The following is a 72089-nucleotide window of genomic DNA, read 5'->3' on the forward strand; positions in this document are numbered from 1 at the left end:
ATTGCACGAATGTCCGGCTCAAAGTGAAAAAAAAAGAAGCTTTTCTTAATATTACTTATTACATTTTTATTAGACAATCAAAAACATTCACGTGATCCAAGAGATAGTGTAAGAACTCATCTGATAAGTTTCTCTCCAAAATTCTCCACTGATCATTAATTGCCTTTTTCCAAGCATGAATAGGCTACAAAGAGAATATTACAAAAAAAAAGAAGGCTAAAGTTAGGGCAACAAATACTTGTAATCCTGTGGTCCAAGAACTCGTATAATAAAAACATGTAAAGTAACTTGATATCCTCGAAAACCCAGACTATCATAGTAATGATTCAAGAAATCATCAACTATGTCAGATTTTTTAAAGATCTGATAATTTTGCATAACAATATGTTGCCTCTTTACTCAAAACAAAGAGGTCCCCCATAAACTTCAGTTTGTAAATATATACATGTCTATAGTATGTGAATCAGTTTTGTTATGACTTGCTAACGATGCCTAACATAACATATTGTTATGGACCTATATTTATGTTGCATATTTTTATAAAATGATAACTTTAGCAAGTCATAACAAAATTGATTTACGTGGAACATATTTTGCTATATTTTTATGTTTATATTATAATAATTTTGCATAACAATATGTGGCCTCTTTAAAGCCTGAATATGTTTGCATTTTCAGACGTTTGCTCGGGCATTCGAGTTCCTTGTTCAGGCTTGAGTCATTGTTTGGGCATTTGCTTGGTGCTAGGACAAAAACGATTATAGGTTTTTGATTTCACCATAAAATTTGGAAAGCTTTCTTTTTTACATCATGCGCTTGATTATTCAATAAAAGTCTTAACTTCAAGAACCAATTTCTTTTTGATCAAATTTTGCTTTGGAAACCAGAATTTACTTTTATAAACTGAATTCTTTGGTAAATTCCTATTCAGGTGATTTTGCTCTAAACTCTTTGATTTTAGAAATTTCGGATATTAATTAATACCCTTAGCTCTTCTCGGGAGCTCAAAAAACCTTTGACTTCTCCGAGGATCTTTGATGTTCTTTAGCGTTGGAGGCACTCTTGGCTTCACCATGACGTTCCTTGGCGTCCGAGGCACTCTTAACGTCACCCTGCCATTCCTTGGCTCTCAAGGCAGCTTGGCATCATCTTGGTGTTCCTTGACACCCGAGGCTGTTTGAGGGAGCGTGAAGCTTCCTCGGCTCTTCTCAAGGATCCTTGCCCCGGTTCTCTAGACGGATCTAATTTCTCACGAAAATATCTTTTCACAGAATATTTCGGTAATTTTAATACTCACACCTAACATATTTCTTACTGTAGCTATTTACTCATCCTTACTCTGAGCTTGATCAATTATTTTATCACTTTTTGTATCCATACCTTATATGCATGTCTTTCTTGAAATTATCCAGCTATTTTCACCTTTTCCTTGCCTATAAAAGATTAAAGGGTGAAATCTTTGAACCGCACACCTCCGGTTGCAAACTTCTCCAAATTTTCCTCTAGTTAGTTCTCTAGGTTTTTTTTTTCCATCTAGTTTTAGGAAGAATCTCTCAAGATCGTCAAGTATATTCAAGCTTGTTCTTGAGACATTCAAGCATTCGGGGTGGAAGTGTTGTTCGATCTTCAAATAGGTTGTGTTCTTTTTTCATGTTGAAGTTATTAGCCGATACCAAAATTAGCCCGTGTCAGAGCATCTCCAACGGCGTTGGCTATAATCGTTGGCTAAATTAGACCTGTAAGATATTATGTAAAATTTGCTGAACCTGTAAAACATTTTGCTTCAATGGTAATGGCTATATTGGTTGGCTATAATTTAAAAATAGTATGTTATTAATATTTTAAATTGTTAAAATAGAATATATCAGTTCAATATGGTAATAAATTATGTACAATCTTCCTACAGATTTTCTTACAGACCTGTAGAGGTTCGACAAATTTAGCCATCCATAGGAGGTTGGCTAAATTTATAGACAACAGGTGAGCATGGTTGGAGTTGAATTTTTGGAGCTGTTGGCTAAATTTTCTTAATTTAAGTAAGCCAACTCACCTTTTAGACAAGGGTTTTAGATGGTTGGAGATGCTCTCAGCTTGTTCCTAACATTCCCATATCTGGGAAAGGGTGGATTACATCTGACATCAAAGATCTTTAACCAGTTGTCCTTTGAACACTCCATGCATGATCGGAAAAAGTCGATTTTCAAACTCAGATGGAAGGGCGAAAATCGGGGTTTGTATTCTAGGGACCATTTCTCACCTATAATTCTGTAATTATACCAACTAAAAATCTGTAATCGAACAAATCCTTTCCTGCAAATTTCGATTTTGACTGTGACGAAAAGGAACCACCTGGACACCTTGTTGTTTTATAATGTGTATTACCTGTAAAAAAAAGTAAGGATTTTCTAAAGGGTTCGGGTATGTCAGGACCAGTTACATAACCTACAGCTTTTTGGTCAAATGAATATCCAGTATCTAGCGGCCTAGATTGCCTGGGTTATGATCTACGTTCAGCGTTTAAAATACGTTGTACGAGACCTTACGACGCTTTTTAACCATTGTGCGGAGTTACATTATGTAACCTCATACAGCGGTTAAAAAGCGCTGTATGTATTAAAATTTGTTATAATCCTGGTCGCTGGATATTCATCTAACGGCCAAAAAGTTGTAGGCTATTTAACAGGTCCCTGACATATGTTTTGTCAAAGCCTCGACCCTTTTCTAAAAGTGTTTATCATTGATATAATTAAAATTGTTACGTGATATTTCACTTATGTGTATCAAATTAACACAGAGAGTGATTATGCATATATACTAGTGAAGTTTATGTGTTTATTGATAGTACAATTTCTTCTCTCTGGGAGGACTTATTATGGCATAATTGAAATAGAAATTTAGCAGAACTATGATGTTCTAGCATCGCTGATTATCACCAGGTGCTACACCAAATTTACTACAATATGAGTTGTAAAGACTAACACGCGAGTTGACAGCAGCCGGTCTTTTACCGTCGCACTCAATGCTGTTGATGGCACGGATAGTTGCCCCGAAACCTTGGGTAGTAACAGACTGAACGTTGACCTTCCAGTACCACAAGGCCGTCTTGAAGGACAACACTGCATCTGAAGCCACGATGTCTGGATTGTTTAGCCCATCGAAGTCATTACTCTTTCCAGCATCAATGTAGTTATAGTTCCATGTTAGCTGAAGAGGGCCGCGGCCAAAGTAGTACACATTTGGGTTGCAAGGGTACTCTGCCGTTGATTGGCAGTAATTGTGGTCGCGACCATCTGTCTCTTCTTTATGGCAGAAATCTGCGCTCAAATTTAGTAATTATGTCAGAACATTTTCGATAAGCAACGAAACATTAAATTAAAAGTTGAAACTAAGGAGCACGATTGGATAGCCCAAATGGTGGGTTTAACCTCTATTGTCCCCGGATACCCGGGTTCGATTCTGGCTCAACTCGAGAAGTATTAGAACAGATACTCATTTGTAAGACATATAAGTCTAAATTATCAAAAAAAAGGTTAAAACTAAGAATTATAGATTTAGTTGCCAAAAAATTTAAGTGTAAAGGATAGAATTTATACATCCGGTCTCATGGGTAGCATGGGCAAAAAAAGCTGCAATCTCGCGCTTAGAATCATCAGCAGAACCAGCAGTTCCAAACGAGGAGTAGGATTGAAGTGCATTAAGAAACGCTGATCTGGTATAAAAGTTCTTCCCGTCGCAATCTCCTGTGGCTTGACTAATGATTCCATTAAAGAAATCGTCAGAGACAATATCAGCAACGGAAACACCATTACTACCACCCCCACTTGGTGCAGAATTAGTGCAGGGACCAGCTTGGCATCCCTCGCCACAATAATCGGAGGTAGTGCCGCAGTAACCGTACTTGCTGCAGCAGAGGCCTGCAGCACAGTTGCAGTTCTGGGCAGAAACTAGTGAGGCGGCAATGAAGATAGCGGTTAGGAAAATGAAAAAGGTTTTCATTTTGTTGTTTGTAGTAGAGGATGATGGATAATAAGGTTGTGCATGGAGGGTTTTATAGGCCAAGGCCCAAGGCATTAAGTGGGTTTTGGAAATTGGAGGCAAGAGTTTTAATATTGTGCTAGTATAATTTGACTAGGTAAGAGCAACTTCATCAACTATTTACCATTCTTCTCATAAATAATATTATTAAATTAGATCTTAGTTTTTTAAGATACAAAATCATTTTTACACTCCAAAAACCCTCGTCAGATTCGGACTTTATGTTTTTAATATACTTCTGTGAGTACTAATCCGATCAGCACTTGCACATTAATTATTCAGTACCAATTTCCAAGGATAGTACCAGGAGGTAAAGGCCAGTAAAATGTGAGAAAAGCTATAGTATATTGATACTTCCTCCGTCTCAAAATAAATATCTTTTTTGATTTTTAACTAATTAAATTGACTATATATTTTTCTAATTAATATATAGAGAAAAGTTCTATGGAGACCACGTTTTCATTGGAGACCTTGAAGACCACTTATATTCTGCAATTAAAACATTATCAAATTTATTGTTTTGCGAATTACATTCGATAAATATGACTATTTCATCGAAAATGTTGAAAATTATTTATGCTAAACAAGAAGAACATGTATGTATTGCAAGATCAACAAATGTTCTGCACACTAAACATGGTTTTGTAAAATAATATGTTTTTTAGTGTTTTATTTGTCAAATGTATAAAATTTGCAAGATTGTCAATAAAATAATAATCTTTGTAGAACATGATTCGAAAAATAATATATTTTGCAATGTTTTTATGGAGTATTTTAGTTGCAGTACATAAGTGGTCTCCAAGTCTCCAATGAAAACGTGGTCTCCATAGAACTTATCCCTTAATATATATTATATAATTGAAAGAAGAAAAAAAATATTGTTGGAAAGTACATTTATTCTTTTTAAAATGTAGTTTCTTATTTTGTAATATAATACATAAATGTTTTTTAATAAACATTCAAAATTGGTCAATTTGACTTCTTGAAAAGCGAGTGGGACATGTAAATTAAGACGGAGGGATTAATGAGGAAGATAGATAGACTCCTCACTATTGAGGAGAGTTATGAAGCTCCTAAGAATCTCAGAGCATCTCCAACGCCAATAATATAAAATGTGGCTCTTAGTAAGTTAATATAATGGAAAACATGAGAACTCCAATCCTACATTTTATACTTAACTCTTAATTCACATTTTATATTTATTTTATATAAATGAGAGGAAAAAGGTAACTTGAATAGAGAGAAAATTGGAAAGAAATTAATATTATATTGAGTTAAGAGCTACTAGATGCTCTTTAAAAGAAAGCAGAGAGAGTAGGCTCTTAAATTTTTAAAGAGCTCTAATTTTTGACTTGCTCTTTAAATTTGGGGTTAAGAGCTGGTTTAAAACGCGTATTGGAGATGCTCTTAGGAATCTGTTGGAGGTATGTTTTTCTTCAACTTCTTCAATTTACAGATAAAGAGCTTGCATAGAGAGTTTGTTGGAGTTGCTCCGGATATTCCTATTATAAATGTTTTAGCATCGCTGAAACTCAAGTCGCGGTAACATGTACGTCATACACACATAAGAGTGTTTGGCTTAACTTAAAATAAATAGTTCTGGACTTCCTTTAACACTTTAAACTGTTTCTAATGTTACCAAAATTTGCAGGGTTAAAAGCCAAGCCTATTTCATTTCTATGACAATGGAGTAAGTGTTTTTATGTATGAATATTTATAAGATCGAATGGACAAGTATCGAAAAGAAAATAAGAGACAAGAACACAAGCAATTTTGGTGACGCGGAAAACCCCTTGTAAAAGGGTAAAAACCGCGGGTGGAAATGTACCAGCCAAATTTCCACTATAATGTTTAAGTATGAGCTTACAAGCAAGAAAAATACAAGATACAAGCATAAAAACTGTAGTCGTCGTCATCAGAAGATGTTCCCGTCGGCAGCAGTGCGTACCCGTCGGCAGGAAGACTTGAAGGAGATGAAGATGTAGAGCTCAGTTAATAGAAGATGAAGAAGCTATGGTGGGTGTATTGTAGTTGTCCGATATGTAAGAGATAAGTATAATATATATAATGTGGTTTTAGGGCCTGGGCTTTAGGTTTATACATAAGAAAAGTGGAGTTGTGAAGGTGTGTAGATGATAAGTATGCTTGAGTAGATGTAGATGACTTGTGTTTATCTCATCTTCTTGTGGTATTTATAGCTGATTTTGAGCTTAAACCGTGGGCTATTTTATAGGAAGGTGGGTTGCATAAGTATAGGAAAGTGATAAGGTTGTTACCAACCTTATATCCTATTTTTCAGGAGTAGTTAGAAGACAAGTTGAATGGTTCCGCAGTCGTCCGTCGTGTCAGTGCACTTCCCGTCATGTCCTGACGCCTGTAAAATCTAGGTAGAACAAATGTAATGTTTGGTAAAAAAAACAGAAGTGCTTATTTTGAATTTTTAAAATCAGAAGCTGGAAGCACTAATCATTTTGGGACATTTTTAGTGATTTGCATTTTATTGTGAAGTTTTTAAATTTTTGATATGTAATAAATTTTATTTATTAATAAAATTTCTATCATTTTGATAATTTGATTTTTTTTTTAATTTATAAATCTAAATTACCAAACACTGAAATTACCCGAATTTTTGAAATGATTTATACGTCAAGTTCACTTATCATTTGTATCCATTTTTTATTTTAAATAATAAATCATATTTTTTCAACTTTTCTACTTTAAATAATAAATAATTTCTTTTGAGTTACAGCCGCGTAGACTTTGACTCGGTGGACTGGACCTGCCCCTACCGGTCTACCATATTCCGTCGATATTACGGAGTAGAAAAGCACAATTTCTAATCCTATATACTCTAGTCCAATATAATATACCTGTGAGATTATTTTGTTAAATCATAAAAAGTCTCGGTCGCAATCGTGTATTGAAGGGAGATAATAATATTCTTCTAGGAAATCTCAGTATAAAATATCAATCTCAATTTCGCAGAAGGTATATATTTAGTTATATATATATATATATATATATATATATATATATATATATATATATATATATATATATATATATATATATATGAGTAAGGTTTGAGGGAGAACCTCACTATCAAGAGAATCGAGAGAACTCTCATTAGAGCCATTGATTTTTGGATAACATTTATATACTGCCTTTTATTATTTCAATTAGAATATATTAAAAAATCTATTGATCAAGGGCATTTTGGAACACAACAAAAATGTTATTATTACGAAATCTTTTAAATATGGCATCTTGCATCTTTTTATCTGCCAATCAAATAATACCATTTATAGATTATTACAGAATCCGGAATCCAAATCTTATATTTCTAACATATATTCTATTTTTGGCATTTCTCACAACTCAATATATCAATAAAAACGTAAGTTAATACACATTTCTCATATATATATTATATATGATCGATTAACAAAACACTTAATAACATTTTTAGTAGAATCTTAAAGTATTTATTATAAACTTAATCATATAATAAAAAACTTATATTAAATTTTATATTGTTAATAGAACCTTTATTACAATATCAATAAAATTATCAAAAAATCTTTGATACACATAAATTATATTAAAAAATTTTCATTATATAGAAATTTTAATGCATCAATTTGTAGAATCTTCAGTAACATGTCACTTAGAATAGTAGAATCTTCATTATCATTAACATTTTTAAAAATATATTTATAAATTAAAATCTTAAAAAATAATTAATATTAAAATAGTAGAGTTATCAGTGAAACACTTAATAGAATCTCAATACTATCAATGTGACGCTTAGTAGAATATCAATAAAATTTTTAGAATCTTAATTTATTAGAATCTAATCCACAATAAAAATATATCATAAATCTTGATTATCAATATAAAAACTTTAATACATCAATAAGTAGAATCTTCATTAATGTATCTCTAAATGATTTTAATTTAAATAAAATTTTGAAAAGATCACATAACAAAATTATATAATATATATGATCAAATAACGACTCATCTAATAATTTTTTTAGTAGAATCTTAATGTACCTTTTAAAATACATTTAATCACATAATTAAAAAAATGATATTGATTCCTGTATTGTTAATGGAACCTTTATTATAATTTTAATATTGTTATTAAAGAATAAGTATATAGTGCATCAATTAGTAGAATCGTATATAGTAAATTTAATACATCAATTAGTTGAATCGTAAGTAATGTATCATTAAATCTAATTTTATTAAATTAAAATTTAATTTAAAAAACACATAAAAAATCATATTATATATAGATATACATAATATATTATATATAACTAGCTAAATGAAACACCTAATGAAATATATTTTATTATGGATAAAATGCTTATAAGAATCTTTGTAAAAGAATAAATAATGTAAAGATTTTACAAAACATCTCCGAATATTGTTTTACAAAATCTTCTAATATTTTAAATGTTGTACGAAATTTGGAAATAGTAATGAAGATATTTTACTAAGATTCCGTTAAGTGTTTTTTCATATTTTAATTAAAAGAAGAATATGAAAAATATGGAGCATTATATATAATTTTCATATTTCAATTGAGAAAAAATACAGAAGATATAGAAGCATTAAATCAATGATACGAAAGATATGTAAGCATTAAATATGAATCTCAATAAATACGGATAAAAAACTTAAAAGAATCTTAGTAAAATAATAAATAATGAAAATATATTACAAAATATCTCCAAATTTTTTTTACAAAGTCTCCTAATATTTTAAATCTTTTACGGAATCTAGAAATAGTAAGTAATGGAAATATTTTACCAATGGATATTTTACTAAGATTCCAATAAGTATTTTTCCATATTTCATTTAAGAGAAGAATATGAAAAATATAGAGCAATATATATAACTTCCATATTTCAATTGAAAAAAAATAAAGAAGATATAGAAGCATTAAATCAAAGATATGGAAAATATGAAAGCATTAAATAAGAATCTGAATAAATATGGTAATAAATTGTGATTTATTTCTTGTTTTTGATGCTATAGAAATACCTTGAGTCTCACTAGATTTGATTGATATTATAAAGATATTATTTTTGAATAGTATTAAATTAAGATTTGTAATCAACGGTGGATGAAGGAGTTTTCTGGTTCTCTCGATTATTTGGGTTCTCTCAGGATCCTACCCCTATATTATATATATTTTATATACTTCATGAATAGGACAAAATTACTTATAAATTTTCTATTGAAAAAATACAACTCTTTTTTAAATAATAACCTCTGAAATGATATATTTATCTAATCTTAAGAATTTAATAGTTTTATTGTAGACATCTCGATTAATTAATAATTAATTAACTAGTAAATCATGATCAATTAATATTTGAATAAAAAAGTTTGTGCTTAGAGAATATTAGTGATAGTACATATTGAATCTCGATTAACTAATAATTGTAATAAATTAATATTTCCTCCTTCTTTTTTTAGTTGTCATATTTGTAAAAAAAATTGTCTGTCAGATTTTCTTTACTTGTATTTGAATATCGATTGCATCTTCACTTTTGACGATCTTATACTTATCATTAGAATATATTCTTTCACTATAAAGCTGTAAATAATAAATATTTTTGTAGAACAATGATGTTTTAGAGAAGAAATGATGTGTACACAAAAAATGATCTTAAAAAAGAAGAAACAAAGGCGATATAAAAATAAGATGAGATTTATCATTATAAGGGAGAACGTTTAAGTTATTCTCTTTTTTTTTTTTGTCATAAGACTTTCACGTCAGTGAATTGTACCGAAATACAATACCGAAAGAATCGGAAGAGCTTTTTTCATACATAAAAACTTTCATCTAACCAAAGAGCATGTCAAAAACCCCACAAAAATTAGATAAAAATTTATGATGCCTGAAAAAAAACACTCGAAAGAAAACAAAATCTGCGGAACTAAGAAAGGAGAGCTTTCAATCAATAAAGTCTATCGACTAACCGAATGTCATGCAGAGATGGCCCCGGAAGTTTAGCCAATAAAACTTTAAAGACTGAGAAAAAAACCCAGATGAAGGACAAAAATCCGCGGAAAGGAAGAAAGTAAGGTGGAGAGGAAAAAAAGAGGAAGAAAGAAAGAAACAAGCATAAAAGATTATGCTAGGCACCAAAACAAAATCATCTAAAATGACACAGTCATTAAAATAACGACAACCAAAATCGCAATATACGATCATGAAGCCATCAATCATGGCACTCCCTCAAAAGAAACACAAAAATTCAAACTAAAGATACATGTCCAAAACACAATTTACGATATAAAGTCTATAAATCTAGTAATAAACGAGACACAAAATTCAATTACGAAAAAATAACCGATAACAGAAGACATAAGACAAATACATTAAAAAACAATAAGAATAAAGATTTTGAACTCATACCATTATCGTGGGGTCAATTCACACGATCCTTACCTTACCGAATATAAATATATGTAGATACCAGAAATGGCTAAAACTGAATCGCAGTCGCTAACTCGTCATTGACTCATCCCAATTGATTCATCACCAGATCAAAATCTTGCAAAACGAGTAGATCTAATATCCAAGTACAGATCCGTTGAGGAATATTATTGAGAAAATAAGAATAAATCAAGAGAAATTAATTGATTCGGAGTTTTTCATCAGTGAAAATCGATGGAACTCCGACGATGGCTAGAAGAGAAGTGAGGGTTTTCTTTCTTTCTTGGTTACTTGATAATTCTTTGTATCGGCAACGTTTAAGTTATTCTAGTTGTATGAACATGTGATAATAAAAAAATAAATAAGGGTAGTTGTGGTAAAAAAAAATTGCTAAATTAAAATTTTATAAAAAGAAAAAGATACTAGGTCATACGCCGTGATAAGAAATTAACAAGGACCAAAGGTAAATAAAACAGAGCTTCCACTAATTAAGATTACAGATGAGTAATTCACTATAAATCAAACTATGACTTAACACAAGAGCAGAATAGTATTAGGATCAGCTTGGGGATGTCTTCTAAATTCTTTACAGGTGTGTAAAGCTTTTCTCTAACTTTACTTCGAATTTGAGAAATAAGAGCAGCATTGTTGAATATTCAATTATTTCTCTCTTTCCATATAGCAAAGAACACAGCTGTGATGAATAAATAAGCAATGCATTTTTCAAACCGCGGACAATCATTGAGAAAAATTCGGCCATTAATGAAGTCACTCCATCTAGTGCACACTTGAATAGGACAAGCAGAGAGGACAGTATTGGAATAAGGACAATCACTAAAAATATGAGGGTGAAACTCAGCCGCATTCGCGCATAAAACACAAACAGGATCAGTACTCGTGCCAAGCGAAGCATGCGGTCTTTAGTCAAAAGTCTTTGTTGGAGAATAAGCCACGCCATAACCGCAAACTTAGGGACGGAGAAAGCATTCCAGAGGGGGGGGGGATTTATTCGTAGCAATGTCATTATAAATGACAGAGATAGAAACCTTTGGATGCCGCTCTCGGAGCCTTCTAGCAGAAGAGTAGTTACTAGTGCCAATATTCCACTGGCCATTCTCATGATAAAATTCACAAGGTCAAGAGTTGAAGATACAAGCGGAGATTTTAGACCACTATCGAACTGCTCAAATAAAGGTTTCTTGTTGCACCACGGATCATGCCAAAGCGAGAAATTCGAGTGCCTCCAACCCTTATATGTAATTTTTTGGAGAGCAAGAGTGCGGAGAGATAGAATTTTCTTCCAGCCCCAAGCACATTTTCTAGGAAGAGAAGCAGTCCAGAAGTTCTTATGCTTGAGTTCATAGGAGTAGTCCAGAAGTTCTTATGCTTGAGTTCATAGGAGTATATCCACTGGACCCAAATAGAATCAACCTTAGTTATGACGCGCCATCACTTGAATTTTAAAAAAAAAAACAGAAGCTCTTGAAACATCCTTTAAAACAAAACATGGGGAGTATTTGAATTATTGACTGATCCTAAAATTAGCCCATGTCAGCTTGTTCCTATCAATAGGGGTGGCATTTAGGGTGATAAATCGAGTTATGTGTCGGGTTGTCTTACCCGTTTCATTTTTTGAGTCAACCCGAACCCGACCCGAATTTGAAATGGGTTGAAAATTTCAACCCGAACCCGACCGTTCAGTACCCGATCAACCCGAAAATGATCCGTTCTAACTCAAAATTTATTAAAAAATAATTATTTTAATTTTACTAATTATATTTATTTTAATATATTAAAAAAATATAAATAATAATTTAATGAGATTATATGTGAATAAAAATATTTATAATAATATATAAATATATCATAAATATATTTAATTTTGTAATATAAATATATAATTAATATAATATATTCTATATATAAATATTTTGGGTCGGTTTCAGGTACACTGAGTCAACCCGAACCCGACCCAAGTTTTTCGGGTAAAAAATTATTGACCCTAATTCGTATTTTTACGAGTCGAGTTCGTGTCGGATTTCGGGTCATGTTTTATTTTGTCACCCCTAGTTCCTAACATTCCCATATGGGAAAGGGTGGATTACATCCGACATCGCCCTAAGTAGGGCTGAGCAAAAAACCGATTTGAAACCGAAACTGAACCGAAACCGGGAAAAATCGGAGAAAACCGATCCGAATATAACCGATCCGAAACCGAACCGAAAAATTAAAAACCGAACCGATTTAAATGGTTGGGTTCCGGTTATACCTCGTCACCGAACCGATATAAACCGAACCGAACCGATTATTAAAATAATAATTAAATAATAAATCTTATATATATAATAGATAAGAACATATAAATTATGGACTATTGGTAGTCTACTCTTTTTTAGCCCTGCATTTCTTAAAATTGATTAGCATGCAGCATTCCTTCCTTTCAGTAAGTAAGCAGAGAATAAAAGTGAAACTGTTACATTGATTCCAAGTTTGAAATTTACTTTACATATGAAATGCATGAAAGCTTTGTGGTTGAAACTTGAACTATTGCTGTTACTAGCTTACTGCCCCTGGTTACTGCTGTTCCAAATTACAGTATACTTAAATTTTCTGCTTCATTTCAGTGAAGTTCTGAATACGTTAAATAATTATTTTTTCTGGATTACGCGTTTAAAATTGTCTTCGTATTATTTCTCAATTTATAGTTGTCGGTTTTATAACCGAAACCGAGCCGATTATAACCGAACCGGACTTTTTAAACCGAAACCGAATCCGAATCCGAACTGGCGGTTGCAGTTTTCGATTTTAAAAACCGATAATATATGGTTGCGGTTCCGGTTTTAGCCGGAAACCGAGCCGAAAAAGTCACTTGAACACTTTATTCATGATTGGAAAAAGTCGATTTTCAAATTCAGATGGAAGGGCGAAAACCGGGGCTTGTATTTTAGCGACCATTTCTCACATATAATTCTGTAATTTTACCAACTAAAAATTTGTAATCAACAAACCTTCTCCTGCAAATTTCGATTTTGACTGTGACGAAAAGGAATTACCTGGACACCTTCTTGTTTATCATGTGTATTAGTTGTAAAAGTAAGGATTTGATGTGTTTATTGATAGTGCAATTTCTTCTCTCTGGGAGGACTTATTATGGCATAAATGAAATTGAAATATAGTAGAACTATGATGTTCTAGCATCCCTGATTATCACCAGGTGCTACACCAAATTTACTGCAATATGAATTGTAAAGACTGACACGCGAGTTGACAGCATCCGGGCTTCCACCGTTGCACTCAATGCTGTTGATGGCACGGATGGTTGCCCCGAAACCTTGGCTAGTAACAGACTGAACTTTGACCTTCCAGTACCACAAGGCCGTCTTGAAGGACACCACTGCATCTGAAGCCACGATGTCCGGATTGTTTAGCCCATCAAAATCATTACTGTTTCCGGCATCAATGTAGTTATAGTTCCATGTTAGCTGAAGAGGGCCGCGGCCAAAGTAGTTCACATTTGGGTTGCAAGGGTACTCTGCCGTTGATTGGCAGTAATTGTGGTCGCGACCATTTGTCTCTTCTTTATGGCAGAAGTCTGCGTCAAATTTAGTTGTGTTAGAACATTTTTGATAAGCAACGAATCATCATTAAATTAAAAGTTGAAATTAAGAAGCACAATTGGATAGCTCAAGTGGTGAGTTTATCCTTTGTTGTCCTGGGACACCCGGATTCAACTCTAGCTCACCTCGAGAAATAGTAGAATAGATATTCATTTGTAAGGCATATAAGTCTAAATTGTCAAAAAAAAAAGTTGAAACTTTAATTACTCAAAAATATGAAGTGTAAAGGAAAGAATTTATACATCCGGTCTCATGGGTAGCATGGGCAAAAAAAGCTGCAATCTCGCGCTTAGAATCATCAGCAGAACCAGAAGTTCCGAACGAGGAGTAGGATTGAAGTGCCTCAAGAAATGCTGATCTGGTATAAAAGTTTTTTCCGTCGCAATCTCCTGTGGCTTGACTAATGATTCCATTAAAGAAATCGTCGGTGACAATATCAGCAACCGAAACAGCATTACCACCTCCACTTGGTGCAGAATTAGTGCAGGGACCAGCTTGGCATCCCTCGCCGCAATAATCAGAGGTAGTGCCACAGTAACCGTACTTGCTGCAGCAGAGGCCTGCAGCACAGTTGCAGTTCTGGGCAGAAACTAGCGGAGCGGCGATGAAGATTAGGAAAATGAATTTGGTAGCGAAAGATGTTTTCATTTTGTTGTTTGTAGCAGAGGATGATGGAAAATAAGGTTGGCGATGAAGGGTTTTTATAGGCGAGGCATCAAGTATTCAAGTGGGTTTTGAAAATTGGAGGCAAGAGTTTGATAACTGACAATTGTGCTGGTATAATTTGACTTGGCAATAGGTATTATAAATGTTTTGGCATCGCCTAAAACTAAGTTGCAGTAACATGTACGTTATATAGACTTGACTCGGTGGAGTCGGCTGCCACTACCGGTCTTCCATTTTCCGTGGATATTACGGAGTAGAAAAAACACGATTTATAATCCCATATGCTACCTAGTTCAATATAATGTATAATCAGTGGCGGATTTAGATTTAAATTTTGGGGTCATTAAACAAATTTTTGAAATACAATTTTATATTTTTAAATTTTATACGGGCACTTCTACATATTTCTAGATCCGCCCCTGTATAGTTCAGTGGTAAAACCTATCCCCAGATACTAATAAATATCCTCAGGCTTATAAAAAAAATACATGTATGATTATTTTCTAAAAGGGAAAATAGATTTTTTTGTCACCGAACTTATTATGCTTTTAGAAACTTGCCACTAAACTAATTTTTTTTACCTTTTAGTCACTGATGTTAGGTTCGGAATTTTTTTTGCCACTAAAGTTAGGTTCGGATTTAATTATTACCATTATATTAATTCTTTGTAGTATTATTAAAAAATAGTGATAACTTGTAATATTTTGATGATTTGATATATGTCTATCTTTATGTATAGTACTTGTATGTACCCAAGATCGTTTATCTTCGGTGATAAGAGTTAAACACATATTTTACGGTTTCTAAAAGTGTACTCTCATAAATTATTTTATTCTTTCTTTCGAATAAAAATTTAGTGTTTGAATTTTTATACGCAAAAAGAAAATCTCATAAATCATCGAAGATTAAGTTTTTCTCTCTATTTATTTATCTTTATCTTGAAAATCATAATAAGATAAAGTTATTAAAAATTACGAGGATAAATTTAAGAGAGATCTTAGGCTGAACTAGGTGATTGAAACTTTAATAGTGAAAGATGATGCATCATATCACTCAATTAGACTTTATTTTATCATGGAGAGCATAAATTATTTGAAGTCATTGATTTCATACTGATGATTTAATGAATTTCTAAAATTCTAATTACGATTTTTCCTGATTTTAATTTATATCACCTCATTTTATGTTATTATTGCTACATACAAAGATATAAACATACATCATATTATCAAAAAATTATATAATATCACTATGTATTAATGATGCTACAAAAAATTATCACAATGCTAATAATTATATCCGAACCTAAGTTAGTGACTAAAAACAAATCCAAACCTAACATCAGTGACTAAAAGGAAAAAAAATTTAGTTGAGTGGCAAGTTTCTAAAAACATAATAAATTCGGTGACAAAAAAATCTATTTTCCCTTTCTAAAATAAGTCCCCGTCTCGACGTGTATCGAGGGGAGGTAATAATATTCTTCTAAAAAATTTCAGTATAAAATATCAATCTATAAAATGATATTTTTAATTTTATACATAAATAATATATATAAATTTCATGAAGTGAGCAGAAAAACTTATAATCTTTTTATTCAAAAAATATATTTCTCTCTCACACAATGACCTCTGGTAGACTTATCTAATTTCAAGAATTTAAATAGCTATGTTGTAGACATCGTTTGTTATATACAAGTAAACTCTTGATTAATTAATAATTAATTAACTAGTAACTCATGGTTAATTAATATATGAATTAAACAAATTGTGCTCCAACATGTTAGTAATAATACATATTCAAACTCGATTAATTAATAATCTCGCTAAATTAATATAATTTAGTGATTTCAACATTATTTATTTAATGAAATTTTATTAGACAACTTTATTTGAATGTTGAACATGTCAAAATTGCATGCAGAAATGAAATTGTTATTAACTCAAGAATAAATGTTTGCATACATTTTTAAACACTTATTGACTAATGGATTTGTGAAGATTAAACTGATGAACATGTATATATTTTCAATTCACCGCTTGTATTTTTTTTTGTCAGGGTCTATATACACGTAGAATTGTATCGAATACAATAGCTGCATCAAAGGAATTTTTTCATATAAGAAAGTTTATTTTCGGGTTAAATATCAAATTGGTCATTGAAGTGGAGGTCATATATCACTTTGCATACTAATCTTAACGGGGTCTCATTTCAATCATTAGAGTCACATTAAATATCAATAAGTACCTCCAAATTTCAGTTCAAGGAGTAAAAAAATTATTTATAGAGTTTGACACATTATTTTTGAATACTACCACGACCAAGTAAAATGTTATGACTTCTAGTATATATGACAATATATTTAGATTTTATAAAGTTTATTTACTATTTATTTTTTATTATGCTAATATTTTCTTTGTTTTAATTAAAAATAAATTGTAAATAAGATTGATACAATCTAAATATATTGTCATAAATACTAGCAGTCATAAATTTATAATTGGTTGTGGTAGTATTCAAAAGTAATGTGTCAAACTCCATAAATAATATTTTTACTGCTTGAACTGTAATTTGGAGGTACTTGATTGATATTTATTATGACTTTAATGACTGAAACGAGATCCCGTTAGGATTAATGAGCAAACTGATATATGACCTCCACTTTAGTGACCACTTTGATATTTAACCCGTTTATTTTCTAACTGAAGATCATGTAAAATGTCCCCAGAAATTTAGAAAATAAGACTTTAGTGATTGAAGAGATGAACCTCATCTTCTAGAAACATCCTTAGATTCCTTTGCTCCGATCTTGAAAAGAGAAACAGAAAAACAAGACATAAATCAATACAAAAAAAATCATATATATGTTTATTAATATTTAAAAATCAAATAAATATATAAGAAATAATGAATCTAATAAAAAGCAACAATGAAAGGAGTGTATCTATTAAAATAGAGAGGAACTGAAATAATGAAGATATAATAATTAATCTAAAAAAAATTCTAACCAAAGGAAAATCCCTTGGTTAGACACATAAAATTTAATTTTTTAATCGAGGAATAAAATAATAGACATTAAAACATAACTAAAAATATCATATATAATAACCATAAAAAATGATAATACAAGCCATAAAAATGACACCCAATCAGGAACCGAATGCCATTAAAGTCACAATAATGTCATCAATAATAACCGTCATAAATGGAACTAAATATTCATAAGGAATATTCATCATGCAAGAGATTTGAAACATCACAATTACCCATAATATTAGCACATTAGATATAAAAATCAAAATAAACGGTAATTTAGCAAGATCTAATTTCTGAACATGCCAAATAAGAATCCTTCCAATTTAGAAATATTGCATATTAATATACATACATATAAATTATATAAAAACAAAGACATAGATAAAAATAAATACAGAACATGCACCTGAAAACATGTTAACATGCTAAATTTTTTAATTTAGAAGATCAAAACATACACTTAATATACCCACACAATCAAGAACATCAAGAACACGTATCGAAATCTATGATGGATCTGAATTCAAAATAATATTTCGGCCGACCAAAACAAATCCGACGAAGAAAAACATGTTAGAAAATACCTCGACCTGATCTACTAAGTAATCCAAGCAAAAATTACAAACCCAGGACAAATCCATGATTTCGATCACCTAAAAAATCTATACAAAGAATTATAAACTGATTTGTATCAAGTAGATCATATTATATACAAAATAAACAAATCAAGTAATAAAACACACAACAAACATTTATCTTTTATCACAACGAGATAATCGAGAAAAAAACGTACCTTTTCACAGAGACGGGGGCATCTTGGTTGCATATAATATTGAGAGAAAATAACTTACCGAATCCAAAAATTAAGTCCATAAAATCGTCATCAACAAACCGCGATGAGTATACCTTTAGATCTGATGATATCGAGACGGTGCTAGGGCTAATGTTTATTTGATTGGCAGATTCTGATGAAATCTTCAAAACCCTCTTCATTGGAGTTTGAAGTTGGCGGTGTCATCTATTTATTTGTTGGGAGCCTCATGATTGATTCGACGGTTTCACTGAAGAATATCAGAGGAGAGGAGAGAAGAATGGCAAGATCATACGTCACCTTGATTATTGACTTTTAACCCTAATTTCTGATGTTGCAATTCACCGCTTGTATTATTTAATGGCGCTCACATTAATTTGGACACATTTAAAAGCACGGTCCTCATTTAAGTAGTTAACTAATGAAATTGTGAAGATTATGTTGGAAAATGTGAGTACAACTACCACATTTGACAAGTTATATTTTAAACATTATGATTAAGAGATGCGTGAGATAAGATTATGACATAAATTAATTTGATTTTGTTTTAGATTAATTGTTATGATGTATATGTTTATATGAATTAATCTGATTCTGTTTCAGATTATTTATGAAATAGAGTGGCTTGCAAGTTTTACAACGATTTCATAATTAATGATATTTAATCATGAAAAGTGTAGCACGCAAGTCTCTTTATACCTATATATATATTCATATTGGTCGTTAGTGTTAATAATCTCACAAATACCTTGCCATCTCCCTTCTGCTCTATCTTTTTTTTTTCTGGTGAAATTTGTTTTGCCCAGTTTCTAACTTGTTGGTGGTGTCGTTCTTCTGCAACGACATCGTAATCTATTTATCCTAGAAAGCATTCGTTTTACACATACGGTGAAGGTGGTGAATACACTTTATGGAGATGATTTTGCACTGGACTCGGATTTGTTCATCTCTTTTATTTTATGTCTCCTCTAATTTATTCGGGTTATTACGTATACATACACAAGCACGACTTTTATTTAATTGCTTCTTTTTTTTCACAAAATGTCTAAAAATCCTAAAGCATATATTTCTGTTTATATATATGTGACTAACTCGATCCTGTTTGTGTGTTTTGGTTGAAGTAACAGACTTATGTAGATTAACATAAATAATGTAAGCAACATTGTGGCTAACTCTAATGTATCGATCATACCAGATGGGGGACCGACAAACCCCAACACTCTGGTTGTATCAGATGGGAGTTAGCCAATAGTTATGCGTGTGCCTACAGGACATGTATCTATGGGGAATGTAACTGTTGCAAAGTTCACGTACTTTGTTGTTTGGATCGATTGCATCTGGATCATGTCGGTTGGACAACCAACAACGACATAGGCAACTCTTGTACAAACTCCTTCGATTGTACACATGCCTGTAATGCTTGTTACACCTATTGTGCCTTTAGTGCCTGTTCCACATTTGAAGAAACCTGAGAAGTTTGATGGCACGAACTTCAAATAGTGATAACAAAAGATGTTGTTCTATGGACCATATTTAATTTGTCTCGATACTTGAAAGAGGAGACACTTGTTGTCAAAAATATGAGTTATGTGCATACAATGTATGATTTTGATGCTTGAAAATATTATGACTACATATGTTGAAATTATGTGCTCCATGGATTGGTTGGCATGTTATATAATGTGCATTGCTCGAAACCAGCATTAAGAACTTATAGGAATCTCTTGAACATAAGTATAAATTAGAATAAGATGGAGCCAAGAAGTGGATTGTTGGATGCTTTCTTGATTACAAGATGGTGGATTTCAAGATTGTTGTTAGTTAGGTGCAGGATTTGCAAGAGATCATCCATGATATTCATGTCGAGCGAATCGTCATAAGTGAGTCCTTCCAAGTTGTTGTTGTGATTCAAAAGCTCCACTTTGTTGGAGTGCATTCAAAAACTACTTAGTGGGCATTTGGATCGTGAATGGGAATGCGAATGAAGGATATGAGAATGAGGGGTATGAGAATAAGCATCTCAAGAGGAGTGTAATGTAGGGCTGACTATTCAGTTATTCGGTAACCGAACTGAAACTTATTTCAGTTACCGAATAACCTCCAAAATGATAACCGGATTAGAACCGAAATATATCGGTTTGGTATTCGTGTTATTTCGGATAACCGTACCATTTGCTCAGCCCTAGTGTAACGAATGATTTACCCTTCAAGTGGGATTGAGATTTCCATTTCATGTCATAAGATTGCTAATCCAAACACCAACATATGGGTCTTTTTTTCTAATCGTGACCGTTGGTCGCTACATCCAACGGTTGAGAGATTGATTATTACATAATGGTCACAATAATCGATAGTTGGGGACAAGGACCCTATATGTATATATAGGGGGATGCCCAAATACAAACCAAAGTTAGCCTAAAAACTAGTTTTAAAATGACAAAAAATCTCCTTATTCTTTTTAAACTTACAATATGCACCCCCTAATTGGCACATCAATGTTCCAAAACTTACACTTTCTACCCAAATGCCACGTCAGCAATGGAATCCACCTAGTAGCCACGGCACCCTGCCACGTCAGCATTGGGGGCCACCCAAACCGCCACGTCAGCAATGGAGACCACCCAGACTGGCACGTCAGCAAAAAACTGCCGTGACAACTGCCACTTCAGCAAACCTGTCATGTTAGCATGAGGCGTGCTGTCATGCTAGTAGTGGGCCCCTCAGAAATTATAAATAATAAAAAAAATAATAAAAAAAATGAAGTCATGCAGTGGAGTGCCGTTAGCAGTTATGGAGTGAGTATATTCAATTGGGAGTGTGCCTAGAGATTTTTAGTTTGTAGGATAATTTGATTTGTATTGCCATAAGACACCCCCCCCCCCCCACCACACACACACACGTCATAAGTAAACTTATATGAATATCATAGATACATGACAAATAATGCACATCTATTTATTTCAAGATTTCATTATTATTCAATAGTCAAATCATTTCATTTTTGGTTCAATAAATCATTTAGTTCTTAATCACATAATCAAAATGATTTAATACTTGAACAATAATTCATATATCTATGATCTCACACACACACACACACATAAAGCCACTATTGTAATTTTTTAGGCATTTGTTTATTAATAATATATAATACATCATCTTATCAGATAAATTGCCGTTTTGTGTTTTTCTCTATATTTCTTGATATATGAGTAGTTTTACCTTCACGATTAGAGTCATTGTTTCGTGATTGTAAGTCTTTTGCTAACTAAGCAAGAAGGATTTCACATCAGATGCATTATTGATGTATTGCCAAGAAGATTTACCATTGAGTGAATTAGTATAATAAATAAGTATCATATGTAGCGAATCATGGGCTCATGTATGCTTTGCTCACTTTTAAATTACATGATCGATTTATATCTTTATGCGTATATATTATATATCTTGTTTTATTCATATCACTCCTCACATGTTTGCGCACATACACACAAACAAGTACGAGGTCTTTTGAGAAAACAATCTTTTCGTTCTCTTGAATAAGAGGAAGGGAGTGTATCCGCTCTCCCCAGACTCCGCGTTGAGCCGGATATACTGAGTATGTATGTATATATATGTGTGTGTAGTACATTCCGACTCAAATAAATAAAAAAGTATTATTTACTTGAATTTAGTATAATAAACTTTATTATATTATTTAAAAATTTTAAATAACCGAAACACCCGAGACGATTCAAAACTGATGGGTATTGATTTGAATTTAGTTTGACATCGATATATTTAGATTCGAATTTGGGTTTAACTAAATTTGATTCAAAATTGTTGTCATCCTTAACAAAACCATGTGTTGAACTAAAAAAAATGGAAAAATCACATTTTTTATATTTATCCCGTCTTAGAAAATATATGAATTTATGTTTATTGAAAAAAATATAATCATGTGATATTTAAAAATAGGCTAAACAAATAAGTGGGATATCAATTAATGGGAATGTTTATTGATATAAAAAAGTTAAAATTATAAAAATAAAATAAAATGAAAGGGGGGCTTTTATGATAAATGCATATCGGAAATGCATCCAATCTCCGGTACATTATAGAAAGAGCCAGAAGGTGCAGCTGTTAAACCAACAAGCTCATACCTTCAAGTAAATAATCTCTCTCTCTCTCTCTCGGAAATTTTGGTGTAGTGGATGCTATTTTGTTCAAAACCCAGTTGTCGGTTTCTCTGTAAAGTTAATGGTGCTGTTAGATCTGTATATCTAATGTTTATGAAATCTTGAAATTGGGTTGTGCTGTTTTTTTGTATACTATTGAAATAAGGGCTGCTTATAATATAAAAGGGCTTGATTTACATTTCAAAAAGGGTGATTTTCAGTTTGAAGCAAGAGCTGTATCTTATGTGTTTATTGTTGAAATGGGGAAGCCATTAGTATTTGAGATTTTGGAGAAACCTGCTACAAGTTGTATTATAGGATTATGTAGTGCAATTTGGTATTATATTCAGAAGAAAAATATTGGGTATGCTCATGTGGGTCTAAGTTATGAAACTGCCATTGAGGGGCATTATTGGAGGATTATAACTTCTGCGTTTTCGCATATTAGTGTTATTCATCTTGTGTTTAATATGAGTGCTCTTTGGAGTCTTGGTGTTGTAGAGAGTTTGGAGCATATGGGTTTAGGGTTTGAATTTTATCTGCAGTATACACTTGTATTGGTGCTTTTATCGGGCTTGTTGGTTTTAGGATCATACCATATTCTGATTAATAAGTTTAAGTTGGAGTATTTCCGGAGGGTGACTGCTGTTGGTTATTCTTGTGTGGTTTTCGGTTGGATGACTATTTTGTCGGTAAAGCAGCCGTCATCAAAATTGAATCTTTTTGGCTTCCTTTCTCTTCCAATCAGTTTTGCGCCATTTGAGTCTCTCATATTTACTTCAATAATTGTTCCTCAAGCGAGTTTTCTTGGACACTTGTCAGGAATATTAGTCGGGTACTCTATTGCTTGGGGTTTGATTCACGGGATGAATAATTATTGGGCAATTTCTATCTTGGGGTGGACTGCACTAGTGTTTGTCCTGAGCCTGAAAAAGTCGGGCACATTTGAACTCGACTTTCTTGAGATTGAATCGGTTACAGATCCTTCAGTGCGATTTCTTGCTGCAGGAAATGGGAGGACATTACGAATGAGTGCATCAAACGCTGCTGATTCTGAGATCGTCTAGCTTCTGGTGAGGCATCAAGTTGGATTAAAAAGATTTAAGTTCATTATTTTTTCTGTATTTAGTTATCCCTACTATGATGAGCTTATATTTGGTCAATATATATATGTATGTATGGATGGATGGATGGATGGATGAATCATGAGAGGTATCATTATGCATTGCCTCATTACCTTCTTTCACTTTATATTATGTGAATTCCTGGTCACTTCTGTTCTCCAATTTTTTCTTCATTATAGTGGAGCACCCTTTCTGTTGTATTCGGGCTTGGAAGAATTGTTAATTTTTATCTGACTGTCATTGCTTCCTAGAAAAACGTGGAAGCAATGTTTTTTGAAATTGTCAATATATTCATGAATAACTCTTTTGTTATGGTAGAGCCCCAATTGGATACCTGTATTATAGGTGTAATAAAAGGGCTGGGGTGTAATAAAGGGCTATCTTATTGTTATTTCTAAATTCATTACAATATACTGATATCTGTTATATTTTATGAATACGAAATCTTGAGAATAAATTGACATATGCTATATTTGGCGAGTACCAGGTTTCTCGAATACCTAGATATCTGTCTTTCTGATATAATACAAAAAATTTGACTCAAAAGCTTTCATATTTACTGTATGTTGTTTCTGATATATTTGAAGGGGTCTACCATATAATTGGAAGAGGAATGGCATAAAGTGATATATAAATTCATTTAATAGCGGTCCATTTCCATTATAAGATCTCATGAGAACTGTTTGTTAAAGTGTTAACTGTGCTGCATGGGGTGGTGTAAGATGACTGCACTTTAGTTTCTGTTGCTCCTTTCCGCAATATGAACCTTTTAAATATGCCAGATCCTATTATTTTGTTCCTATGGCTAGGACACAATTTAAAGGCTTTTCCCTTGCAGCTGTCATATGTCCTATGCTTGTTGATAGTAGTCAGGAATTCTGACGGTATTATAATTCATTGGGGAGGATGTTCATTTTAATCACTTTAAATCACGAACGAATCGTAAAAAAAGCTTTCCAAGAGATTTCTTAAATAAAATAAGTCTATTTAGGTCTACTTGTCGTTTTTTACCATCTACTTGCCATCTTTTTCGGATGAATTATGTTTTTGCTCTTATGAACTATTATTATCTTCTTGAATCACAGTGTCTTTTCTTTGTAGTTAGACCAAGTCAATAATAACCTCTAAATCTTGAGATAAGACAAAAATGTATGCACTAGACTTATTTAATTATAATTGTTTGGGATATTGGATATTTTAAAAAAAAGTTTGGATTTCAAATGTATTTTTGTTGCTCATCTTTTTGACATTGGGGTTTCCGAATAAAATTTACACTCTCAAGCATGGCAAATATCTTTCTATGAATGATTGATATTTTCCTAGATTTCTCACATTATTTCGCACTAAATCTGTTATGGGACTGTAAAAAATATTAATATGTGATTTAGTTTGATTGGGTCAAATTTTGCTATTATGTCATGTACTATACATGTCAATCGGGATGTGAATTGCTATATTTTTCTTAAAGTATAAATGTTCAGTGGGAGCAGAAGTAGAAGATTTGACAGTCAGTGGAATCTAATTTTCTTAACTAGTTACGGAATATTATGTTTTCCATGTTATTGTTTACATCAAGTTATTGAAAATTGGATGCGCCAGTGTGTATCTTAGTTCAGAAATTTTTAATGACCTACTCGCCTTCCTTCCTTTCCTCTCTTTGCCATCTACTTTTGAATACATATCCTACTATACTTTTGGAAACATATCCTACTCTATGGTTACAGAACTCATCAGTTTGTAAAAGATGGCAGATGATATGTTTATGCATGCACTGGACAGAATGAGCCGAATGATTCAGTGAGTGGAGACATAAATGATTAATAGCTACATATGTGACTGATTAGTGCTCATTGACATGGTATTTGTATCTATACTTCAAGTTATTTTTGTAGATGTGCCCTTCTCTCTCTTTTTCTTTTTGTTCGGATATAAATATATCGTACTAGTAGAGTGTAATTGTTTTTTTTTTTTAATCTCTCTGAAATTATAATAAATTTTGAAGAACCTGATGTATAGTTATCCAGTTTATATTCTAAAAATATACTTTCTTTATTCTGCTGCTGCTTTATAATCATACAAAATATTTAGATATGTAATAAGTAATAACATTTTACAAATTAATATGAACTTTCTCTGAGTTGAGATACAAGTAAAGAATGTGAAACAGAGATTTATTAAAAAAACAGGAGAGTATATTGTGCTTCTCATCTCATTTTCCCTAGGAGTAGTATTCAAAACATTAAAAAAAATTCTTTGGACTTGGTTATGGGCAGGCAGTCTCCTCCTCTTCATAAGCTGTCTTGGGTTGATTGTTGTAAACCAAGGACGAAGGGAGGCTTAGGGCTTTGTGATCTTATATCCTGGAACAAAGCTTCCATTTTTTTTCAGTTACGGAGAATAATTCAACCCAATTTGGGTTCAATGAGTTGAATATAAATTCTTGAGGGGTCAATCTTTGTAGAGAATGAACATTCCTAATAACTGCCCCTGGAACAGTTTTAATTTCTGCTGCAGAATCTTCTAGTTTAGCAAAACTTGGATTTTTAATGATTGGCAATCAGTGGTATTTTCCCATCTCAAACTTTCACAGTTTGGTGAAACTCCGTAACCAACATCCCCAATTCCTATTGGTCTTGATGATGTTATTTGCAGAGATAATACCTTGAGTATTAGTGCTTCAGCTATTTAGAAGTCTCTTGAGAATCAAAATCCTTCTGTTAGATCTGGTATGGTTTCCACTCCAGGTGCCAACATTTGGGGTTCTTGAATGACATCTATTCACAAAAGATCGTACGATTTGTTTTGGTTTGAGTGTTGATCTGACTTGTAATCTTTGTAGTGCAGCAAATCCTTAGAACATTTATTCTTTGAATGTTTGTATTCTAAAATGATTATCATAACAGGGAGCATCCCTTGGTATTGGATATAGAATGAAGAATTTTGGTGCTCTTTGTATTCATTTTGGGGGGCAGTTTATCTCATCTGGCAAGAAAGGAACAGAAGGCTTTTCATGGTGGGTTGCTAAATAATAGGTGAGGTGGCGACTGAAATCAATGGGGGCTGTTGGTGAAAGATTTTCAACAAGCAAACAAGTGCAGACATCAAAGAACATAGGAGGGATCCTTACTCTGTTTTAACCTGGTATCGAATCTCCAGTGTAAATCAGTTACGGTTTTTCATGTTATATTTATGTTTTAGGTAGAATGTATATCTCCTGCTCTGGCTCTCTTAAATGCAGTCTTGCATTCCACGCATGTCGGTTGATTAGTTAGGTTCGGATGGATCTAAGTTCATATTCATATTTATTCTATCGGCCAAGACTTGCAATCTGGGTGTTGTGTGTGAAGGGAAAGGAAGCACCTAGTCAATTTAATATGAAAAAAGTCAGTTTAATATGAAAATGATTTACATGAAGTGAGGAATGGTGGGGATATATCACTTTGTGTCCAGGGGAGGTCCTTGAGTATATATAGGGTTTTCGTTATCGGTTAGAAATCTAATTCTGTTTACCGGTAAACCATCATGTTGAGAGGTCTTATTTTATATGAGTTGTCCTTGTTATGGAGCTTGTAAGATCTTCCGGAGAGTATTTTCTAGAAGGTTTGAGTGAAGGTACATCCTTATATTTGGGGGTGAGTAGCATCCTTATATTGGGGTGCTCGAGTATGATTTGAAAATTCCTCGAGAGACATGTTTCCAAGTGATTAAGTCTCATCATATTATGCTAATTCTAAAACAGTAGTCGAAGAGAAAACGTGATTAAGTCTTATCATATTAAGCCAATTCTAAAAAAGTGGTCGGATGGAAAATGGAATTCTAGTAAATTTTAGGGATAATTAATTGTAACGTCCCTAAACTATAAGGTGTTTATTATCAAGGTCTCTATCCTGTTTTTAACATTAATACGATCCTTAAACTTTAATACTTTTCTGATTCGGATCCTTCCGTTAAAAGTCAACTAACATCCGTTAGTCAATGCTTATGTGGCAAATACAAAAAATAAAAATTAAAACAATAATAGCTGACTCATCAGAAACTCATCACAGCAATACTCTCCACCATCACCATCCTCTCTTCTTGATCTTGGACCTAGAGAAATGGGGGAGTGTACATATATTAACAGGTGGTGGAGTATATAAACACACATACTTACATTCTCGCATAGAGATACACACAAAATTTGTGTGTATGTCAATGCAAAATAAGTGTATTAATAGGTCTGATTGATGGGTTTTCTGTTTAATTTCTCCCTTCAAGTCTTCTGCTGCATATCCAAAGGAGGGACATAGAAGAGAGAGTGAGCGAGAGATCAAAAGAGAGGATGGTGATAGAAGAGAGTATTGTTGTGGTGAATTAGATATTTTGTCTTAATTTTAATTTTTTGTATTTGTCACGTAAGCATTGACTAACGGATGTTAGTTGACTTTTAACAGAAAGATCCGAATCAGAAAAATTTGAAAGTTTAAGGATCGCATTATTACAAATAATAGGATAGGGACCCAGATAATAAATAGTCTATAATTCAGGGACGTTAGAATTAATTATCCCTAAATTTTATAGGCGATGAGAACTACATATGATTTGATATCCTATAAATATAGGAAAAATAAATTGATATGTCCCTAAACTATTCCATTTTTATTCAAAAGAATCCTGAACAAAAGATTTCTCGAATCGGGTCCTTTAACTTTTCCAATTAAATATATCAAACCCTTCCATTAAGTAGATTCTAGTGGATATTAGAAACTTGTTGACATGACAAACACATAACAAGCTCGGTTAAGTTTCGTTTTAAAACTGGACCAAACTAGTTGGGTTTGTTATTCTTTTAGTTTCGATTTGATTCGATTTTATATCGTTCTTTTGGTACAGTTTCGGTTCTTTTTACTCACTCATTTGTAGTATCACATGTCATTTGGTCATTGATTAATGCGTCCGATTAATAATAATCGAAACCTTAAATACAAATTCAATTATAAGTATTTGGATTAGTAATATATTATATGAGGTGAGAATCTCATTTGATATTTGCATACTCATACCCCTCGTTTCCCTTTATCATCATTGGTCCTGTATAATGTAATTATTCAAAACAGATATAAAGAAAATGATACAGAAATATGAAGTAATTGAAATAACCAAGGAGGTGTAAAAACTTGAGCCGGCCTGAAGGGTTTTATCAAAGTTACTTCTATCTAAACCGTTTCAGAAACAAATAAAAAACAAAAAGAACAAAGAACTAAAGTAGAGATTCAAGTGCAAGTGTAGCAATATGATTATGAGCCACGGTTCCAATCCAGAGCTTCCCTTTTTCTTCCCTCACTTCACTCACTAGCTTCATCACTGCACCCTTCCTATCTTCAAGAACATCCAAGATTTCACCTTTCTCATTGAACCTTGACACCACAGAATACATTTTCATTCCAACCCATTTAGCCAAGTATCTCATATGAACCGGTAGCCTGAAGTACACACTCCTCATCCATGGATTGTTGATCAAAACTTCTTGTGCCCGTGTTCGACAACAATCTATGGCCACCCAAAATTCACCCTTTTCGTTTATCCTCACGTTGTCCGGAAATCCTGGCAGGTTTGCCATTATTTCACTAGTGCCATTTTTTGGACCCTCAAGCCAATATTTCATAAGCCTGCATTTGCATATTACCAATGTCAACTTTAGTCCAACCTCCATGCAAAAATTTTATTAGAAACAAAGCATGCTTGCAGCTTGTTTGTAAGATTATATGGGTCCTGGTCCCGGGCACAGGACTCTTAACCAATATACTATTTTCAGGCTATTCATCCAACAGCCATGATTATAACAAAAGTTTAAGACGTCCAGCGCTTTTTAACCGTTGGACGGGAAAAATGATCCCGTCTAGCGCTTAAAAGACGTTGGACGTAGGTTATAATCCTGACAGCTGGATATTCATCCAATAGCCAGAAAACAGTTTGTTGGTTAAGAGGCCCCTGGCACATGTATGCCAGGGATCAGGACCCTAATTATATTACCTGCAATTGGTAGTTTCAGTATAGAGTAGAAATGAATGGTCTCTGGAAAATTGTACTCCATTGGGGAAAGCCAAGCCATCTAACACTACATGAGTTGTCTTTGTAGGAGGATCATATCTAAGAAGCCTACCAGTGGCTTCACCTTCCAACATTATAAAGAAATGATTCCTACAATCAATTTTAGTTTTCATCAATAAACATCTACTTGTACATAATGTTATTGCAATGATTCTGTTTCTAAGTTCCAGCAAATAATATTGCAATACCAAGACTTACACTCTGTCGTATCTCTTGCTGGAATCTGTGAAGAAAACAGAACCGTTATGATGGATGTCAAGGTCATTGGCAAACAGGATAGGTTTCCCTGCAACATTGGTAGCCAAAGGAGTGGCGTATCCGCCTTTAGGCCCGACAACCAACACTCCAAAATAGGCGTCTGCTATGTATAAATCACCACTGCTTTTATCAAACCGCAGGCCAAGAGGTCGGCCACATTGTTTCTCGAATTTCCACTGCTTGTATGTTGTTGAGTTAACACCTTTTGCACAAATCTCGTTAGACCTACAAAAACAGCCAATTTCATAAGACATGAATTTACTAGCAAAACACAATGGTTTCTTGGAAATAATTTATACTCCCTCGGTCCAGCCAATTCTTTACGTTTAAGAAATATGTATAAAGTAGTGGAAAAAAGAAAGAAAAGGTGGTGAAGTGGTGGAACCCATTGATTTTAAATGTTTAAAAGTGGGAACATGGTGGTATCATTGACTATTTTTGGTAGGTTTTGAAATGTAAAAAATTAGATAAGACATCCCAAAAAGGAAACTGTAAAAAAATGGTTGGAACGAAGTGAGTAAAATTTAGTGATCACTTGCCAGTTTCTCGACACAAATGCAAACGTTTCCCAGCCCCCTCCATCCTGTCCCATCCATCTAACAATCCGACCATCCGCTAGCCCTGCATAAGGGCCGCGCCCATGAATGTCAAACTCCAAAGACTCCGGACCAAAAACCTCATCCACAAACACCTTATCTCCCCGCGCCAGTCGACTATGATTGTCTTTAGGCCAATTCCCCATAACTTCCTCATACGAGGCAATATCATTTTTGACTGGCCTAAAGTCATGTCCTCCAACAGGACTCAACTCAAACGGATCCATTACAATAAAGCCCAGTACCAGAAACACAAAAACAAGAATTGGGTGTTGTAATAAAACTTCATCCTTGGGCAAGTACTTACCTTTTACCATGTTTCTAATTGTTTGTGTGCATTTGTGTTGAAAATGGGCATGTTATAGAATGTGTGCATTCGACATGCATTGGTTGTGATAGAATTGAGGTGGTGAGTAGGTTGTCTATTGTTGGTCATGAATTGTGTGCTTTCTGGAATCAAATCACAAACATATCTGATAGTAAGTTTGCAGCGTTTTGTAGTCTGTAATCATCCATCCGGAATATTATCTACTTCACACCAGTTCATGTTGTTAATTTTAACTTTGTCAATGCACACTGCTTCCTCACGTGGTTTCTTTATACTCCCTCGGGTAGCACATAACCGACCCAAACCGCGAAAACCGACCCAAACCGATATTTTTTGAACCGATTAAATTGAACCGTTTAAAACGGATAGTTAAATGGGTTCGTTTTCGAAAAACACGAATAAATTGGGTTGGGCTAGGGTTTAACATATCATAATCCTTAACCAACCCCACCCAATCCGTTTATATACAAAATAAATAAATTAGTTCCTGTCCCATCATCTTTATATTTGAATACAGTGATGTTACAATATAGTGCATGCAAATTCATCTTCCTTTTCTCATTTGATTATATTTCAATATTTTAATTTGTTTTGCTAAGTAATATTTGTCTAATTCGTGCTATCTTTTTTTCTGTGTACCTGTTAACTATGTTCGGCAAGTGTCAATGAAATCAAGCTAGCGGAATAATTTTTAGGGAATATCATAGTTCATAATTTATAAATGTTTTATTACTTTGGTTTCCTGACTCATTAGGAATGGAGTTTGTTCTTTTGGTATTGACACTTTATTTATTATTTATTTTTATTTTTTACTTTTAAATCCGATCCAACCCAAATTTTAACTAGCAAGGTTGGGTCACGTATATTTTCTTTTTAGTTAATGGGTTAATTTTTCGTAAACCGAACTAATTGAGTTGGGTATTTTATTCCCTAACCCGACCGACCGAACTCGTTCACCCCTACCCACGGGTCTTTTATGTTTTGGCACACATCTTGAAATATATTGAGAGGATAGTTTGATAATGTTTTTTCAATTTTTTTCATTTAATAAAAGTTTGACGTTTAAAATTTTATTAAAAAAATTCAAAAAAATTTATGAAACTATATTTTATAAAATATAGTGAACCTATACACCTGCCGGTACGAGCGAGTAATTGACTTAGTTTTTGGCTCATTCCTTTTTTATATCACAATTATAATTATTTATATTTATTTTTTATTTGTTTATAAACTTTTTAAATTTAAATTTTTTATTAAATAAACTTATGTTTCAGTTTAGCTTAATTTAAAATACTTTCTTATTTTAAATTTATCAATCTAATTTTAGGCATAATATATTATAAAACATATTACTTATAGGATAATTATTTTGATTAATTATATTTGTAAAAAGTAAAATTGTTTATGTTTCCAAAATTTCGTTAACTCACGTTGATTCACTTTATATAAAAAATTGATGAATTAGTTATCTAAATTTATTTCAATTTTAATGTAGGTATCTATCCTCTATGCCTTTTTTTTTAACTAATACGATTTATAGGCCTAAAATTTGTCAAATGTAAATCTTTAACCACTTACGCAAAGCGTGTCGGAAACGCAAAACGTAATGAAATTTATGCGAATATTACTTAAGTGACATGGTTTTTAGTTGAATTAAATGTCTTTATTATGTGGCAAAAAAAATGTTTTTATTATTATTTTGTATTTTAATTTGTTTCCAAGTTTTATCTATTATAGAAAAATCTTCTTAAGAAAATATCTTATAAGACCAAACATTGCACGAACTAATAAGTCAAACTATCCAAACACTAAAAAAAAACTTATAACTTACAATTACCAAACACTTTAACAACTACAATGTTTACTTCTATTTCTAAAATCAACTCCACTTCTATAGTTTAAATAAGAAACCCCAAAATACATATAATCTATTCTAAAATATAATTTTCAACTTTTTAAAATAATGAAAGAATTGTTTATAATCTTTAGTCAAAAATTAGTTAATTCGACAATTGAATGTTAAAATATTAATGATGGGCAACTAAAAAGGGAGGGACAACGAGAGTAATATAAAACACAAATGGAAGTAGTATTAAAATTATTATTAATTAAAAAACATAAATTAAATCGTGGCAAAAAAAAAAAAAAAAAAAAAAAAAAAAAAACATAAATTAAATTATTTATTATATATCTAGAAAACGCATTAGAGAATACACCTGGATACTGCTCTATGTTAGATAAATTAAACCAACAGAATGTGCACTGGTTACAAGATGACTTTAGAGATGTAAATGCGACACATGCACCAACAAAAAGATTTTGAGCCCAAATATCAAACTGCCTAAAACACAACTTAAAAATCCATAGTCTCTAACCTAAATCACAGGAAAAAAGTTTCGGTCCAAAAACCGAATGCAACCAATATGTTGTGACATAACTAATGCTGGAACGCCTACCTAATCCTTTGACATATGCATGTTAATGTCTGGAGAGCTCTCGCCCAGATTGGTTGATGATGTTGAACCTTTCATTTTCGTGTCTCCACCTTGAGAAGCATGTTGTTCCCTGTGCTGCTGCAGCAGAGATGGCTGCTGCTGCTGCTGCAGCAGAGATGGTTGCTGCTGCTGCAGCTGCAATTGCTGTTGCTGGAACTGATGGACTTGTTGCTGCTGAAATTGATTCTGTTGCTTCTGCGAATGGAGCTTGAGCTGTTGAAATTGGTGGGCAGTTAACATTGATTGCATATTCTGGTTATTTGGGTAAAATTGTTGATTCACTCCATATGATGAAGGATAGTTCATCATAGGACTCCCGTTCACAATGTTTTGGCCAGTTAACAGTTTAAGATGCTGAATTTCTTCCTTCAGAGCATCATTTAATGCTATAGAGCACAAAAGGAAGCAAAGTGTCATAATATAGGACACATGAGTAGAATGAGAAGCTTTAACATCATTATCCAGGACTCATTATAAGTAGAAAGGTGACTACATCTAAAAGTTAAACTCAGAAGCAGTAAACGGTTACATTTATAGACAATTGACGCGTCCTATACAATTCCTAAACAATAGAGGAGATCGTAAATTGAGATCAGTCAAGCTACATGAAGAAGATTGACAACTTCAAAGTTCGTTGACAATTCACATACATGAAAGGTAAATCCTAAAACTACTCCTCATGTCTATCAAGTTATCTCGGGTGTTGTATTGACAATTTTCAATTTCAAATATTCTGATAGGAAACAATTGTCAAAATAAGAGTGCCTTGTATACTTAAAATCCAAACTGATTCCAGCTTATAAAAAGTTATATATATAAGCCATTGTTCCGTAGAGAACCATCTTGTATAGAGTCCCATGGAGAACCATTTGGTTCTACTTTATAATCTCATTAATAATTTTAAATTAGTCATACTTATGCATAAATTTTGATTCTAATGTCCAATATTAATCATACATAACATGCACATATAATTTAAAAATACAATCTACGTAAAAAAAAATATGATTTTGAATTTGGTTCTACTGTAGAACCACTTTGGATAGATATGGTTCTACTGTAGAACTAGTTTGTGTATTATGATTAATTTCAACACTTTTTTGCTAAGTTACCCGGACACGGGTATGGGTATCAGACACGGGTACAGATCCAAGAGTCAGATTCGTAGTTTTAGGATAATTAGGATTCGTGGACGTGGATCCGGAATTAGACTCGGGTACGGGGACTTGGCGCTTAAGTTCCACACAAGTCAAACTTTATATAGCCTCATTTATGGTACATTCATAAAAATAGTGTCTACTGCACATAAATCACATACGCTGAAAATTGAAGCATAAAATCAATAGAACAACGTAGAAACAAGTCATTCATTGATCTTGATCTCTATAAACAAGTTGAAACAAGACATAAGTTTTCATTTTGACCTGGGATGTTACAAGGTGAGGTGTCCGGTTGTAATAAGAAGGATCCGACACAGATCCCATACCCACCCATGTCATGTCCGGTGGACACGGGTATAGGCACAAAAATGGAGAGTCCGGGTAACATAGCTTTTTTGAGAAAAAATGATGAAACTTTATTTTTTGATTTACTAATTACATATTTGATGAATAATGAGATTGATACATTAATTTGTATGTATAGGTGTTCTCTTCTAGATTCTATATAAGGTGGTTGGCCATTGAGTGTAACGCTCTCTCTCTCTCCAACACACACACACACACATACACACATGCTAGTGTTCAAATACAAACCATTAAATAAAAACCTTAAATATAAATCAAGAGATATGACATCACCCACCCCTAACTGCCATCACCCACCCAGAACCCACCCATGACCCCACTCAATCCACCTCGGGTCCACTGAAGCCTCAATAAGGCTCGGGACAAGATCAAGAGCAAATACTTGACCCCACCTCCGTCCCACTAGGCCCCACATAGACCTTGCCAAGGCCCAACTCAGCTCAGGGTCCATCCTCAAGCCGCACAAACCTCCCACATTCTCTTAAAAGCATTGGTTTGTATTTTGGTTTCTATTTACTAGTTTGTACTAGAGTAAAACTATATATATATATAAACCTATCAAAATGAACTTTGAGAAGCAACTTTTTCTGAAGGTAACCCAAACACACTTAAATTCTATCATGCATCATCCAAAAAATACTCTCCTAGGCAACTTACATATATATATAAACCAACAATATAAGAAATCAGACTCTTACCATCTTGCAAGTGAACCTGTTGTTCAGTTGTCTGCAACCTCAGCTTCAGTTCACTGTTTTCAGCTGTCAGACCATTTGTATCTCTCTGGGCAAACAACATTAAAGATATAAAACGTCAGTTATGTGCAGGTCTTCATCCAAATACCATATAGGTATCTAGAAGACTTATATCATGCACAAATAAGTAATAACGCTCATATGTATGAATTAACTGAATGTAATTCTATTTATTAACATATTAGTCAACTGAGAATGAGATGAAGACAGTGCCTGCAACAGGGTCAATTGAGCAGCCAAAGTTGTGGCCTCCGTTTGCATAGCCTGTACCTTCCTCTCCAGCTCAGCTATGTACCTCATTTTCCTCTCTTTAGATCTTGCGGCCGACTGCCTGTTTGCCCATATCCTATTTAAAAGTGAAGTATGAAACTAGGTCTCGTAAGATTACACAAATTGCAGAAGCCAATTAGCAGCAAGAAAATAAAGAGTTGCAGATGCCGGAAACGAGGACATCAAAAGGTGATGAAAAGGTAGAACATGCATAATGAGGTATATTGGTCAATTTCCAGATCAGGTGAAGGCCCAGAATATCCCATTCTTAGACCAGCTCCAACCAAACTCTAAAAGTGTGCTTATTACCAAATTTGGTGTTGATTCATCTCCAACCAAACACCAAAAGTTACATGAAATTTGTGTCACGCCAAAAGTTACACCAAATTTGGTGTCAGACCAAAAAATACACCAAATTTAGATTTTTTCTTTATTCCAACACTTTCTTAATACTTCTTACCTAAAACAATTTCATTTCCTTTTATGTCCCACAAACTTTATTATTTTGTACTTTAACAATAAAAAAACCTATATAGTACAAAAAAGAGTCCTTTACGTGTAAACTTTGGAGTAGATAAGTTGGAGAGATTCCAAGTTTGGTGTAATTTCTACACCAAATTTGGTGTAAAATTTACACCAAATTTAGTGTACGGGTTGTAAATGCTCTTAAAATAAAACGACTAATCTAACAGCTTTTAAAAACAGGGCCTGTTCACTGATGGGACCCTGAAAGGGGTTGCGCGTGTACACAACGCAAATAGATATATAGGAGATACTCATTGTCTAAATGCGCAACACCAAAATAAAAATCAGATAGGCATCTTGCATATCCTGTCAGCACTTCAGTCACCTTTCCTTAAATCAGGGACTCTTAAGCCCCCAAATGAGGTGCTTCGGTCATTTTCTCGGTCTACTTTAAGGGCTTCAAATATAATGAGCTAAAACCAATGTTTGACTCTACATTTAACAATTAGACATCTATCAGTGCTCAGACAAGTCTCAAATATTTGAGGGGTACTACAAGTAAAGATAATAGTATAGCTATTCTGCAAGAACATCAAGCCCCATTTTATCATGTTCTCTTCTTGACAACCGCCTTCACAAGTTTCTAAACTACTGGATCTTTTCCGCGGCACTACAGCCTTATGTTCATCATTATCATCCTAAATTGCTTTTAGCCCTTTTTCATTGTCACCTTCCTTGTGAAGCTCTCTTCAGGTTTCCTAGTGTGGTCAAGATCTGCACCAGCCCATACTGCAGGGCAGCAGTGCTGGTACCATGGACTGGGTTTTGAAATCGTTCTGGCCTTGTGGGCAGAGTTGAAATCAAGAAGAAGAAGTCACTCTGCAGCATCTTTGCTGATAAACAGATTTGCATATTTAAGAGAACCACTCCCAGGGGCGCCAAATATTGCCAATCACGATACATTTTCTTTTTTAATTTTTCTCCCATTTCAAAAATATGCTACAGCTTTAAAGTTGCCAACATGGTCCCACACATTTGCTTTTGGATATGAATTTAGAATCTATAACAGGTACTCCGAATCTAATAAATGCACTTGGAAATATATATGCCTTACACTTTAATTGCTAGAGCTAAAGAATGGTAAATTTTGGGGGAGAAATAGTGCACATAACAACCTTTTGTACGACATGAAACACCCAGTCAAACACAGCAATCTTGTTAAAGGAAATCAAAATTTTGAATCTTCAAATATTCAGCTCAGCATACTTCTAATAAGAGGTAGAGAGGTGGTCAAATCAAAGCCAATGTGACACAAGCATCTGCGAACATATTGACTTGTTTGTCCAAGACAACATGTTGGGAACTTCTACTGTATCAAAATGTTCTGTTTTCTCCATGTATTCTGCTTACGGGGTCAAAATAAACTGCCACCCAGTTTCAAATCTTCATCAATTAACCCACAAAGTTTAATTGCTCTTCATAAGAAGTTTATTGCAATATTCCTCCAATAGTTCTATAGACCCCTCTACTAGAATGTTTTAAGCTCTTTCCATCTCATTCCCATTTATGTGTACCCAATCTTGACTATAAAATATAGAACTTCATCTCTTCGATTTTTTGTTTTTATATTCATCTTTAATATGCATACTTTCATCTTATTTCTAAACAAAGTGCAATAAACCATGATTTATATTTTTTATATTCAATTTGTAAATGAATTTTAAAAGGAACGTTGTAGATTTAACTTATTAAGAAGTTCTTTGTCAGAACAATTACCATACAACAATTTTCGTTCAGCAACAAGTCTATACGGAGGCACTACATAATTTGGAACGAGTACTCAAAAGCACTATAATTTCAATTTATCTCCAACAGCTATTTAGTCCATCTATAGTATTTTGCTCTCTGTATTATCTATTATCGATACACTTACTCGAAAAAACATTTTCTTTCTCAAACATTTTGTTCAGTTAATATTTTTCATTCTTATAATTTCAATTTCATAATACTAGCTATCTTTTAAAAAAAATTATTTACATAAACTCTCATTCTTATCTCATTAATTGTTCGATGAGAAAGTGATGCATGCTTACTCTCTTCCATTTAATCTTACATAAATATACTATATTTTCCTGTGAAGTTCAGTGCTTTAATTCTGAGTACTAAACTAAATAACACATAACTGTCCTATGATTTTTCACAGCTTGTAATTTGCTGTTCTCAGCTCACGGAAGCTCCAACATTTAAGGTTTCTAAGTTGCTAGCTTGATACAAATGTGGATGAAAAAAAAAAATGGTGGCCACTAACCAGGAAAATGAGTACGTACATATAATAAAGCTTATTAAAAACTACACAATTTAAATGACATGACATAAAATAAGTGTTTCATATCAAATCAGCTTTTATAACTGAGTCTAGATTAATATAAATTGAGAACATTGAAATTAATTAGGAATTTACCTTTTAGCACGTTTTGGGTCAACAAGAGCAAGCTCAGCAAGCTTAGCAGCAGACATTGATTTCTTGGCTTCAACAGAAGAAGTGTCCTCTGTGCCTGACATGAGCAACTCTGGTTTGATGGTAGTGGACCCATCCATCGACTGGCTATGTTGATGTCTGACCCTAGGTCTCTCGGTAGAGGCAGAGACAATGTTCTCAGTTGCAGGAGCAGCTGAACCAGAAACTGGGGCATTATTTGATGGTTGTACAGATGCATTTGAATGTTCACCCACTTGGAAGGAAGATGTCGCAGATGAGGTATTAAACTTGTCCATATCAAGATACATTGAGAACAAATCTTCTTCTGTGTCATCTGAATATGAAGGTCCATCCATACCACCCACAACACCAAGATCACTATCAAAGCTAAGATCATCCGGCAACGTAAGAATTTCTGAGTGGGCTCGTCTGTGGCCAACAGTTTTAGGTGGGTTATCAGGCATTTGGCTTATATCATAGCTAAACTGATTAACGTCTGAAGACATCCCGTGACCAAATCGACCAGATTCCGAAAGACTATCAGGGGGCAGAGGAGGCAATGCAGTTGAACCTAACGCCTCCGTTTTCACATGGATAGCATTGCCAGAGGGCGGTAAAGGCGAAAACCTGCCTGAAGGCGGAGGTAAACCCCCACCCCCACCTAGGTTCAATGATTTATCCTTGTCCATTTCTGAAATTTTACCACCGCAACGATATCAAATAACTGAGTTCCAACACTATTCCTACACCTTCCAAGTAAATAAACAACCCTGAAACACATCAGTATCAAATCAGGGCTTTTGAACAATGAATTGACAACAAAAATTACACAATAGAATCACAGTATTACGACGTAATCATGTATTAATATGTCTTAACATTATCGGCAATATGTAATACGCAAAACAATTCTCCTGACACATAGCATACACCTGTTCCTAAAATCCAAACACATCTCTACAAAACAAACACTCGAAGCCACCGATTTCAACATTTCAAAGTAGAAAACAAAGTATGCCACCTTGATTACAATCAATTGGAGCTAAAACAAAACCCAATACAAACATTGCACAATACAAACAACAGATACACCAAAAACTAGAAAGAAAAATCCGAAGAAGAAAGATCTGTAGCTCAAAAATAGAGGAAAAGGGGATTAAGACATGATACCTTTCGATTAGATCGCGAATTGAGAAAGCGAGAGCAATTTAAAAGCGCATTTTATAGACGAATATGATATGACATGTGAGGGCAAAATAGAGAAGCTTCGAACACAAGGCTCAGCTATTGCTGGGGGAGATGTCCTAAGAGCATCTCCAAGAGCCTCTTTGTTGGCTCCTAAATATAATATAAAAAATGTGGCTCTTAGTAATTTAGGATAAAGTTAAGAGTGTAAACTCCAACAATACTCTCTACATCTCTTCTCTATTTCATATTTTATTCATATATTGGGCTCCACTATAACAAAAGAGAGGGAAAGATGGAGGTTGATTGGAGGGAAAGATTTTTTTATTGTGAAAATATAAGTTAGGAGCCATGTGATGGCTCTTAACTTTGAGGAGAGAGGAGAGAGAAACAAGAGGCTCTTAAGATTTAAGAGACATTTAAGAGTCTCTTGGAGCAACATTTTGCTTCTCCCTCCTCAAATCTCAAGTTAGAAGCCTAAATGAAGAGCCTCTTGGAGATGCTCTAAATCACATATTCTGATTAGACTCTCTGCGTTGAGTTTTCAAGGTTAAACACAACAAAACTATCCTGCCCGTGATTTCGATAAATTTTTATTAAAAATTCAGAATTAATTTCTAACTAATTTTTATAAAATATTTTAACAATATATCTTTATATAGAGTACTCAATGTGTTTACCTATAGTTTATCTTGAAGGACGAGAGTTTAACACGCATTTTAAGTGAAATTTATTTTCATAAATTATTTTATTTTTTTTAAAATAAAAAATTAAAGTTTAAATTTTTATACACACAAATAAAATCTCAAAATTAAGTTATAGAACTATGTGAAACTTGAAATACATGCCAAGTAGTTTGACAAGAATTATAAGAAATGGAATGGACGGATAGAGTTAAATAACATAAATGAGCTTGTAAAATCAGGAAGAAATATAATTAGATTTCTAAAAATTTGTTAAATTTTCAATCTAAAATCAATAACTTCAAACAAACAATTTATCATCTACAATCAATTCTCTAGAAAGATCAAGTCAAGTGATATTATATATTTGTCGAGTTCAACCACCAATTCAGATATCATGTTAATAAATTCAATGATTATCTATTGTATTAAGATAAAGATGAATATTATTAACAAAAATAGAAAGTTAAATTTTAGTTGAGAGCAATATTGGAGTGAACAAGTCAATTGAAATTTTAATACTTGAAAAATTATGCATTATAGAAGACAATTATCAAAGATCAAGTTTTCTACGCAAATGATTTCTTTATCTTAAAATTGTAATAGGTCAGTAGTTTTGTTAAATAAAAAATGTTGTATATTCTTTGTAGCAGTGAGTAAAATCGAATCAAACTGTGTAAACTTGGTTTGGTCCGGTCCCGATTTTTTGAAAATTCGTTCTATTCGGTCCACACCGAATAGATTGAAACAAAACTCAGTTAAGTCCGATCCTTAAATAAATATTTCAGTCCGGACCGAATTGTCCAAACAATATATAATATATAATGATATGTACTTTATAAATTAAATTAAACCTATCTTTAATAAAGTGCTGGTGATTAATAAATATTAATTTTTTATAAGAATTTATAAAATTTAACTTTATTTATAATATAATTTTTATTTTAGTTTTAAATTTTTGTTTTTTTGTCTGGACCGAACCGAATTATTACGCTTCGGTCTATAACAGAATTTCAATCCGAAAAAAAAAGATTTTCAAGTTCTCGGTCTATTCGGTTCGGTCTGATTTTGGACCGAGCCGAATGTTCACCCCTAATTCTTTTCTTTTTTTGCTAAATTTTCACCCCTAATTTTTTGTATGTACAAAACAAAATAGGAGGTTTTGCAAATATCATATACAAATACATTTTAAAATAATTACGACTTCTATTCTTTTTATGTTCTAATCAAATAAAAAGAAGTTTTATAAGTAGAATTGATTTTTGTAAAAGAATTCATTTCTTTTTCTTTTTTTCTGATTACTGTTTTCAATTCTAGTTCAAATATAATTAATAAATCATCATTATAATTTTTTATTTTCATTGAATGATAATCTTGACATAAATCATTTATAAATCGAAATATAAGATATTAGTAAGATAATTTATATAGAAAGTCACGTTATATTATATTATAATTTTTTATGCATATTAATATAAATAATTTCTAAAATAATTGGGTAACCCGTGATGAATTTGTGTTTTAGGCACGTTTCAAACCTAAAATATCACTTTAAAGCTCAAAATATCACTTTAAGTAGCATTTTGAACTTTAAAAATAATTTAAAAAAATAAGATAATCCAAGATAATGTAGCGTTTTACACTCAAAACACAACTTGAAATAATATTTTGAACCCAAAACATTGCAGCACTTTAAGAGTATTTTTTAACTTTTAAAAAATGAAAAATAGTTTTTTCACCCAAAACACGACACAATGTTCCGTTTTGTATTAAAACAACTTAAAATTGCGTTTTCACGTGATATTTGGGGTAATTTTTATAGAATGTGATTTATTTTAGGTATTACTTCCTCTGTCCCTCTCATTTCTTTACAGTTACTATTTTGAAATGTCCCTCTCATTTCTTTACGTTACTATAAATAGTAAGTTTTTCCAATATTACACCCACTATCTTCCCCTACTATCTCATATTTAACAATAAAAACTACTATTACACCCACTACTTTCCTCCACTATCTCAAATCTATTATTAAATATTAGTAGGTCTCACCACTTTTCATCTAACTTTACTCATTTTTCATACATCGTCTTGGTCTCCGTGTCCCCCTCCAATGTAAACAATTAAAAGGGACGGAGGGAGTATTCGTTAAAATTGTGAAGGTGAGAGCCAATGTTTTGCTCTCCAACTCGTCAATAGTACTTTATAAGTCACAGTTGTAAAAACCTACTCCCTCCGTCCCAATGAATTGTATACAGTTTCCTTTCTGGGACGTCCCATCAATTGTATACATTCCAAAAGTAGTAAGTTTTTATAATATAAAACATCATTTCACCAACTACTTTCTTCCACTATCTCCTAACTATAATAATATAAACACTATTACACCCACTACTTTCCTCCACTATCTCAAATCTATTATTAAATATAAATGGGTCCCACCACTATACCCAATTTTCATCTAACTTTATTAATTTCTTACCCAATTTCTTGGTCTCCGTGTCCCAACCATTTGTATACAAATGATTGGGACGGAGGGAGTATATTTCTCCTTTTTGTTTACAAGGAGCCTTGACCATCAATTTTCTGGAAGCTTGTAAATGATCATTAATATTTTCCAGGAAGCTCTTCAAAAATCATCAATTTTCCGGCGGTTGGATTATTTTGCTTCCCAACGAGCACAAATTTTTTACTTGATATCATACCTCTTTTTCAATAACTTTTTTTACTAGAAGTCTAGACGTCATGCCTCCTTCCAGCAAATATTGTACTGGTAGGGGAGTCGTAAGACATACCTAGCTCCTTCCTGCATATATTGTGCCGTAGGGGAGCAAAAATTTTAATAATTTTAATCCTAAACACTGGATCGTGGAAATCTGATAATTGCATAGATCCTAGCCATTGGATCATCGAAAACTGATGATTGTATAAGAGCTCCCTGACCATTATACAAGAGCTTCCTGGCCAATGGCCATGGACCAGCTCTGCTTTTTAATTATATATACAGAAAGCTATTTGATACACCACCCATGAAAATGCAAACTTACTGAAACAGGTCAGGTAATCAAAGTATATACTAAACCAGGTACTTAAGGCAATTGAAATACAAAACCGAATATGTACTCATAATACATAGTCAGGGTACTGTGCGGCGAACTGGATCAGAATATGTAGTCAGGGTATTGGAGGAAAAAACGGGGTACCTCAACCTCGAACTCGGCACCTTTTGGATCTGTCAATCTGGAAAAGCACAAGATAAGAGATGAAAAATTCATTATTACAAAATACATTGGCTTTTTGCAAGACACTTAAAATGTCTCTCTATATTGTTTGTCAAAGTTGTGGGAATATGGAAGATTGATAAAATTCATAACAAGCAAACTGAAATTCATAATTGAAATGAATTTTAATATACTATATCCAATCGCAACATTACATAATATGTGCCGCATAATCACCTAAAACAGATTAATTTGCTCGCTGTTACTCATTTCACTAAGATAGATGGTGAGTGCTTGCATATGGTGCCTCAAGTTATTTATTGCATAACATTTACTGTGAGATGAGGCTGTAATATGAGTCAAGCTGGTCACTATCCGACCAATCTCGTTCTCATTTATCTAGGGTTGATCTCACTAACAGACAAGCCGAGCGTGAACAAGAAATATTCTTGATTAGTATTTAGGCTTAATTTGTCTTGAACACAATAACATCTACTCACTCGAGTAAATTACTTGAGCTCGACTCATCTCATTTACAAAAAGGATTGAGCTCAAGTTTTAACAAGAAACAATTGTTGTGCTCGACTCGTTTAAAAAGCTCAATAAACTCGAACACTTTCAACAGCATGAGAGGTGGTGACGCATGGTTGATGATGCCTCGACTAAATTTACAGCTGCACTATATAAGTTATTGTATATATAGCAACCACCTTAACATTATGTGGCAGATGCAAGGGGGCTTAAACCACCTCCCGTGGCCTAAAAAAAATAGTTGATAAAATGTAAGTGCATATATGTATATAACCAGTGTGTGTGATGAATATATGTGTGCGAGAAGCAGTAGAAACAATGTAAGAGAAAAACTCTTGTATTGCTAGCTGGAAGCTTAATTTACATTGAGAGATAACTGACTTTAAACAGAGAAAATGAAACTTGGGCACTACTTAATCTACAGTACATGAGGTCACTATTAGACTATTACTGTACAATCCGAGGTCATTGTTGTGAGGTCATCAGCATGAAGTCATTGTGTATGCTTTAACACCCCCCCTCAAACTTAAGATGGTTGAAGAACTAACTTTAGTTTGAAAACAAAAGTTCGAAAGCTGCCAGGAGGATGTATTTTGGTGAATATATCTCAGCATTATCAAGACCGGAGACAGCACATAGGTGAACCGTGCCTTTGGCAACTTGCTGTCGAGTGAAATGACATCGATCTCGATGTGTTTAGTGCGTTCATGAAAAACATCATTATGAGCTATGTCCATTGCACTTTTACTATCACAAAATATAGTAATTGCTGGAGAGTGAGTTACACTCATATCTTCAAGCAACCAGCACAATCAGATTAATTCTTGTGTGGTATCTGCAAGGGCTCGATATTCAGATTCAGCACTAGATTTAGATGCAAGTGGTTGTTTCTTACTTCGCCACGAAATGAGAGAGTCGCCAAAAAAGAAACAAAATCCCGTGGTAGAACATCTAGTGGTAGGATCACCAGCCCAGTCAGCGTCTGAGTATCCATACAACTCGAGTGAAGAGTTATGTGAATAGTGTAAACCTTGAAATATGGTACCTTTGACATAACGGAGTATGTGGAGGACAGCTGTATAGTGTGGAGTGCGAGGAGCAGTCATGAACTGACTGACGATATGAACGGCGTGAGCAATATCAGGACGAGTGACAGTGAGATAAATTAGACTCCCACCCAACTGCCGATACAATGTAGGATTTGAAAGTAGTTCCCCATCCTCGACATTGAGTTTAACCTCGTACTCTAACGGAGTGGAAGCAATCTTAGTGTCATTTATTCCAGATTTAAATAAAAGATCAGATGCATACTTGACTTGAGAAAGAGTGTAGCCAGTTGGGACTGAAGAAACTTCAAGACCCAAGAAGTAGCTTAATGAACCAAGATCTTTCATGTCAAATTGTTGACAGAGAAATTGCTTGAGTTCAGAAATACCTGTGATATCATCTCCAGTGATGATCATATCATCCACATATAAGAGAAGTAAAACAATTCCTCGTTCAGACCGTCGAAGAAAAAGTGCATGATCATATGGACTAGAAGAGAATCCCAGTTGTTGAACAACTTTGCTAAATTTTTCAAACCATGCTCGTGGAGCTTGTTTAAGACCATAAAGAGCCTTGTTAAGCTTGAACACTTGATTTTGAGAATGTGAGAAACCTGGAGGAGGTTTGAGGTAAACTTCCTCATGAAGGTCTCCATTGAGAAAAGCATTTTTGACATCCATTTGCCACATATCCCAGTGTTTTGCTGCTCCAACTGCAAGTAAGCTACGAACAGAGGTGAGACGAGCAACTGGTGCAAAAGTTTCCTCATAATCAATTCCATACTCTTGAGTAAAACCTCTAGCAACAAGACGAGCTTTATATCTTTCAATAGAGCCATCAGATTTTGTTTTAATTTTGTAAATCCATCGACAACTCACTGCTGTTTTTCCTAGAGGCAGATCAACCAAATCCCATGTGTGAGTTCTGTCTAAAGCTTGGAGTTCTTCTTCCATTGCTTTCTGCCAAAGTGGATTAACACTAGCCTCTCTATATGTTTGAGGCTCGTGTAAAGACTGTATAGCAGAGTAAACATGATAATCAGTAAGACGAACAGAAGGTTGCCTTACCCGAGTAGAGCGATGAACAGGTTCCTGTGGAGTTGATGGAATGATGGGTGGTTCTGCATCAGAATCCTCAGATTGAACTTCTGTCAGAGGAACATTAGTAGTTGAGGATGGTTGTGTGGGCTCAACTGATGGATTTGAAGATGTGCTTGTGGATGTTAAAGGTTCCACATACTCATTATTGGGATGTAGATCAACAAAAGGATCTGTAAAATGAGATATGCTGGTAGATGTGTCAATTTTAAAATCTGACATAGATGAGAACATTTTGTGTTCCCAAAATGTCACATTACGAGAGACTCGTAGACGCTGGGAGATAGGATCCTAGCAACGATATCCTTTTTGACCACTACCAATCTACCATAACCAATGAAGCAACAAAGACGGGCACGTGGCTCTAATTTTGTTCTTTCATGTGGAGGAAGAAGAACAAAACATGCAGAACCGAAAACCTTAAGGGAATCATATGAAGGTGGTTTTTCATATAATTTTTCATAAGGAGAAAAGTTATCTATGACAGGAGAAGGAATCATATTTATTGTATGAACAGCAGTTAATGCGGCTTCCACCCAAAAGAATTCTGTACAAGAAGAAGAAAGGAGAAGAGCACGAATGGTATCTAGAATGTGTCTATGTTTTCGCTCAGCACGAACATTTTGTTGTGATGTGTATGGACAAGAACTTTGTGCAACAGTGCCATGAGATGCCAAAAAATTGGTAAGTTCAGATTCTTTGTATTCTTTGGCATTATCGGCACGAAAGATTTTAACTTCCTTTTTAAATTGAGTATAAATCATGGTGGCAAAGTTTTTATAAGTTTCCCTTAATTCAGATCGATTTTTCAGAATATATATCCAAGTGTATCGAGAATAATCCTCAACAAATATTACATAGTATCTTGAACCCCCCATGGTTGGAGTTGGAGATGGACCCCAAATATCAGAATGTATAAGATAAAAAATGGCTGATGATTTTTCATAATGAATAGGAAAGGGAAGAACATGTTTTGCCAGTTTGCATGATACACAATCAACAGTGTCTATATTAACTCTACCTAGATGACCACTAGAAACTAGACCTTTTAAACGAGAGGGTGAAGGATGACCTAACCGGGAATGCCATACGCTAGATGTAGGTGAGACTGAACCAACAAGATGAGAGGATGATGATTTTGGTGTTGGCAGGTGAAGGGAAGTGAGCTCAAACAACCTTCCACATCTACGGCCTGTCCCAAGAGTTTGTCCTGTCTGAGGATCCTGCACATGACAACCAGAAGAGGTAAAAGTTATATTAAGTCCGAGATCACACAATTGACCAATGGAAACAAGATTTAGTGAGAGATTAGGAACAAAGTATGTGTCAGGAAGAGAAAGATCCTTCGTGGATATAGTTCCAATGTGTGTCACTTTCATGGTTGAACTATCAACCGTTTGAATATTCGGAAGACATGAATTCTCTGTTTTTGTGGTAAATATGGATGGATCATTTGACATGTGATTGCAACATGCAGAATCAAAATACCAAGAGATACCTGGAGTGACAGAGAATGCTGTAGAAGGAGAGTTGTCTTTTTGTAAAAACTGCCTGAGCAAGGATTCGAGCTCGAGAGCAGACATAGCTGGTTCAGTTTCAGATGTGGATCTAGAGGTTACAGCAGCGGAAGGCTGAGAAAATTTGTTTGGACGGATTGATGACTTTTTCTTGCAGAATTGAATTGAGTAATGCCCCTTTTGATGGCAATGTTGACATGTATGATTGCGAAGAGCTAATCAATCCTTGGTTACATGTCCATTTTGACGACGGAATCTGCAAAAAGGTTTGTCAAGAGTGGGTACAGTAGGTACCGCAAGGACAGTATCAGCCATATGACTGATTTTACCGATCTCAAGTCGAGTTTCCTCAGATATAAGTTCAGTGAGGGCACTCTCTAGAGAAGGCAGCGGAACACGGTGAAGAAGAGCAGCTCTAACTGGTTCAAAATCCTAAGTAAGAGCCATTAGAAACTGGATGAGCCTTTGTTGATCACGATATGCTTGATAGAGTGTAGCATCCTCCGTATGTAACCACTTTGGTTCAGATAATGTAAGTTGATCCCAAAGTGCTTGTATTTGAGATAGAAAGTCAGCTACAGGTTGGCCCGACGTTTGCTTCCGCTTACTTAGAGAGCTCATGATTTGATATTGATGAGCAAGATTAGATGTAGTATATCGAGACGCTAACAAATCCCAAATTTCTTTAGCAGTCTCGTAGTTCCCGAATTGAAGATTTATCTTAGAGACTGAAGAGTTTCTAAAGAAAGTAATAGCCTGATGATTTTTGACATCCCACTCTTCAATTCGATCTTTGAATTTTGACTCAGTTTCATTAGTTTCCCTAACCGGAATAGAAAAATCCCCATTTACATACCGCCAAATTCTTTTTCCCTTAGGAAAGCTACGCATAGCTTGAGACCAAGACAAATAGTTGGAGCCATTCAAAATGGTTTGAATCGGCGAACTACTTTCTTTATCCATGATAAAGTTTGATTTCAAAACTTGTTGGGGCAGATTTGTAATATCAAAAAATTCAGGGAGTAAATTTGAGAATTTAAAAAGCCAAGGTTCTGATTTGAAGATAATTAAAGACTAAGGTACCAAAAAGTAATAAAACCAAAAATATAAAAGAACAACGGAGTGTTTGATTGAATATTAAAGGTTTGGTCCAAAGTTTGGTGGGCTTTGGCCCGAAAAGGAGGTGTGTGGTCTGATATGCAGCGGTCCAACAATCAAAATATTATGCACCCAGATGGAAAACAACCCAGAACAAAAAAAAAACTGAGGTAGCTATATGTATGAAAATAACAGCAATACAAAGAAAATGAGGTGACCCGATGAGAGATAAAAGAGGACCGATGCGGAGTAAATCGGTTCCAAGTTGAGGAGAAGGATGAGCAAATCACAGTGTTAACTCGTAACTGAGTTGGGCGAGTTACCGAGTTAGATCGACGCAGCCATGTGATGTGAGTTGATTCGGATGAAGAAGGCTGAGGGTGAGGGTTTGAGATTGTGAACTTTCTGAGTTGCGTGCAACGTGTTTGATCAAAAGTCACAAAGAAATGGCTTCGCCAGAAAGAAAAACGACTACGCTGGAAAATATGACAGACACCACAGACAGAGGGCAGATCGGAGCCTACAGCTCTGATACCATGATAAAATGTAAGTGCATATATGTATATAACCAGTGTGTGTGATGAATATATGTGTGCGAGAAGCAGTAGAAACAATGTAAGAGAAAAACTCTTGTATTGCTAGCTGGAAGCTTAATTTACATTGAGAGATAACTGACTTTAAACAGAGAAAATGAAACTTGGGCACTACTTAATCTACAGTACATGAGGTCACTATTACTGTACAATCCGAGGTCATTGTTGTGAGGTCATCAGCATGAAGTCATTGTGTATGCTTTAACAAGAGTAAAATTTAAAATATACATATACATATACAGACACACACACACACACAGGTGTGTGTGTGTGTGTGTGTGTGTGTGTGTGTGTGTGTGTGTGTGTATAAGCACCCCTCTAAAAATTTGGTAGTGTTTATTAATAGGTTTAATATGTATGGCCTTATATTTGACACCGAGAACTATCAACGTTGGTTTTTCTTTTAAATGTTAATTAAGCCATGTAACATATAAGCATATAAGCAATACAATCCTCTCTCTGTCCTAGAAAGCTTCTAAGCATGATGAAAAACAAAATATAATTTGAACTGATGTATATTTATTAGAAGCATATAAGTGGCTTTATATGAGTCATAGGGTCCTGGTCTCCGGCAGGCCCCAGCAATTGATTGCCGGAGACCTTTTAAATGGCATACTGTTTTTTGGTTGTTGGATGAATATCCGGTGGCCAGAACTATAACATTTTTTTAAACATGTTCAGCGCTTTTTAACCGCTGGACGAGTACTCGTCCCGTGCTTTTTAACCGTTGGAAGGAGTCATTTTACCCGTCCAGCGGTTTAAAAGTGCTGAACGTGTTAAAAAATTGTTATAATTCTGCCCGCCGGATATTCATCCAACGGCGGAAAAACAGTATGCCATTTAAAAGGTCCCAACAATTATTGCTGGGGACCAGGACCCTAAGCCATATTCCTAACTGAAACATCTTATATCATATAAACACTACTACAACAAATCAAAAATATTCAAACATGATAATAAATTAATCCCATAGAGATTTAAATTGGTTGATGTTGATCAACCAATTTTTTAAATAAATTCAAATTTAAAAATCAAAGCACAATTTTAACTATCCTCTTTGTTTTGATATTAATAACCACCGTCAAGGCAAAACATCATCTTAAATCTTAATGTTCCCGGGTAGTCTCAAATCTCAATTTCTTCCTCCGCCACATCCCAAAGACCTAGTGCTTCAGAATATGTCAACATACATACTGCCCAATGATGATAGCTGGTTCCATTGAATACTTTAAGAGCAAATTTTGTAAGATTATTGGATTCAATTTCTATGATTTAATTGTAAACAAGATTTTTAATCTGAGTTATGTTTTGGATCATGATTTATGGTTATCATTTTAGGTTATGGTTTTTGGTTATGATTGTTCATTATGGGGTATGTTTTATGGTGTTTCACAATCCCTCAAGAAGAGAGCTCTTGATACTATTTGTAGGTTTATCTCTCGGTGTATATAAGTATATAAGCATGATTAAGAGTAAAACATAACATGCACTGATGTATATTTATTATAAGCATCTGGGTAGGCTTTATATAAGCCATATTTCTAACTGAAACATGTTATCCCCTAAAAACACTATCACCACTGCAATAAAAATATTCAAAAATATTCTTGAACTGCTCCCTTAAAGATTTAGTCAACATCAACCAATTATCAAAATAAATTCAAATTCAAAAATCAAAGCTAGTTTTAACAGAGTGCATGAGCCCAGATCTGACTTATAAATAAAGACTAGTTAGAATGGAAATGAGGGAAGATGGAAATGTAAACAATTCAAAATCCCATTGGGTCGAAATGGTTACGCAGATAATCAGAATGAGTTCACAGTTCCATTAAGGAAACCCCTCAACCAAACATGGAAAAACATTAACATTCCCAATAACCACAATATACCACATAACTATAAACCAAACAGCCCTGGAAGTCACTAAAGTTAACCCATGTTGTTGGGGAAGTTTAAACACATGACAAAGATAATAATCAATAACAAGCATGCAATCAAATTAAGGAAATAAAAATATTTGTAAGTAGAGAATTTAACACAATGCTCGTAAGTAGACTCTATGGAATAAATAACTCAGTGTCAGGTTTACACACCTTCCAGGGACAAATGTAAAAGAACCTTCAATGGAGCCTTGAGATAGACATTGAGAAGAACAGCTTTGATAAACAAATTCCTTGTCACCAGGATGTAGGAGTGGATGCTGAAAAATTGATATAAACTACTTACAATAATAATGAGATTACATAACTACAAAGAAAAAGAAAAAGGAAGTCAGATTGTTCATTACAAGGATGACAATTACATTGTCCAAGTTAGTTGACATTATCAAGAGGGCATAATAAATATTTGTTAACATAACCACAATTCTACTAGATGATTATCTACATACTAGGGAAACATTCAGCATCAGAAAAATCATATAGGTGGCTTCTTAATGTCGGATGATTCTTTAGACACTATTCTACAGCTCTGGAAATTAAAAGTAATACTGATCTGACCCTGAACAGGAAGTCATATATGACCACTAAGTAACTGCTTTTCTTGCACTTCACATTATTGAAAGTTACAGTACTTGAGTGTCCCTTTAAATTGGATAGTTGGATGACTATAGTTTCCTCCTTGGAATGTGAAAAAATCAGTTTGCTAGTAAAAGGTTGTGATTGAAAGCATACCTTCCCTATTACAGCTTCTCCATTTACATCTGACACAATTTCATCATTTTCTCGGATTATCCAATGCCTCCAATACAGTTGGCAAGACCCAAAGCGCATCCCATCGACAATACAACCTTCAGGCTTTAGTGACATCCGGATTGAGTATGTGAAAAAATATTTATCAGACTCCAGTTGTAGATCGCTGTACTCGGGGACAAACAGAGCAGAAGCGCGAACCTGAAATTTTATGTACACAAGTATCAAATACAAAAGTTTAGTGAATTTGGATGGCAATTGATATGGTAAACAAATGCTTTAGTCAACCCTCAGCTTGGTTTTCCTCACTAATTTTTACCTTGTCCAAAACTTTAATCATGTTATATTATATATTAACAACAGTTGCAAAATCAAACTTAGACTCTTTAAATTTTTGTCTACCTTTAGACCTAAAAATGCCTATGCTTTATGTGACTTCAAATCTATTAGCAAGCTGATTACAACTTCCTGGGAAGTAGAATTTATACCAGCGGACGATTAACCGACCAGCAACCTTTTAAGTGGCCTAGTAACAGTAAAGGGTTAATATCTTTAAACAAATTCAACGTCCTAGTACTAGAAAGATATTAAGTAAAAGTCGTGCTTCTTCGATTGTATTGGCGGAAAAAAAAGATGGGACACAAGGATAAATAAATTCCATACTCCTGTGGTGGATGAATTGTTTGATAAATTAGCTGGGTCAGTTGTGTTTATTAAGGGGTTAAATGGCGTTTTGGTCACTCAACTGACCGTAAATTTGCAATTGGGTCATCCAACTCAAAAAGCTGTCAGTCACATCATTATACACTTAAAAATTTTCATTCAGGTCACTGGCCGTTACACTCCGTTAAATATTTGATGGAAAGCTGACTAAGCGTCATGACTTGGCACATAAATAAGTCCACCGTGGCATGTACAGTCAGCTGAAGTGGCAATTTGGTCAATCAACTGACTACAAACTTGCAATCGGGTCATCAAACTCAAAAAACTTTCATTTAGGTCACTTATCATAATATCCGTTAAAAATTGAAAAAAAAAGAATTAAAAGTTTGCAGCACCTTGTTTTCTCTTTTGAAAATTTCAAAACTTATTAACAAATGAAACAAATACACACATAAAATCAATAGTTTCACCCACAAAAACTTAATTTTTGTTTATCTCTTATCGGTGTATATATCTTGAGGTCATTTTGGAAAAACTCATTAAATTTTTGATGGATTTTTCCACAGTGACCAAAAGATATTATAAAATGACAATAGATTTATAAGTATGAAGTTTTTCCAAAATGGCCTTATGATATATAAAACGATAAGAGATAAATAAAGATTGGGTTTTTGTGGGTGAAACTATTAATTTTATGTGTGTGTATTTGTTTCATTTATTAATAAGTTTCGAAATTTTTGAGAGAGAAAAAAAGGTGTTGCATGATAGCTTTTAATTCTTTCTTTTTTCAATTTTAACGTATATTAGGATAAGTGACCTAAATGAAAGTTTTTTGAGTTTGATGATCCGATTGCAAGTTTGTAGTCAGTTGAGTGACCAAAATGCCAATTCAGCTGACTATATATGCCACTGTGGATTTATTTATGCCAAGTCACGACGCTTAGTCAGCTTTCCGTCAAATTTTTAACGGAGTGTAACGGCCAGTGACCTGAATGAAAATTTTTAAGAGTATAATGAGGTGACTGACAGCTTTTTGAGTTGGATGACCCGATTGCAAGTTTCCGGCCAGTTGAGTGACCAAAACGCCATTTAACCCGTTTATTAAGTGGGATAGGCAGGTCACCATCTAATGAGGATTCACAGTAAAAGTCCGTTTAGAACGGCTTTCGAAACTCATATAGAACGTATGAGGTTTTAGTTATGACATTTTGCTTGGCCAATGCTCCTAGTCCTACGTCATTTCAAGGGTGGACGAATAAGTGAAAAAACTCCGATTAAGGAAAACGAACAGTCCACGTATTCTTTGCCTTTAATGTCTCACATTCCACAACCATTGTGGAATGTGAACTTCTCTGAGCTCCTGTTGCCTGGGATATCATGAACAGGAGAGTTATCACTTATGAAAGAACAGGAAATGTTGGCCTTTGCTATTAGCTGCTTAGTTTCAGACAAACTATCCTCAATTCTTCTTCTTTTGCATCGAGGAGTTGCTGTCTAACTGCATCAAGCAGAGGGCAGTTTCTAAAGGGAGGAGGCATGTTAAGGGAGATGAAAGATCATTGAGCTAACAAGTGGATGTATTTAAAGACTAGCACTATTTATACAGACTACGCCATAGCTATTCTAGCTAAGAGGTTTAATCTAGATCCTATTAATCAGCTATAACATGACCCACGATCCTAATTATCAGTTTCTACATAAAATAAAATCTGCGCAAATCAATTTCAAGATATTTGCAATCATGCAAATATTCTTCCATTTACATCCATTAACTACACAATATTATGTATCCTTTGCTGCAAGTTGCAGTATAACTTTATTATTACTACTAATTGGGTCTTTCACAAGCCTTTATAGAAAATCAAATAACATAACAGTATTACTTAGCTTCTCTATATCCGATTGGAATTAATCAGCTTTTTAAACAAGTTTATTCTTTCCTGCGAGACCAATCTAAATAAAACCTTTCATTTTGCAGCACATCAGCTTGCACGTGAAGGATTAATGTCTGGCTCCAAAAGTCTTCATTTTGTAAGTTGAGTTAATATTATAAAAATAGTCAGTAATTAATAACGTGATTTGGCTGGAAATTATTTAGTAAACAGTAGGTTGCATATGCCTCATGATGAAGGTTGATATGATTGCATATTACTAAAAAAAAAAAAGCAGCAATGATATGGTAAATTAAAATAGTTAGGGCATACATAATTTGTACGTTTGGCTAAATTTATCAGGAAAGATTTAAGTAATAAGTAATAACACTTGGCCACATAACCTATGCAAATTCATTTATTGATTCTTAAAAAATACTCCCTCTGTCCCGTTTAATTCTATAGGGTTTTTTTTCACTGCTCGATACGCATTTCGATGCTCTTATAAAATATAGCTCTGTAACTTATTTTAAGATTTTCTTTTTCTGAATAAAAATTTAGATGTTAAATTTTTGTCTAGAAAAAAAAAATCTTAATAATAAGTTACAGAACTATACTCTACAGGAGCATTAAAGTGTGTGCCGCGTCCTCATCCCCCAATGTATACTAGTGAGGGGGGCGGAGGGAGTAGGCAATTAACGAAATAAGTCGCACATGAACACGCATATTTACAGAACAGAAGTAATTGACCGATATGTTAGTTCTAAGAACCCACATATTCTATTAGTATGATTAATCGTTATTGAGGAAGTACAAATAAGATACTCCCTCCGTCCCATAATAAACGTCCTCTTTTTTTCCAAGTTTTTTTTACGCATTTCCAAGCTTATAAAAAACATAATTGTAGACATTATTTTCTCATATTTTTTTATTTTGTATTAAAAGTTGAACTTCCTATTTTTATACAAAACAAAAAACACGAAAAAATAATATCTACAAGTATGTTTTTTATAAGCTTGGAAATGCGTGAAAAAAACTTGAAAAAAAAGAGGACGTTTATTATGGGACGGAGGGAGTATACAAATAGTAGCTAAGGTTCACATAGAACTTATACAAATTATAAAAGGCAAAAGAGAAAATAAAACACCCAGCTTTATTATGTCTAATATCTAAGCTTAAAGTAGGATTATATTGTGCTCCGTTTAATGCAGAATTCTGTCTTTAGTGATTATTATTATTCTCACTCGAGTTTCTTATATAATACTACTATCAAATTTCCAAATGCCAAAAGCTGCTCTGATTTAGGTTTCATAAAAAAATTTGCCACAAGCAATTTGATATTCATTATAATTATAAACCATAAAAAGTAATTCATCACAATCTGCTGCAAGTATAGGTGATGGAGCTTCATGATATTGAAGCTTCAAAATGGTTAATTATCATCCAGAAGAAATCACTTGACTCGCTGGAAAAAATTTGAACATTAAGCTTCTTTCTGAAATGATAAAGATGCAACAGTTTGATAGAACATATCTGTGTACAAGGACTAACTCACTAATTAATTCACTAACTAATTCACCTAACAAATCACACACAGGTAAATATATCTACTTTTCACTTGGCATAGCAAATTGTGAACGTGGAAATCAACTACTAGCAACTCCAAACAATCACATTGATACATTATAATTTATATGTAATTCGGTAGTCACAACAAAAATAGTTAAGAAGTCTAAAATGATAATCGTAGATGGATAGTTACCTGAACACCATTTGTTACCGCAGTGGAACACAAGGGGGGTTCTTCTGGGAATAGATTGATGCTTCTTATATTGTTTTCAACTCTGACTTTAATCATGCCACTTTCCAGGCGACGAATATGTTCTTCTAGCCACAATAACATAGCATCCTGTTGTTGACAATCCCCGGCATCATGGATGGAATGAATCAATTCAGGTGGTACACAAGGAAGCATTTCTCTATCTTGAAAAAGATTCCTTGTACCAACATATAATTGACCATTGGCACAGTTGAGAAAAAAATACTTTTCACTTTCCGTTGTGGAAGCTGCCACAACAACATACTTAGGTCCAGCGCTTGGAAAAAGATGGTCACAGATATCACCGGTTACACTTATGACCAGATCCAGAGGCAAAAGGCAGACATTTACGAGATGGCCATAAAAGGAGTAGCCTCCAATGAGGCCCAATGGACTTCCAGGGAAGCTTGGAGCAAATTCACCCTGAGCTAGATTTTGACCATTGCAGAAGCGATAGAGAAGCCTTGTCGGAAGAGGTAACTTGAGTTTCAAAGACTTCTCGAGAGAATCTAGTTCATCTTCAGTGGCACCCTTGCACAGAGTTGGCACAACCTCAGGAAAATTGGCATCCAACCAAGTAATAATTCTTCCCCAGCATGTTTTAACTCGAACAACTAGGGGCCAAGAATACATAAGAAAAGATTTACGCCATGCTTGATAAGCTGTCTGGACAAGGAGGATGATAATGATATTAATAAAAGAATACGAATATCGAGCTGTCAGAATTATAACAAAATTTTAACACGCTCAAACGCTTTTTAACCGCTAGACGGGATTATTTGTGTCAGGGACCGGGACCCATAAAAGAAATACACATATCATGGCATAATTGATTGATTGAAACTCATACCTTGAAAGAGGGAGCGAGATTTCCAAGAGGGTCGAGAGGGGAAGAGAGATTAAGGTCTCGGGCACAGAATTCAGCCCAAAGAGAGTCGTCAGAAGCCCATTCTTCGAAGTTGCGACTCACACAACTCACTATCGCTGTTTCTCTTGCTCCCAGCTTCGATAGTATCTCGTGCATCGCTAAACCTCCCACGCTCTCCATCTCAATTGCCTCTGTTTTCTTTCGCTTTCACACCACTGCTTTCTGTACTTTAACACTTTTTTGTTTCTTTTCCCGATAAGGATCAAACTAGTTTGCTTTTCAATTTATACTAATTTTTTTTCGAGGTAATTGCATATCGCACCCCCTAACTATCGTTCAAAAACGATATTGTACCCATACTTTGAGAAACTCAACTCGCACCCCTTATCTTTACAGTTCAAACCCGAGATGCACCCCTCTGCCGTTAACGCCGTTAACTCCGTTAAGTCACTATACAAGTAATTGCAAATCGGACCCCCTAACTTACGTTCAAAAACGATATTGTGCCCATAATTTTGGAAACTCAAATCGCACAACCTATTTTTACATTTCAAGAACGATACGCACCCCCCTTTGCTAACTTCCGTTAAAATACTTCATCCGTCTCAATTTACATGTCCTTTTTGCTTTTCGAGAAGTCAAATTGGCTAATTTTTGACCAACTATTAGAAAATATTTATTTATTATTTTAGGAAATAGAAAGTTACATATTAATATAGACTAAATTCACTTCTTGGTGATATTTTTTTTTAATTTTTATTTAATTAAGATATCCCCAAGTCAAAATGATTTTACATATCAAATTATTTTAAATTTTTAGTGGTATGTGTATTAAGTACTTAAAATATAAACTATTTTAAATATAAAAATAAATATTATGTGATATTTTTTATAAAATATACACTTTTATCAAACAAAAATTTGATATGTAAAATCATTTTGACTTGGGGATAGCTTAATTAAACAAAATTTTTTTAAAAAAAAATCATCAAAAAAGTAAATCTAATTTATTTTAATATGTAACTTTCTATTTCCTAAAATAATAAATAAATATTTTCTAATAGTCGGTCAAAAATTAGTCAATTTGACCCCGCGAAAAGCAAAAAGGACATGTAAATTGAGACGGAAGGAGTATTTTAACGGAAGTTAACGGAATTTAACGGAAGGGGTGCGTATCGTTCGTGAAATGTAAAGATAAGGGGTGCGAGTTGAGTTTCTCAAAGTATGGGTACAATATCGTTTTTGAACGATACTTAGGGGGTGCGATATGCAATTACCTCTTTTTTTTCTATGGATAAGTTTTACTCCCTCCGTCCCACCAGGTTCTTTACGTTACTTTTTGGCACGCATTTTAAGGCTCTTATAAAGTATACTTACATTATATATTTTTTTTAAAAAAAATTCCTGAAAAAAAGTTTGAAGTTTAAACTTTTATACGAAAAAAGAAAAAATCAAAAATACGTTATAACACCATATTTTACGAGAGCCTCAAAATGCGTGCAAACAGTGTACGTAAGCTTCCTGGTGGAACGGAGGGAGTAACTTTTTTAGTAATACTATTATATCTATATAATTTATTCCCAAAAATAATATATGAATCCAAGTTATAATATATTGATAAATATTTTCTGCTTGATCCCTGCAATTTTAATTATCAAAGAAAAGTTTTTATTGTTAATTTCTGAAATAATGGTCTAAAATGTCGTTTTAAAATGTAACTTCATGTCGTATTTACAATATCGGACAAAAATGCAACTTCAAGTCGTGTTTTTAGCTGAAAACACATCTCAAAAAATTAAAACGCAATATAAAGTTGCATTTTGAAATGATAATTTGAGTCATATTATAAAAAATTGATATCGATGCTTATTTGTCTTAAAATAATGACTTTTAAGAGCTTTTCTCGGTTGAGGGAAAGACTTGCTACGAGGAAGCGAGGTCTTATCCTGAACCAGTATAAGACCAACCTTGTGACAATTGAAAAAGTAAATCAAAAAGTGAAGAAGCCAATGATACATGTACAAACATGTCGGTGTAGATATATATACACTTATCATGGAAGGTACACAGTTTGGGATAGACACGAGTTCTTAGTTCTTACCTTTCAAAAGGAAATAGATGGTGACAAATCAATAGTAATGATTTAGTAGAGTACTGAAGTACATATGACATAGCTACATGATATACTTGACATACTTGAGATAATGATGGCCTAATAAGTTTCCATAGTCCTGCTATGACTTAGAAGCCTTACAAACGCATGATCTTTCTGAGATAATCGATCAATATTAACAGTTGTGACAGGCAAGTTTGACAAGTGCATCACTGATACTAATCTAGTTTTGATTTCGAAGAAGCAAGAACCTTCTAATATGACTGAGCTTCGTCCAATATCTCTTTGTAATGTGTCATATAAAATTGCTTCAAAAGTGTTGGCTAACAGGTTCAAAAAAATTCTTGATGGAGTGATTTCTGAAACTCAGAGTGCTTTCATTCCCGGGCGATTAATGTCTGATAATACTATGATAGCCTATGAGGTTATGCACTATATGAAAAGAAAAGTTGGAGGTAGAGCAGGGCGGATGGCTCTAAAGTTGGACATGAGCAAAGCTTATGATAGGGTAGAGTGGAGCTTCTTGCGCGCAATGCTTGAAAAATTAGGTTTTGACAGAAGGTTGGTCAATTTGTTACTAGAATGTGTAACTTCAGCCAGATATAGAATTAATCATTCAGGAAAGGAGTTTGGTTTAATCGTGCCAGAAAGAGGAATTAGGCAAGGAGACCCTCTTTCTTCTTATATTTTCCTTATCTGTATGGAGGGGCTCACAACTTTAATTCAGGAGAATGTAAGGAGGAAAAATATCAAAGGCATTAAGGTTGCTAGAGGAGCTCCGATTTTATCTCATTTGTTTTTTGCTGATGACAACTACATCTATTGTCAGGCAAATAGCGAGGCAGCAAATAAGGTGATCAGCATGCTACAAGTGTACGAAAAAGCTTCGGGTCAGAAATTAAATGCTACAAAGTCTTCAGTTTTCTTTAGCTGTAATGTTGATCAGGAAGTGAGGGCTGTTGTAACATATTGCAGTTCCAAGAAGCAGGAGCAAACACAACTTATTTGGGTCTTCCTAGTATTATAGGGAGAAATAAGAAAGCTGTTCTTGGTTATCTAAAAGAGCGAATGCAGACAAGGATTGAAGGATATGACAAGAAACTTCTTTCGAAGGGGGGAAAGGAAATTCTTCTGAAAACAGTGGTGCAGGCATTACCTAGTTATGCTATGAGTATGTTCTTGATACCTAAGAATTTATGTAGTGAAATGGAGAATCTTATGTGTAAATCTGGTGGCGAAACTCATCTAAGAAGGCAAAAGGTATTTCATGGATGTGTTGGGATCGAATGAGCATAAAAAAATCAAAAGGTGGCTTAGGCTTTCGTCGACTGCATGATTTTAATATAGCTTTACAGGGTAGGCAGGGGTGGAGGTTGATTACGCGGCCAGACTGTTTAATGAGTAAAATTTACAAAGCTCAGTACTATGCAGGTGGTTCTTTTCTCACTGCTTCTCTTGGATGTAACCCGAGTTTTGTTTGGCGCAGTGTTCTTGAAACTCAGGAGATGTTAAAGAAGGATACAGATCGTCGTGTGGGGTCTGGGAATTCTGTAGATGTGTTACAGGATCCTTGGTTACCATGTGTGGATGATCCTTATATCCATACAATCCAGGAAGCTCTTGTTGGCAAGAAGGTAAGTTCGTTGATGGAGACTGACCAAAGCAGGTGGAATATGGAGTTAATCAGTGACATTTTCATTGAACGTGACGCAAATTTAATTCTATCAATACCTCTTCAACGCTCTATGGAGGATTCTTGGTATTGGAGAAGAGAAAAGATGGGTCAGTATTCGGTTAGAAGTGCCTATGCAGCTCTAAGTGAAAAAAGGGATGTGAATCATTCCAGTGATAACTCTGGCTTTTGGAGGAGAATTTGGAATCTAAAAATCCCTTTGAAAGTCAAGCATTTCTTATGGAGAGCTATTACGGGATGTTTGCCTACAAAGGAGCAGCTCATTTCTAGAAGAGTTGAGGTTATTGAACAGTGCCCACTCTGCAATTTAGAACCAGAATCGGTGGCCCATGTTTTGACATCCTGTCCTTTTGCAAAGCTATGCTGGAGTAATTTTGGTTGTAAGATTGCGACGCATACGACTCAGAGTTTTCAGGAATGGATGTCTATAGCACTACAGCAGTATAGTGGGGAGGCATTATTAAATCTTTGTATGATCTGTTGGTCTCTCTTGAAAAACAGAAATGCTATAGTTTGGAATCAAAAAGGCGCAGAGTTTGTAGAGGTGGTAGCATCAACTATCCAAGTTCTTGATCACTGGAAGAATGCACAAGACAGGTCTTATGACTCCTCCTTTGGGTTTATGAATCCAACAGATGGGGATATGCATTGGAAACAACCACAGGAAGGCATGATCAAGGTTAATACAGATGCTGCGTTATTTGAAGATTCTAACTGCTACTCTTATGCTATGGTAGCTCGCGACCATGAGAGGAAGTTGATTGAGGCTCTTTCGAGTTGAAAGCAGGGTAGGACAGTTCCGGAACTCGCAGAGGCTATCGGGATAAGGGAAGCTCTTAGTTGGATTAAAGACAAAGCTTGGATAAACGTTACTCTGGAAACTGATTGTCTGACTGCAACTCAGGCAATTCGCTGCTCTTCAGTTAATCTTTCATACCTTGGAAGAGTGATAGACGAGTGCAAGCATCTTCTCTCTGAATTAGATAACCGTAAGATGATTCTAAAATTCGTTAAACGATCCGCAAACAACGTGGCTCACTTCATAGCGATACATAGTAGTTCAATAGCTGATCGTATTTGGAATGGGGAAAATGTCCCTTCTGAATTTATCCATGTACTCTTGAACGATTTGAAAGTTTGAATGCAAGTTTAACTTTTCCGGCAAAAAAAAATCCCGTTAGATTAAGGATAAATCATGATCATATATACAATTTAACACATCCACTCTTTGTACTGGTTTATACAATGAAAAATAATCTGTAAATAGGATAATAAAGTGGTCAATACAGATCCTTTATCAAAAATATACTAGGATGGTACTCCATAACATGATGCCATGTGCTTATATATACTGCAGCTTTGCATCCTCCTGAAAATAATTAATTGCAGGGAACAGTTGTGTGTATCCCATCGATAGCATCCATGGATCTCTCTTTTTCTAACTTCAAATCAGTCACTGGCAGGCTAGAACAAAGTGTCTTTAAAGGAAGGAAACTGTCGTGCTTGCTTGCCGGCCATTGACTGATACTTCTAGTTAGTCTGTCATTCTTTCTTAACCTGAACTGTGTACACTCGTAGTTTTGACTCTTGCTCAACCCTAGAGTCTTTGTTCTGTTGCTAATATCTCGAAGCATGTCTCTGTCTTCGATGACTTCTTTAGGTGATGGACGATCAGTATTAGGTGATGGCTGATCAGTAGGTGTGGTCGTTGACTGCTGTGCCTTCTCTTGTGGCTTCACTTGCTTTGGGGAAATCATGGGTGAAACCTTAAGTTGCTTCGTCATATAATTGAGCCACAACAGAAGTTGTATAATACAATCATCTGTCTTTTTCTTGTCTGCATAATGAAGTGTTTCTATCCGAGTAATTTCTATTGGGCCATTTTGTTTTTGATTTACTTCAGTCCTGTAAAAATCAAAATCAGTTTTTTATCCAATCCTTACCCTTTCCTTTACCCCTCATTTCTGTATTAACATATCTAAAAAAATAAAAAGAAAAAGATAACGTGTAGAAACTGAAAACTCACTAACCGCATGCTTGCCCACTCTCCAACCCAACCAAATCCGTGATGAGCCCTACATTACAAAGTTTCAAGAAACAAAGCATGAGAATATATAAGAAAAATAATGATAATGCAAAATTGTTAGGCATCTTACTTTGATGTGTTTGTGGCAATAGGAGCAAGCCAACGCAAAGTTTTCTCCATCTCTGTTTTAATCTCTGGAACTGTGAGCTGTAAGAAGTTACGACTAATATAAGGGATCCAAAGGAAAAACGAAAAAAAAACTATCATTAGAGTATCAGGAATAGCAAAATAAAATTTCTTCATTTAAAATTGATAGTATATTGTCAGACAAGTTTCATGCTTCTTCGGGATAACAGACAAAAGAGAAGGTATAAGAGAAGATGCGATAGTAAATTAAAGAGTACCTCTTCTTTGACATGAAAGGTTTGTAGTTTCGAACGCAGAGATGATTTGATACAAGGAGGCAAGTTTTGGTATAGGAACTCCCTTGTACTAGAAGGCACTGGGGTGGAGCGGGCAACCTGATAATTTTATAAAAACACTCTGAGAATGAATTATTTGCAGTGAACTCCCCGTCTAAGGAGCCTTGCTTAACATCTACGAATGAGTCTTTTTGCATAAATATAATAAATCTCATGCTTATATTGCATTTGTGACCCTTACTACACATAGTATACTAATAAGTAAAAAACACCAGCAGTTGAATTTGAAATATATTCAGGGAATAGAAGCAGAGAATGACTTCAACAATGCACAAGGAAGGAAAAATACTGGGGGAAATGCAGTGACAAGCAGTTACTTGGATATAGAATTTTTGCAAGGTACTTTTTGCGCTTGGATCACAATAGAACCATAGGTTGATCTGAGCTCAAGTGCTCCCATAAAGTAAAAACACTACATCAATATAATTACACACTTTCCTGATTGCTTCACAGTCGCATCGAGTATCCATATGAAAACAATGAATAAATCAACAATTTCAAATCAAATACAATCAGAATTCGAACAGTTGCAGTATACCACCATACATCATAGTTATTATATGTCCAGTTTCAAAGTTTAGAGGATAGATCATTTAAATAATCATTCACAATTAACTTTTAACCTAATTCAGCCAATGCTAAATTACTTGCAAAATAAATTTATGCAAGTTTAGTAGTAATTCATCCTTCTTGTCAGATTCAATAAAACATTTAAGTTAATAACTAGTGATAGAAATTAAGAAATACGCCTATGTTCAAAAGCGGAACTACAGGTACCAAAACTTTGGATATATGTACCAAGTAGAAAAAAGATAATACACTTACTATCGAGTCAATTTGCTGGATAATGTTAGCATAATGCAAAGACAGACCAGAAGGTCCCAGTCTTCTTTGGATGCTCATAGGTCCGTTTGATTCTGTATTAGCAGCTGCATTACAAATTTACAACAATGGATAGCCTTCGTAAAATTGAAAAGATATATATAGTTTGTGAAACAAGTTGTAGAGATTATTTAACAGAAACATCTACAGCTTGAACAAAATAGAGGAACAATGAATTATAATTTTAGACTTGATTCTTGAAAAAAGTAACCACTTGTGTTGCCAAAAAATTAAATATACAGACATGCCCACACATTATAAACTAATTGTTAAAGAAATGTCTAGATGCGAATAGGCATCTCTAATGTCGCAACTTACTAATGCATATATTCATATGCTTGAATCTCTCAAATCAAAACATCAGCACAAGACGTGATGCAACAATCACCTCTTTCAGAGACATGTGTTGCACATAATCGAATGCTTGGTTAAAAGCTATACTAAGGGAAGTCCAACCATACGTCTTTCCGGTATATAAGCATCACGGGCTAATGGTCTAGTCGTGATGACATTGTTCAGGGTTGTCGTGCTCAATAATCTCATACAACAGCAAACAAAACTCTCATTCCATAATGAGCCTCACATTCAACAATAATGGTGTTACAACATAGATATGCATTTGAGCCTTAGAGGTATTTTAATGTTTACTTGCTTATACATGTGAGGTGCAAGGAAATCATAATTTATTTGACATATACTGTATAAGATATATTTGTATTAATATTGTATTTCTTGAAATATTGTTTAGTAATGTTAAGTAAATATGTTTCATTATGTTGTTCAAAATTATTTCTCTCTTACAGTTCATCCCAACAATTAATATTATTAATTATAAGTAGCTGCCGAAATTAAAATTGTAAATCTAATATATAGATATATTAATACTACATAATGACAACCAAATATATAGATATACGGTATACCTTGTTTAAACTTTAGTAGTGATTTGGATTAACAAAAAATATATTATGTTATTTTTTGTTGTTGCCAAAACAACGCTGATTATTGGTAGTAATTTGCATAGTTAAACATTATGCCCTGTTTGGAAACTTGGATTTTACTTGAAATCTTGGATTTGATCAAATGACATGTTTGGATACACAAAAAAAGTTGTATTTAAAATTCATTTGAAATTTAGGATATTCAACTACTAGTATAAAACTGAGAATTCGAAATGACAACTCAAATCATGTCATTTGAAATCTAAAATTTGAAATGAAATACATGTTCCCAGACACAATCTTAATGTGTTTTGGTAGTTGTCAAGAAATGAACTTTTGACTTTTGTTAGTACTTCCAATAAGATCCATCTTACGCTTATAATAATAGGAAGGATATAATAGAAAGCAAACAATGACATCGAACACTGAAATATGCCCCTACCCTAAAACATTATTAAAGAACGAATGGCACAGTGTTTCTTGTTTTTCCAAAAACTTTTGGTATGGCTAGATGAAGTGATACCACAAAAGATTAAAAGAATGGTATCAAGCAGAAATGCCAAGTCACCATGAATAACTTGTACATAAGTATCTACTTGTAGCTCAGGTACAGATGTAGTGATAAATGGGAGAAAAGAGAGATAAAGTTCTAAAGTGGCTACTAAAACTCATTTCTTTTGACTCCAATAGTTGCTCATGTACACTCGTGTTGATCCTGTTTACATACTTACGCAATTTATATGTATAATGTAGAGGAGCTAGCGTAAACCTTGAAAAAGTTTAAGAAAAGTAACATCAAAGGGAAACTTGCAAAGATGGAGAATTTACGTACTTGTACCACCAAATGCATTATTTATTTCTCGATTCAGAAAGAGGACAATATCAACAAGCTTCTCCATCACCTGTAGTTCACAGATTACAGAAGTGCTCTGTAAAGTTTCCTGATAAGTGGTTATAGAATGAACCAGCTACGAAAAGAAAAACTACGCTCACACCTTTAAAAAAAGCGAAAACTGATGCTGGCTCGTAATTATTGTTATTATTATTTTGTATAAGCTCTACATAAATAGGTTCAGTAAAGTGTAGTACATGACAGCACAGTAAAAACATGAACAGAAATAATCTAAATATACTGAATATGACAGTATAGGAGGTTTACAAATCCTATATTTACTACTATAAAATATTGTCAACAAGAGTGAATAAACATAATCTAACAACCTTAAGAGAAAAAAAAAATCACATGAATAAAAAAACCTCTGACTTCTGTAAACTACAAAGAAATATCAGTAGCTACCTCTTCCATACTCTTGGACCACAGTGATTTTTTCTTTAGAGCTTTTACTTTCTTCTTTTGGTCTTTCAATTCTACCCTTACAGTTGCAAGGGCCTCACCTGCAAGTCAGAGAAGATAATTATACACATATTAAACAAAATGCTGTCCTCGAGTACTTGGACAGAGCCAATTAAGTTACTTCAACAGCACTAAGTTTATGAGTGTAATATTTCAACACAAGTGCGACGAAAGTCAAGAAGTACACGGTTAAAGGCAATATCTTCAAGATCTATACACTGAAAAGTACCCAATCCCCAATACAGATGTTGTGGATACTTTTATTGCAACAAATTTAGGAAAAAAGATAAACACCAGATCTCTTGGCTAAACTTTAGGAAGTAATATCTTGAATTCCTACTGTTCAGGAATTAATATATTTATTTATGTCTTGAGGAGTAAGTTAGTTTATCATTCGCAATCCTATTTAAGGAAGAAATTGTAGGAAGATATTACATGTCAGAGGAGAGTTAAGAGATCATCATTGCAGGTTCAAGTATAGGTTCCTCGAAGAACACGAAAGATGAAGAAAATCAAGAAGATTTTCATGCTCAGAGACCTGTGACTAGATCCTTTTCTTGTACTCATAAAAACAGCTACACCAATATTTAAACTTCCCTTAATAAGCTCCTTTAAGCTAGTTTTTAGTATTCAATTGTGTCCATTGTAAATACAAACAAAGATATACGGAAGTATGGAACAAAACAATACAAAAATAGAACTCGGGAGGATTACTGCAGAAAAGTCACTACCTGTATAATTTTCCAACCGCGGAAAGGAGAATATACAATTGCATGCAACCCATAAAGAGAAAGAATTATTTTAACTCAAAATTTTAATTCAACAATCTCTATCGAAATGTGAGGGATTACAATGATTATAAAGAATACAATCTCTGACTAGTCTTGGAAAGTAAGACACTATGTTGCTATATAGTAACTTGTGGCCCAAATCCTTAGTATTTCCAAAGTCCCTTACAGTTTTTAAAAGAAAATATTTCCTTGTTCATGGATTTATCTATATTTTGATTTCTTTTCGTATTCACCTTCATTTTCACTTTGTTTAAGAAACTTGACCTCAAGTTATGTAAATGGAAAAACCATGCAAGAACCAAATGGAACCAAAGAAAAGATTTCTGCACATATATCCTAACATGGATGATAATAATTAGGTAGATCCCTTTAGAAATATTATTACCATCTATTTAATTTGCTGTATATTTGAATCTGAATTCTACAATATTCCTAATAGATAGTACAAATACACTAAAAATAGTAACATAAGATGATGAACATCTGATTTAATTATTTTATGCTCTGCACTCTGCATCACATGATTCTAGAACTTTGTATATATATATATGCACACAGAATAAATTAAAGAATACCCAAAAGTAAACATTTTCTACTAGCTAACTACAAAAATGAACTCCAGTAAAAAAAAAAGAGATCTCTAGGACTGGGATTTATATACTCGCTTGGGAATCTCAAATACGAAAAGTGTAGCTACCTTTTTGAGTCGCGTTTGAATTATTCTCATTCTGATGTTTGTGTTGATGATCTTGCTCCATTTTGTCTAATGCATTTAACTCCTGGTATAATTCCTGTGGAGAAAACATATACAGTATATAAAGAATAATTGTGATGGTACCTTCCTGCTGGGCAATGATAAACTTTTAAGACATTGTATATTAGATCGTGATCACTGGCAAATTAAAATTGGAGAGAGAGTAGAAAAAATACAAAATAACAGAAACTTGTATGCACAATAGTGGACACTATAGCACTTGGGGTGCATTGAGAATCTCAACAGAGGTACTCTTTTGATGCCCAAAGAAAAATAACATCTTTTATATATAGGCAATATGGAAATTTGCTTGTTGGGTAAATCCTTCAAGTTTACTAGACATTAGTATTCACGTCTTGTATAGCTGGGAAGGAGATAAAAAAACAAAATGCCTGTTTCGAGTATAGGTAAACTCCAATATTCCCAGAAGGACCTTTCCTTTTTTGATAAGATGATGAAAGAAATTCCTGAGGTCTCCTTTATAGACTAATGACCATCAATACAGATAACCTACTAAAGCACGTTCAAGAGTCGGGCACTACTTCCTACATAAACTAACACATGACATATTTACTCGCCTAATTATCAAAACTTAAAACAATGTGAAACTAATAAAAATATTAGCTTATTTAAAGGTTTAGACATGGGTAAATACATAGAGGAAGTTTTTTATTCCACTGATTTGTTAGGTGACTACTTCTCCTCCACTCATCCTAGACATGTTTGCATAACTCCTATTTTAAGGCCTCTTTCCAGTCACGGACATACTGTATCTGGAAACTTCAAATTTCTTTCAATTTAGTAATTTGTATGCCCAGATAAATAAAATAATAGTCTTACACATGCTGGTGTATAGACTTTAAAAAGTTGATAAAGGTCGAACAATTCTTGCTAATTAGTATTTTTAATTGTAAAGTCAAGTACTGCAATGCGGGCTCCTTGTCCACTTATCTCTGTTGCTTGTCCCTTCCTGTCTGATGTGTGCACTCGTTTACTGATATTTGTATATTATTGTTATCAATTTGTTGTTGCACTTTTGTAGATATAGTGCCTGTTTGGGTACTACTTATTCGGCAAGATATAGTGCCTGGTTGGGTACTACTTATTCTGCGAGCTTTTTGCTTAAAAGTCAGAATCAACTTATTCTTATTGTTTGTAAAGAAGTTATAAGCCAACTTCTGACTTATAAGTCATAATCTGGGAAGTTGAAAATCCTAACTTCTATTCTGACTTTTTTTTTTAAAAAAAAAATTGACTTTGCAAAAATGTATATGATCACTGTCAAAGATCATTTATAGTTTTTTTTATATTAATAGAGTTTATACCTAATAAGTTATAATATCAGAAAAATTATCCAAACACATAAATTAAAATTTACTTTTTACTTCTTCTTTTTTTGAAACAAAAAATTACTTTTTACTTATAAGTAACTTCTCACTTGTAAGCAATAAGTACTTCTTTCAAGCGAAGTCAAATGGCCCCTCATGCTATTTCATTGTTGAGGAGTACTATTATCGCTAGTTAGGATGAAGACTGCGCTTAATAATACCCCTCAACAGCATATTTACACAAGTGCAACAACATTTGATAATAGTTCTATACAGATATCGTAAACAAGTGCACACATCAAAAAGGAAGAGACAAGCAACACATAAAAGTAAACAAGGAGCCCGCAATGCAGTACTTGACTTTACAATTACACATACTTATACTAATTACACATACAATAATATCTCATTTAAAACAGTATTAAGATCTACAAGAATATATTAGGATATTATCGGTTCAAACTGGTGCCCAACAATGTTTTGCATATAAACTACTATTAAAACTATTTTCAGATCTACAAGTACAATTTAGAATACTGGATTGAAACTACTACCCGAGAAGTGCCTTACGTTTTGTTAACAATAAACACTCACACATAAGCTATTACAAAAATCAGAGTGAACTTTTAAATGTCGGCCATGCATCAATATTTTAAAAAAATAATAATTGTCAGTATTGGAGAGAGTATTGAAGAAATTGATGGGAATTAGGTGCGCAAGACACTGTATAGTAGTCAATAATAGTCTGCATTGTATAATAGCTGTAGATATTATTTAGTGATAGTGATCCCTGCGATTGTGGGATGTGATTAGATAAGCTAGAATAGACACTTCCTCGTTAAATATGAGACCTTGTAACTCTACTCAGAACAAAGGAAACAAGAATATTTCATCTTATTTCGGCAATAGGCGGTTTAAGAAAATCATAAATATAGTTATTTATTTTAACTCTTTTTACTGTTAGCACTTTAAGATACAGTATAGTTTATTAAGAATCAACAAAGATCAAGCATTGAACTGTCTGCTAGCCTCAACGTATGTTTTCCATAACTGCCACCTCGCATAGCAGTTGCAGACTTCAAGCATAAAATCACTCTTTGAGGTTGCATGTCTCGATATTATCATCATCTCAATCCCTTCTTCACTTTTTCTATCGTAATAAATCTTGCCATTTTTAATTACAAAGCTCTCATAAACTATATATAACACTCAAAACTATGATTTATATTCCTTACTTTAATCATATTTTACATATCAGAATAGTTGTTATCATTTCTTCTGTCTTCTTTGGCTTTTCCTGGTATACACATTTGTAGGTGGTGGTCTTTTCATCTTCTCTATTTTATATCCATATACAAATGGAATACGAATGTAATTTGAGGTTTGTTACTTCTAATCATATTATACCTTTATCAGCAACTTATTGTCACTCGATTTTCACTACAATAGACAAACACTATCAAGTTTTAATGACTAGAACATGAGTGTGTGCATGATAAGCGTAATAATTAACAGAACTGACTTTTAGTACATCATATGTAAAGATCGAGGATACTAACAGCAGTATGATGAACTAAGGTCATAAAATGCTGCATTGCAGAGTCTGTTTCTTCCCTCAACTGTCTAGGAGGTTCTCTGTTGTGCCTGAAAATAAACAAAAATCCACAGAATCTTTAAAAA

General features: G+C 33.8%; 7 protein-coding genes across 11 annotated transcripts in view; 1 reads left to right on the forward strand and 6 right to left on the reverse strand.

Moving 5' to 3' along the window:
• Positions 1-2782: 2782 nt before the first annotated feature.
• On the reverse strand, positions 2783-4038 carry LOC108198823 (endochitinase EP3-like). Its single transcript, XM_017366600.2, has 2 exons — positions 3594-4038; positions 2783-3314 (listed from the first exon to the last, which is right to left on the reverse strand). Exons 1-2 carry the CDS (start codon positions 3994-3996, stop codon positions 2914-2916), a joined length of 804 nt encoding a protein of 267 aa, XP_017222089.1. The 5' UTR covers positions 3997-4038; the 3' UTR covers positions 2783-2913.
• Positions 4039-13576: 9538 nt separating this feature from the next.
• On the reverse strand, positions 13577-14856 carry LOC108197496 (endochitinase EP3-like). Its single transcript, XM_017365132.2, has 2 exons — positions 14355-14856; positions 13577-14087 (listed from the first exon to the last, which is right to left on the reverse strand). The coding sequence occupies exons 1-2, from the start codon at positions 14758-14760 to the stop codon at positions 13687-13689; spliced, it is 807 nt and encodes a 268-aa protein (XP_017220621.1). The 5' UTR covers positions 14761-14856; the 3' UTR covers positions 13577-13686.
• A 7812-nt stretch (positions 14857-22668) lies between these two features.
• Positions 22669-27232, forward strand: LOC108197432 (RHOMBOID-like protein 13). The gene is made up of 2 exons (XM_017365051.2): positions 22669-23852; positions 26807-27232. Exon 1 carries the CDS (start codon positions 23040-23042, stop codon positions 23844-23846), a length of 807 nt encoding a protein of 268 aa, XP_017220540.1. The 5' UTR covers positions 22669-23039; the 3' UTR covers positions 23847-23852; positions 26807-27232.
• A 1735-nt stretch (positions 27233-28967) lies between these two features.
• Positions 28968-31261, reverse strand: LOC108198869 (protein STRICTOSIDINE SYNTHASE-LIKE 13). Its single transcript, XM_017366641.2, has 4 exons — positions 30791-31261; positions 30192-30476; positions 29916-30083; positions 28968-29551 (listed from the first exon to the last, which is right to left on the reverse strand). The coding sequence occupies exons 1-4, from the start codon at positions 31162-31164 to the stop codon at positions 29143-29145; spliced, it is 1236 nt and encodes a 411-aa protein (XP_017222130.1). The 5' UTR covers positions 31165-31261; the 3' UTR covers positions 28968-29142.
• Positions 31262-33386: 2125 nt separating this feature from the next.
• LOC108197035 (probable transcription factor PosF21) lies at positions 33387-40483 on the reverse strand. 2 transcript variants are annotated; one of them, XM_017364509.2, is made up of 5 exons: positions 40336-40483; positions 39148-39935; positions 36165-36297; positions 35895-35979; positions 33387-34056 (listed from the first exon to the last, which is right to left on the reverse strand). In XM_017364509.2, the coding sequence occupies exons 2-5, from the start codon at positions 39852-39854 to the stop codon at positions 33632-33634; spliced, it is 1350 nt and encodes a 449-aa protein (XP_017219998.1). In that variant the 5' UTR covers positions 39855-39935; positions 40336-40483; the 3' UTR covers positions 33387-33631. The 2 variants fall into 2 exon arrangements, with proteins under 2 accessions (XP_017219998.1, XP_017219999.1); XM_017364510.2 differs by having other exon boundaries at positions 39148-39914; positions 40336-40473.
• Positions 40484-43936: 3453 nt separating this feature from the next.
• Positions 43937-58313, reverse strand: LOC108199569 (F-box protein SKIP16). 3 transcript variants are annotated; one of them, XR_010286337.1, is made up of 7 exons: positions 58028-58313; positions 57121-57843; positions 52807-53025; positions 52228-52334; positions 48004-48149; positions 44055-44270; positions 43937-43990 (listed from the first exon to the last, which is right to left on the reverse strand). XR_010286337.1 is itself a non-coding variant. In XM_017367446.2 (6 exons), exons 1-6 carry the CDS (start codon positions 58223-58225, stop codon positions 44266-44268), a joined length of 1398 nt encoding a protein of 465 aa, XP_017222935.1. In that variant the 5' UTR covers positions 58226-58313; the 3' UTR covers positions 43937-44265. The 3 variants fall into 3 exon arrangements, 2 of the variants coding, with proteins under 2 accessions (XP_017222935.1, XP_017222936.1); XM_017367446.2 differs by having other exon boundaries at positions 43937-44270; XM_017367447.2 differs by lacking the exon at positions 48004-48149 and having other exon boundaries at positions 43937-44270; positions 58028-58312.
• Positions 58314-63033: 4720 nt separating this feature from the next.
• The window catches only part of LOC108199634 (protein PSK SIMULATOR 1), an 11511-nt gene continuing 2455 nt past the window's right edge, over positions 63034-72089 (reverse strand). For both annotated transcript variants that reach the window (XM_017367547.2, XM_064082516.1), the window contains exons 5-13: positions 71969-72053; positions 69025-69118; positions 67480-67577; positions 67015-67084; positions 65185-65288; positions 64282-64398; positions 64008-64084; positions 63882-63926; positions 63034-63756 (exon numbers count right to left, since the gene is read on the reverse strand). In XM_017367547.2, coding sequence (XP_017223036.1) covers positions 63231-63756; positions 63882-63926; positions 64008-64084; positions 64282-64398; positions 65185-65288; positions 67015-67084; positions 67480-67577; positions 69025-69118; positions 71969-72053 — 1216 coding nt within the window. In that variant the 3' untranslated portion in view covers positions 63034-63230. The remainder of the gene's footprint in view (positions 63757-63881; positions 63927-64007; positions 64085-64281; positions 64399-65184; positions 65289-67014; positions 67085-67479; positions 67578-69024; positions 69119-71968; positions 72054-72089) is intronic.

This window comes from Daucus carota, chromosome 8 (genome assembly GCF_001625215.2).
Source record: "Daucus carota subsp. sativus chromosome 8, DH1 v3.0, whole genome shotgun sequence".
NCBI lineage: Eukaryota > Viridiplantae > Streptophyta > Magnoliopsida > Apiales > Apiaceae > Daucus > Daucus carota.

Excerpts from the sequence above, each read along its gene's own strand:
- LOC108197035 (XM_017364509.2), bottom strand. The coding sequence starts at position 39,854 with ATGGACAAGGATAAATCATTGAACCTAGGTGGGGGTGGGGGTTTACCT. Across the intron at positions 36,298-39,147 it reads GACCCAAAACGTGCTAAAAG|GATATGGGCAAACAGGCAGT; the intron begins GTAAATTCCTAA and ends ACTTTTAAATAG. Across the intron at positions 35,980-36,164 it reads CTCAATTGACCCTGTTGCAG|AGAGATACAAATGGTCTGAC; the intron begins GCACTGTCTTCA and ends TTGTTTGCCCAG.
- LOC108197496 (XM_017365132.2), bottom strand. The coding sequence starts at position 14,760 with ATGAAAACATCTTTCGCTACCAAATTCATTTTCCTAATCTTCATCGCC. Across the intron at positions 14,088-14,354 it reads TGCTACCCATGAGACCGGAT|ACTTCTGCCATAAAGAAGAG; the intron begins GTATAAATTCTT and ends AATTTGACGCAG.
- LOC108197432 (XM_017365051.2), top strand. The coding sequence starts at position 23,040 with ATGGGGAAGCCATTAGTATTTGAGATTTTGGAGAAACCTGCTACAAGT.
- LOC108198869 (XM_017366641.2), bottom strand. The coding sequence starts at position 31,164 with ATGGTAAAAGGTAAGTACTTGCCCAAGGATGAAGTTTTATTACAACAC. Across the intron at positions 30,477-30,790 it reads GCATTTGTGTCGAGAAACTG|GTCTAACGAGATTTGTGCAA; the intron begins GCAAGTGATCAC and ends CTGTTTTTGTAG. Across the intron at positions 30,084-30,191 it reads AGCAAGAGATACGACAGAGT|GAATCATTTCTTTATAATGT; the intron begins GTAAGTCTTGGT and ends AATTGATTGTAG.
- LOC108198823 (XM_017366600.2), bottom strand. The coding sequence starts at position 3,996 with ATGAAAACCTTTTTCATTTTCCTAACCGCTATCTTCATTGCCGCCTCA. Across the intron at positions 3,315-3,593 it reads TGCTACCCATGAGACCGGAT|ATTTCTGCCATAAAGAAGAG; the intron begins GTATAAATTCTA and ends ATTTGAGCGCAG.
- LOC108199569 (XM_017367446.2), bottom strand. The coding sequence starts at position 58,225 with ATGGAGAGCGTGGGAGGTTTAGCGATGCACGAGATACTATCGAAGCTG. Across the intron at positions 57,844-58,027 it reads ATCTCGCTCCCTCTTTCAAG|ACAGCTTATCAAGCATGGCG; the intron begins GTATGAGTTTCA and ends CTCCTTGTCCAG. Across the intron at positions 52,335-52,806 it reads GAGAAGCTGTAATAGGGAAG|CATCCACTCCTACATCCTGG; the intron begins GTATGCTTTCAA and ends TCAATTTTTCAG.